This window comes from Peromyscus leucopus, chromosome 16_21 (genome assembly GCF_004664715.2).
Source record: "Peromyscus leucopus breed LL Stock chromosome 16_21, UCI_PerLeu_2.1, whole genome shotgun sequence".
NCBI classification, from domain to species: Eukaryota; Metazoa; Chordata; class Mammalia; order Rodentia; family Cricetidae; genus Peromyscus; species Peromyscus leucopus.
In genome coordinates, this window is record NC_051084.1 from 54,615,243 (window position 1) to 54,687,331 (window position 72,089).

Below are 72,089 nucleotides of genomic sequence, written 5' to 3' on the forward strand. Positions count from 1 at the left end.
TTCATGGTATCTTTGCTGAGGAATTGTGAAATATTCTCACTATCACTCTGAATCAAAATATTGTAGGGCTCCAAGTTCTAGGAGTGAAGAGATTTACAAGGGCTGAGCTGTTACAGAAAGTCTCCTTTTTCTCAATATGTGACACTATTCTTGTATTTTAAGGATGTATTTCCAAATTCCAAGGGAAGAATCATCGAAGAGTTTGTTTGGCAAAGCCATTTGAGGACCTTTCCAGCACAGAAACCAACAGAAATTGTCTATTTAGATAGGTATCTAGAATGTCACTAGCTATAATTTCTTCAAACTTTTGGCAATAGACAGAGAAAAATACATCTCCACACTCAATAAGTTATTATTTTATAGGCATATCAATAATAGTTGCTTCAATAAATTAGACTATATAAATTTCCAAGTCACTTGATTTTAAGATTTCAATCTTCAGACCTAACAGTCAGTCGACATCAGCCTGGCATTTCAAGTATTCAATTTCCACATTCAATCTACCAAATCATCATGCAGCCAAAGAGAAAGATTAATGGGGGAAACAAATGCATAGAACTGTTTTAATAGCAATAAGCAATGAAGTCAACAGCTCAAAGTCAAAATAAAAGAATTATTTAGATTTTTTTTTTTTTTGGTTTTTCAAGACAGGGTTTCTCTGTGTAGCTTCGCACCTTTCCTGGAACTCACTCTGTAGCCCAGGCTGGCCTCGAACTCACAGAGATCGGTCTGCCTCTGCCTCCTGAGAGCTGGGATTAAAGGCCTGTGCCACCACTGCCTGGCTTATTTTTAGAATCTTAGTATTCACAACCACAGTGAATTCTTTAAAATGTGATCACATGACATAGTAGGGCCAAGTAATTAGTCGATGACACAAGAGAGACTCATTCAGGTAGAGATGAAGTAAGCATTACAGGCAAACAGATCATCTATTAGAACATGATACAATATGTCAGAATATGGTACAGGCTGCAGCCAGGTGTTATTGTTGATCTTTTGTTGTGTTGCCAGTTTTCTACTTCAAATATTGATTATTCATTTCAGTTCAGATAACACAATAACATTTATGTAATCATAGATTTACATTATGCTCTAATACCAGAACTCAATCAATTGTTCTACAAAGATTAAACCACCTATGTAGATAATCCAAATTTTATTTCATGTAATCTTCCCGTATGAAACCTGAGCAAAGAAGTGAGTCATTTGCTACTGTCAGCACTCCACAAAGGAGCAGAGAGAATTTGTCCAAAGTACAATATCAGCTTTCTAGAGACTATATTCTGGAATCATGTAATTCATACATGCTAACGTCTCCTGATACTACCAGGTTCTTGGGAGCTGAAAATCTTTACAATATTGTTTGTAACAATTTCACATATCAAAATAACACTGTAGGCAGCTGCAAGGCTTAGAAATGCCTAGGTCCTTGCTACAAATGTGACTATCATATGAATGTGGCAAGGTAACTTAGTAAGTACACATAATCATTTTTTGTACCTCAATTACTAAAATCAGAAAATACTAAGAACTCTTAAATGTTCCTTAAAGATAAATCAATCAATCAGTCAGTCTGGGGCTTTGAAAAGATAGTGATATAGAGAAAAACACCACTTGGCTACTTCTTCACAAATCTCACAGAGAACACAAAATCTGTGACTGCAGAGAGTATTGATCTCAGGAGAAGACAAGAAAGGAGCAGAGAAACAGTATACAGAGAAAGGAAATAAATACAGAAAGACAGAGTTTTATATTTACAAAGAAAACAATATACTCTAAAAGTTGAAAAAAGAATCAAAGGAAAGGCAGAAGACCACCCCTCAGCCCCATCTTGAGCCAGAAACAAAAGAAGCCATGTATGCTAAGTACATGGAGAGGAACTAGAGACACAGAGATCTGTAGGTAGTCTGTACAGCAGATGCACAAAGGGGACTTTCATTTTTTCTTTTTGAAAGTAGTTTCCCGCTGCTGCACAATGTGTTTTGATCTCAGTTTCTCCCTCCTCCAACTCTTCAACTCTTCCCAGTTGTGTCTCTCAATTCCTCTCAGACTGGAATGAAGGAGAGACCAGTGAGAGAGAGAGAGAAAGAGAGAGAGAGAGAGAGAGAGAGAGAGAGAGAGAGAGAGAGAGAGAGAGAGAGAGGAGAGAGAGAGAGAGAGAGAGAGAGAGAGAGAGAGAGAGAGAGAGAGAGAGAGAGAAAGAGAGAGAGAGAGCAGTTGTCAGCCACTCCCACAAGCTCTGAGACACCATTGCCCCAGAGCATTTTGCAGGCATGGCTGCTTCTTCAAGCTCCATATTGTCAATTATAAAAGTTCTCAGTAGGGTCAACTTCATAGGTTCTGGGAAGTTTCTATGTACTAGGTTTGCATATAGCCCCCTAAATATCCTCCAATTTCAGTCTTCTTTCTCTGTACTCTCCCTCTCTCCCTTTGTCCCTTATCTAATCCCTCCTGTTCCCATCCCCACTTGCCCCCAGTCCACCCTAAAAAATCTATTGCATTTCTCCATCTCCAGGAGATCCATGTGCCACACCCCTCCCAAACCCTGACCTTTCTTCATCTAACTTCTCTGAATCTCTGTATTGTAGTATGACCATCCTTTGCATAAAAGTCATGATCCAGAATCTGGATGGCTCAGAGACCTAGGGCAGAACCAAACATGGATGGGGAAAAAAAGTCAATAAAAGGAACTGATACAGCTTATAAACACCTTCAGCAACAAAGCAGGATACAAAATCAACTCAAAAAAATCAGTAGCCTTCCTATATACAATTGACAAACAGGCTGAGAAGGAAATCAAATATGTCACCCTTTACAATAGCCACAAATGATATAAAATACCTTGGGGTAACACTAACCAAGCAAGTGAAGGACCTATATGACAAGAACTTTAAGCCCTTAAAAAAGAAATTGAAGAAGATGTCAGAAAATGGAAAGATCTCCCATACTCATGGATAGGCAGGATTAACATAGTAAAAATGGCAATCTTACCAAAAGCAATCTACAGATTCAATGTAATCCCCATCAAAATACCAACACAATTCTTCACAGACCTGGAAAGAATAATACTCAACTTCATATGAAAAAACAAAAAAACCAGGATAGCCAAAAGAATCCTGTACAATAAAACAACCTCTGGAGGCATCATGGTCCCTGACTTCAAGCTCTACTGTAGAGCTACAGTAATAAAAACAGCTTGGTATTGGCATAAAAACCGACATGTGGACCAATGGAATTGAATTGAAGACCCTGACATTAATCCACACACCTATGAACATATAATTTTTGACAAAGAAGCTAAAAGTATACAATGGAAAAAAGGAAGCATCTTCAACAAATGGTGCTGGCATAACTGGATATCAACATGTAGAAGGCTGCAAATAGATTCATATCTATTAATGTGCACAAAACTTAAGTCCAAATGGATCAGAGACCTCAACATAAATCCAGCTACTTGAACCTGATAGAAGAGAAAGTAGGAAGTAGTCTTGAACGCATTGGCATAGGAGATCACTTCCTAAATATAACACCAGTAGCATAGACACTGAGAGAAACAATCAATCAATGGGACCTCTTGAAACTGAGAAGCTTTTGAAGAGCAAAGATACGGTCAACAAGGCAAAGTGACAGCCTACTGAATGGGAAAAGATCTTCACCAACCCCACATCTGACAGAGGGTTGATATCTAGATTATATAAAGAACCCAAGAAATTAGACATCAAAAGGCCCAACAGTCCAAATTAAGAAATGGGCTATAGAACTAAACAGAAAATTCTCAACAGAGGAAACTCAAATGGCTGAAAGACATTTAAGGAATTGCTCAACATCCCTAATTATCAGGGAAATGCAAATCAAAATGACTCTGAGATACCATCTTATGCCTGTCAGAATGGCTAAGATCAAAAGCACTGAAGACACCTTATGCCAGAAATGACTCTTAAATGATATTCTGCTATACTGATAGAATCGGTACTTAGCCCAATCGTCATCAGAGAGGCTTCCTCCTGCAGCTGATAAGACAGATACAGAGATCTACAGGCAAACATTAGGCAGAGCTAAGGTAACTACATAGGGGAGGGGGAGGAAGGATTGCAGGAGCCAGAGAGGTTGAGGACAGGAGGAGAACATGGCTCACAGAATCCACTAATCAGGACTCATAAGGACTCACAGAGACTAAAGTAATAGACACTGAGCCTGCATGGGTCTGAACTATGTCCTCTGTATACATGCTGTGGTTCTTCAGCTTGGTGTTTTTGTGGAACTCCAAACAATGGGGGTGAGGGTGTCTCTGATTCTTTTGCCTGCTTGTAGGACCTATTTCCTCCTACTGGGTTGCCTTTCTCACATTCAATATGAGTGTATATGACTAATCTTAGTGTATCTTGTTATGCAGAATTTTATTAATATCACTGGAAGTCTTGCTCTTTTCTGAAGGGAAACAGGAGAAGAAGTGGATTTAGAGGAGAAGGGAGGTGAGACTGTGTTGGGGAGAGGGGAGGGAGGGGAGGCCGTGGTTAGGATGTATTGTATGAAAGAAGAATAAATAAATAAAATAAATATGAAAGAATAAGAGTATCTTATTAAATCATAGTGAAATAAAACTAAAAGTGAACAGGAAGATGATTCACAAAATCTACATAAATACTTAGAGATTAGATAAAACACTCCTAAATCATAAGTTAGTAATTGAAAACAAGAGTAGATATTTAAATGTCCTAAACTCAGAAAGTACAGCATACCAGATCCTCTGGGATGCAGCAAGGGCTGATCTAATAGGAAAGTGTACAGGTGTGACTTCTTACATTAGCAGTGTGAAAGCTCTCAAATCATAGCTTAATGATCCATCTCAGTGTCTTAACAAAACATCAGCTGTCAAGTCCAAAATCAAAGGGCAGAGGAACTTTTACAGATCAAGGTGAAAGTTAATACAATGGACACCAAAAGAGGTTCAAAAAGAACAGATAAATCATGTAGCTTTTTTTTCTTCAGATTAAATTAAGATATTAAAATTCAAAGCAAAATAAACAAACGAAAGAACAAAAGTCCTAAACCAATATAACTACAGATTTGGGGCAGTGAATCTAATGAAATACTGAAAACCATTGAGGAACACATTGAAAAACAATTTTCTATTATGAAAACTACAAGAAATTGATTATTTTCTAGTTATATGAGACTTGCCAACAACAAAACAATATAATATAAACACTATTACATATACATATATGCTCTGGATGATTGATTGATAAATAAAACACTGATTGGCCAGTAGCCAGGCAGGAAGTATAGGCGGGACTAGCAGAGAGGAGAATTGAGAGAACAGGAAGGCAGAGAGGAGGAGACACCAGCCTGCCGTCCAGGGAGCATCATGTAGAAGCAGCAGGTAAAGCCACTGAACATGTGGCAACTTATAGATTAACAAAAATGGCCTAAGTATAAGAGTAAGAGCTAGACAATGGTAGGCTTGAGCTAATGGTCAAGCAGTTTAAATAATGTAAGTGTCTGTATGTTTATTTTATAAGTGGGCTAAGGAACTGCTGGGGCTTGGCATGACCCAGAGAGAAAAAGTCTAGCTACACACATATACATAAATCAATAATATAAAGAGTTTAAACAGATGTATAACAAGCAATATGAGTCACACAAATAATTGAACCTACCACACAAATGAGCCCTGGACCATGGGACCCTCTGCATTTTCAGAGCACAAGAGACAGGCCTCAGAAATCAGAAAAAAATTCATATTTAATTAGTTACTTTTTTCTGTAACTATGCTGAAATACCTACCAAAATCAACTTACACAAGGATGGGTTTATTTGGGCTCACAGTTCTTAATTAGAGTTCATCATGCCAGAGGCTTCATGGTAACAGGAGCTGAAGGTAGCTGGTCACATTGCATCTGTACTCAAGAAGTAGAGGGATGAATCTTAGTGCTCAACTCTACTGTTTTCATTCCATTTAAATCCCCATTCAGAGAATGGTGCCATCTGTAGTTGAGCTTCTTACCTCAATTGATCTAATTTAGAACCCACTTCACAGATGAGTCTTGAGACTTTTGTTATAAGTAATTCTAGAGCCATCAAGTTGACAGTATTATTCATCACACTCACTGTACATCTATCTAACTGAGGATTAACAATGACAATGACAACATAAATATTTTCCAATCAATAAATGGAAAATGATTTGGGTATACCACAATGATATGTAAAGGGACAATAGTATAATCTTTTAAGTATTCAAACTTCACAGGGAGATTCAAATTAAAAAATGTTTCAGTGCTCTGTCTCATCCATTTAGAATGCTGTCAAGAAAACAAATCATAGCCTAGAAAGACTGCTCCCTAGTTAATAGCACTTGTTGTTTCTGGCTGAGGACAGTTTCAGTTCTCAGCACCCACACAGTGCCTGAACACCATCATGATCATGCACATGGTGTGCATACATGTATTCAGACAAAACACTGTATACATCAAATTTAAGATGAGTAAATGTAAAAAAAAATGTTGTTAAAATCTGAGGAAATAACTACCTTCTTAAGCTGTTGATCAGAGTAAAACAAAACAACTCAGAATAGAATGACCATATGAGCACTGTGGAGTTATACATAGAAAAATGTCCTACCACAATGACACTTGTACATCCATGTTTATTGCTGCACTATCATGATATCTAAGATACTGAAATAGCACACATGTCCAAGACAGGATGAATGGGCTTGGAAGATTGGCATATATACAGAGGAAAATGAAACTATCATTTTTGGGAAAATGAATAGAACTAGGGATCATGTTAAATGAAAAATATCATATTTAAAAAGAGAAGTATTGCACGTTTCCACTATGCTGTAGATTATATACACATATAACATATCTCATTACATATATTATTACATGCTGTGACATCATAGCTGAACAGTGTCCACTTGAATTGAGGAAGGAGTACAGCATGAATGACTGTGCCTTCATGAGGTATGATAAAGAGGGGGGAATAATAGGAGGAGAGAAAATATTATGCACACACATACATACATGCATGAAGGTTTCATAAAAAGCTCAGTACTGTATATGCTAAGATTAATTACAAATGAAAAGAAAATTCACTAAACAGTTACAACTCTGTTAAATAGAAAAGGAACATGTGGTAGAGTACTGTGCAATACGAAAAAATATCAGAGAGTTAAATAGACTTTGCATTTTTTATCTTGTGCCCTGCTTTATTTTAATAAATGCCTACTTAAGAATTCATTTAAAACTGAAAACAGTCTATGTCATTGGCTGTATCATTATTATTGTTTATATATCCAAAGTTTAGACACAAACAGGTTAAGTAAAATATCCAAGGTTCACACCACTAGGGAGTCTCAGACACACATGAAAATAAATCATGTAAGATTTATTTTTATTTAGTAAGCATATATTTCTATAAATAAGTTATTCTTCATCATATTTTGTCTATTCTGCTAGGGATAAGGTGAGATTGAGCCGTGAAGGCTGTTTTAAAATCAAGCCGATTCCTCCCTACTCATAGCTCATTAGCTTTGTGAATGATGGCTGTGTGTATACGTTATCAGGGGAACATGGGAGAAACAATATTTGATTGTGTTAGCTCTTGAAGAATAATTTATTTCATCCCTAGATCTAAAACATAAAAAAGTCAAAATGCTTCAGCAGTCACAATTACATCATTTTTTTCTTCAAATTCATGCATTTTCTTAGATTAGAATACTTCTGCTTCATGCACCTCTTCTAATCAATGCTCTGCATACATTGCAAGGCACTTATCTAAAATTTAAGATGATGTCTAAAATGTATGTGAGTGTATGTGTTTGTGCACACGAACCTGTGTATAGATATGCATAATCTCTCTCTCTCTCTCTCTCTCTTTATATATATATATATATATATATATATATATATATATATATATATACTATATACCCATGCATAATGTATGGATTTGTAAAATTTACCAAAAATTTGAGAAAAAGTGCTTTTTATATATGCCATATCAAGTTCTGCTATTAAAATTGATATGTTACAATAATGATTACATTACTGATACATTAACATTAGCAGAAATGTGTACTTTATTCAGATAAACTTGGATTCATAGATTTTATTAATGAATTCCCAAGTACCTGCCTTAAGGAGATTTCTAGCAGGGTCCAGAACAGATGCTACAAGAGGCTAAGGATTCTAATCTGAGGGATATCAAATGAATCCAAGCACATTGAGTTCTTTAGGCCATTCACTTTATTCTTCTAAGTAAAATGCTATCCACACAGTTTCTTTTCTGTTCTCAGACTTAGCTCCTCTCAGTTCCTCCTACTCTCAGTCTCTTCTGCTGTTCTCTCATCATTCTACCTAGTTCTTTCCATCTCCTTCCTCATCTCTGTTCTTCTCAAAAATTCTCTCCAGTGCTCTCAGAGAACCAGTATATATATATACAAGCAGTAATTCTTTGGCAAAGCAATGCGAGGCTTGAAGTTTTCAGTGTCTCAGAGAGAGGTGATAAGGATCCATACATAAAGCAATAATTGTCAGCTTCCAATTACAATCCAAAAGGGGGAGTGACTAAAGGGGAGTTCTCTGCTAAGGTCAACTAAAGGCTAAGATCAATGAGGGAATTTATGTGTTCAATCTATAATGTAAAAATGGCTAGGTAGAATGTTAGGCGTCAGTCAGTCACTAGAAAGTAAACTGTCTTTGACTCCATTCTCTCACTCCACTCCCCCACACCCCCTACTACCATCCTGTCTGCAGCTGCTTTCTGGTAAGGAGGCTGGAACATATGCTAGGTTGCTTGGTGACTGCTTAAGCAACCTACCTGAGAGCATGTAACATTTGGTTAGTAAAAGCACTTTAGCTCAGAGTAATTGCTAAGGAGAAAATCTAGGAATAGCACCTTGCTGAGGAGGAGTTAAAACTTAATTTGCGCGAGAAAGAAGCTTGGCACCTATTGCCTGCCTGGCCTTGATAGCAATCTCCTTGGGTCAGTGGGAAGTAACTCAACAACTAACAAGTGGCTAAAACATCATCCCAGGAATGTGAGCAGTAAATATCTTAAGTTAGGGTCTTGTATGAATAACCCAGGGTAAAGGTAAGCAGTTGAGTATTTAATTGCTAGTGGTTATTTTCTCTTATCTGTGAGATGAGCTAATGTTTATCTGCATTTGTCCTTGGATAAAAAGGTATCTTAGCTGAAATACTTTTGTCTGGTGAATGGCTTTGGTCAGATTTATGTTAATGAAAAAAAAATAAACTCAGCTAGGGACAGTTATCAAATTACCCCAAATGTTTAGGGAAAGTTGTGCCCAAGGTTGAAATGCTATTGTGAGATTACATGTACATGTAACATGGAAATGCACGGTAAATGGGGAGAATCATAGCTGTTATTGCACAAGAAGTTTACAACCAGAAACAGCCAGTTCATTAAAAAGGCGGTAATTCCAAAACGCCTCGCGTGATGGTTTCCACTAACAGAACCCTTACTTCTGAAAGGTTGACCTTCTGAACTCTAGTGTCACTGCTGTATACTCCATGGACTTTTGCGACCAGTGCTCTCCATATTTTATATTTCCAAACATCTTCCTAATTTCATTTTGTTTGTCAATATTCATTTGTCAATGTTGCCTTATTCCATCATATTTTGTAGGTATGTGTATTCTACATTTTCCAGAAGTATAAATTTATATTTAAAGTTTTGAGAAGAAATGCTCAAATATTTTTTAATATGTTTTTCTTGTGGCATTTACCTTTAAGTTTTTCTAGCTGTGAGAGGTAAGATACTATTCTTCTCACATCATCTAAAATACTTTCTAGAACATAAATGATCACTCTTTGTATGAGCTCTGGTTGCCTGGCATAAGTGGTGTTTTGAAAAGTTGCCTGACTGGGAAGTTCTTCTTTCTTGCTATTTTCCATACTTTGGTGTAAGAAATGACAATGAACAAGCAACACTTTAGTATGCCTAGAAAGATCGTTCTTATGATATTTTTGGTGAATAATGTGGTGGTTTTGCCTTTGTCTGAAGAGTCTCCCTAATACTAGAATGAAGAGCTTTTGGATTAATTCTGTTTGCAGAGGAAATCTCAAAACATCCTAGTATTGACTCTGTCATGCGGTTATTATTGTTAACTCTAATGATTTACAGTGAAAAGGAGCAAGCTGAGCAAAATAAATAAAATGTAAAAATTGAGGAGAAAAAGAGCATCAGGAAGTGGGATGGAGATAAGTTGTTGTGTTCAAGGAGATAAAGAGACTAAGAAATGTAATAAAGGAAATAGTGATCTCAAGGCAAAATTTCACCCAGCTGAATTTTCTGGATGGTAATGCATATCCTGTGTCATTTCATGTTGGAAGTACATGATCTGATCTGATTTTTTATTTTGATTTTATAGGGGACTGCTGTGGGATGGTCTGTATATCCTATGGGAGCCCGTTCTTGGGTTCCTCGTGGCTTTACCCAGCAGGTCCGCATAGAGGATGATTAGGACCACAAGCCTGAGTGCAGGTGTCTGCGATGGTCTGCACTTGGCTGTGCTGGGGGATGGTCTGTATGGCAAATGTGTTGCTCTGATTGGTCAATAAATAAAACCTGATTGGTCATGGCTAGGCAGGAAGTATAGGCAGTACTAACAGAGAAGAGAAATAAAAGAACAGGAAGGCAAAAGGAGACTGCCTGCAGCAGCCGCCAGGACAAGGAAGATGTAAAGACGCTGGTAAGACACAAGCCACATGGCAAGGTGTAGATTTATAGAAATGGGTTAATTTAAGCTATAAGAACAGTTAGCAAGAAGCCTGCCATGACCATACAGTTTGTAAGCAATATAAGTCTCTGTGTTTACTTGGTTGGGTCTGAGCAGCTGTGGGACTGGCGGGAGACAAAGATTTGTCCTGACTGTGGGCAAGGCAGGAAAACTCTAGCTACAGGGGACTATAGTTAAGAGATTGTCAAGAGTCTCAGAAGAGACATTGGATTTTGAACTTATTTTATTTATTTATTTATTTATTTATTTATTTATTTAAATTTTATAATTAATTTTACATATCAGCCACAGATTACCCTGTCCTCCCTCCCCCCTCCCACCCTCCCTCACCCCAATCCACCCCCTCATTCCCATCTCCTCCAGGGCAAAGACTCCCCTGGAGATTCAGCTCAGCCTGGTAGATTCAGTGGAGGCAGGTCCAGTCCCCTCCTCCCTTCACCCAGGCTGAGCAAAGTGTCCCAGCACAGGTCCCAGGCTCCAACAAAGCCAGTTCATGCACTAAGGACTTTGAACTTTAAAACAGGGTTGAGATTGTTCTAGACTGTGGGGACTTTTGAAGTTGGACTAAATGAATTTCTGCATTATGTTATGGGAACCAGGGCGCAGAATGTGGTGGTTTGAATAGGAACTGCCTCCCTAGATTCCTGTGTTTGAAATGCTTGGCCCATAAGTAGTGGCACTATTAAGATACATGCCCTTGTTGGAGTAGGTATGGCCTTGGTGGAGGAAGTGTATCACTGTAGGGTGGGTATTGAGGTCTGAGACACTCAAGCCTGGGCTCAGGGACACCCAGCTCACTTCCTGCTGCCTGTGGATCCAGCTATAGAACTCTCAGCTACCTCCCCAGCACCATGTCTGCCTGCGTGCCACCTTGCTTCCCACCATAATGATCATCCTAATGGAAGACAAAAAGGAAGAAACTGAAGAAAAGCCTTCTGAGATTTTCTTTTGGTGCTGCCAGGCTCATCTTTAGGGATGGGGAATTCAGAGGCACCCTGCTGATTAGGCACCCTGTAACATGCATTAACTCTCTTCAATGGGCCTGATTTATTTCCTGGCTTTGATTTTAAAATGCAATGAGCTGTAAACTAAGTATGTCTCTAAACCTCATAAACTTCATAAGTTTTAGCTGCTGTTTAGAAGACATAACAGTTTTTAACCACTAGGAGAAATGAAACAGGGAATTAGGAGAAAAGAGAGGCAATGAATGAAACCACTGAGTTCTTGCTCAAAACACACAAAATTAAAAATTGTCAGATATTATGAAGAACAGATACCCAACATGAAGCCAATGTGTTCCAAGTCCTCTATTTTTCTTTAGAATCCAAAAATTCTGTGACTACATAATAATTAACACTGATAAATTCTTAAGGAAATGGAACATATTCTTAAAACTTCTTCAGTTTACTAATAAATAGCAAATTGCTACCCAATACACAGAGCTCATTTGGAATACAATGACAGTAGGTTCTACTATGATTGTTGTTCAGCATAATCATTCATTCAAAGTTATCCAGGGAGAATTCAGCTTAAGTGACATCCTTTGTGATACACTGCTTGCTTCCTCTTTTAAATTAAGAATGTTTAAAAATAGCCATATAATGAGAAATGAACAAGTAAACATCCATTTGCACTTACAAGTTACTTGATGGGTAATTGGAAGATAATTTGTAAGGTATTTTTAATAATTTAAATTCATCATCAAGATTGTTTCTTTTGCTTTATTTTTTTCATTTTTCCAAGGTATTATTTATGATATATATTTTTAAAGTGTCTCAAAATAGTAAAATACAAATAATGTGCATATTATTAGAGACTAAGTATTTAAGCTTAATACAAAAGAAAATAATATGTATGTGTATGTTTAATGTATAATATATATATTTAATATTATGCATATATTCCAGTAATAAGATTTCTCAAATTTTTAGTGAGTCACTCAAATATTTCTTCTCAGATAATTTTGTCTTAGGTATTTGACATAGAGTTTTAATATTTAACAGAAAAAAATGTAAGCTATCTATATAATTATTTTCAGTCACAGAAAACCTAACAAAACTATGTAACTGTAATATTTTTAATTATAAATGTACTGTAATTTTATTTAAAATATAATCATTCCTCTATTTGCTTTCTTTCCTTCAAATGCCCTCCCATACTATCCATATGTATGGCATTTTTCTTCAAGTGTTATTGTTACACAGATATCCACCCACATACCCACATATACACCCATAAATACATAAATATCTATTAAGTTTATTTGATGTTACATTTTCGCATGTGATTTCTGCCCTGATTGCTTATTATTGTGGCTAGCCAATTAAGAGACTGATCCCAAAGGAAGACTCATTCTCCAGCACTAAGCATTCTTTTATTGACTCCAATCCTTTACTAGGGATGGGACAGACCCCTAGAGTGGAGTCCCTAGTGATTTCTCCCTTCCGCTTTAGTATGTCTAGTGATATTGTGATTTGTTCAGCTATATTGGGGAGTCATATTGCTGAAGTAGATTGGGTGAATCTTTCCTGTTATTTCTAGGAAACACAATGGCACAGCCAATTTCCTAAATACACAAATAGAACCTGCTGTTATTACTTGTATGCATTGATTATAGGCTGACCACTCATTACTGATAAATGACTTGGGAAATGGGGCTTTCCCCTGGGAAGGACTCTTTCTCCCATTCTCAGCACCCCTTGTCAAACCAAGTTACAGCACCTGATCTCTGCCCTTGATCTTGAATTGTGAAAAAGTGACATCACAGTATTTACAGTTTCCAAATACTTTACTTTTGGTAAAATTAAATCCTTAAAGCTGTAGACCCCCCCCCCCCCGGAAGCCAATAAAATACTGTTGTATACAAATGCACAGAATAAAAAAAAAACATAAATTGCATGTAGAAATGGGTCACTAATTGCAGAATTAACAGGTTGACATGAGAGGAGTTTATACAAGGGCAGCATTTACAGATATCTGCACTATACTCTTAATTGTACAATGCATATGGATGCTTAATCACTCTGTGTTACTCTTGAATACTCTGGTTTTTATCATGTTTTGAAGCACGTGAATGAAAATTCTTTAAAAATAGAACTGTTAATCTTTCATTAAAACAGTCTTCTTGGCAGGTTTTTCTTACCTAACTTATCCCTTATGGTTTCCGTTAGGAACCCAGCTCCTTCAAACCCACCTTCAGTGACTCAGCACCAGCAGCCACATCATCACCAGTGCCAAATGCCACATACAGTACCCTTCCAAAGGTCCCTACCATAACCATTGGCTGTCTTACTCTCTGTCTCTCTGTCTTTGTCTCCATCTGTGTGCCTGTTGTCCCCACTTAGAAGCAGCCGTTTGCTGTCCCCCACTGCCAATAAATCTCTCCCTTGAGATTTGTTGCTTCATGTGATTTCTTCAGCATTCCTTGTCTAAGGTACTCCCCCAACACAGAAACGCTGGCAGTTTCTCCGTTATGGCCTTCTTAATATAGCTTTGGATTGCCTTGTTTTTCCAGACCTGATGAGGGGTGTAATTCTTCCTTTATATTCTTGCCAAAAGTAGGTCACCTAGATGAAACAAATGTGGGAAAATGTATTGAATGATTTAAAGTTTTGAAAAAACATAAACAATACCATTTGTAATGCAGACCACTTTTATAATTAAATGACTTCATTCAGATTTTACAAAAAAAATATACAAAAAAATAGAAAATACTTTTGCATCAGATGAAAACTCTAGGACGTTGCATTTTAAAGTATTGCATTGCTAATAACATGTATTTAATTATAAAACAAAATGAAGCTTTTAGAAAAAAACACATTTCATCATTTTATTATTTGTCTGCCTTGATTAATCTATGTTATACCTGCTTAACTATTAAATTAAGTATTCTTGTAATGATCTTGAATAAATAGCATCATACATAATCTGATATCATTTTACCAAATTAAGTTTAAGGTGAAAAATCTATAAATAATTTAGGTAAATTAAACAAAAATATATATGTTTCTCTTATTTTCATTTCATATTTTTTCACCTAGTATGTGAAAGAAGTTTGAAAATATGTAACTGGTAGAAAAATTTCTGAATATCATTTATTACATTGAGACTTCCCTGCTATTTTTTTTTTTTTTTTTGGTTTTTCGAAACAGGGTTTCTCTGTGTAGCTTTGCGCCTTTCCTGGAGCTCACTTGGTAGCCCAGGCTGGCCTCGAACTCACAGAGATCTGCCTGGCTCTGCCTCCCAAGTGCTGGGATTAAAGGCGTGCGCCACCAACGCCCGGCTCCCTGCTATTCTTTTTCTCCTCTATATTTCATTTATTGAAGGTATTTTTTCATACAGTATATTCTGATTAAAGTTTCCCTTTCCCCAACTTCTCCTAGATTCTCCCCACCTCCACTCTCATCTGGATCAACATAATTTCTGTTTCTAGTTGGAAAAAAAGAAGGCATGTAAAAAATAATAATAAAATAAAATAGACTAGAATAAGATAAAAGAAAAACATCAAACTGGAATAGGACAAAATAAAAAAATGGAGCAAAATGAGCCAAAGAAATAGCTCAAGAAATATATCTAGATACATCCACCTTCATATACACAGGGGCTCAACAAGAACACATAAAATGAAGCCATAAATTGTATGCAAATGACAAACCTGTAAACAAAAACTAGAAAGAGCCCTGACAAAACATTATGAGACAAAGAACCTCCAAAGATGATGTTAAGGTTTTTTTGGATATTTTGTTTGTTTGTTTTTTGAGTTTTTCTGTGTGTGTGTGTGTGTGTGTGTGTGTGTGTGTGTGTGTGTGTGACCAACTACTGCTGAACATGGAGCCTAAGAGTGATTTATAGCATTCCCCACAAGCTAGCAAGCAGGTTACAGACCTACCTGCCAATTGGATGTGCCACAGCCTCTATCCACTATAACACATTCTTCTGTCCTTCACAACTCACCCCATCATCTTCTCTGTGGCCAGCACTTCCTTGTAACTCCAGCAGAATCCATAGGCAGAGGTATAGCCTACATCAGTCTAAAGAACTGGTGAGTGACTAGTCCCCCAGCTGAGCTGTACCAATCTCCAGACCCTAAGCCCCAGGGCACAAACCATGTCCTTCCCATCTTGGCATTAGAAAGACAGCTGAGCCATGTCCTCAACTGTGATGGAATACCATTGCTCTGCCGGAGTCTCCACCAGTAGGAGAGCAGCTGAGAGACCTGCCTGCCAGCTGGACTGCCACAGCCACCACTCACTGGATTCTGTTCCTCCAAAACCAACTCCATGTCCAACTCTACCCAACTCATCAGCCTCCCTGTGACCAGACCTTCCCCACAACTCCAGAAGACTCCATGAGTCCATAAGGCCAGGCTGGGTCTAGGCAACCAGATCCCAAAAAACCTGAGCTAAGATACCTTACTAGACTTGAAGACCAGCTAGATACCAGAACCCTTGGTCATTTAGGCTGGAAGACTACAGGAAACAGAAAACAAAGGAATAAAACACTCATCCAACAAAGACAAAGACAAGAATTAACATCTGGATCTATAATTATCTCAAATGCAGATGCCTAAATGGCAGAGTAAAAACACATTCAATAACAGAAAGGGCAATATGGCACCATCAGAACCCAGCAATCCTATGAAAGTAAAACCTGAACATTCCAACAGAGTTGAAGCACAAGAAAATGACATTAAAAATAACTTTATGAAGATGATAAAGACCCTTCAAGAGGAAATTAAAAGTCCCCTTAAAGAAATCAAAGATAAGACTATTGTAGAATATTAGTTAAAGATGTGTTACATTCTTTCATGCTGTGGTGGAGTATTTGTTAAATGATGGAAACATGTGTTGCATTCTTTTATGTTACATTTGTATAATGCTGTGAAGCTGTGTTATTTTGCCTGCCTAAAATACTGGATTGGTTTAAAAAAAGAGCTAAATGGCCAATAGCAAGACAGTTAGAAAGAATAGGTGGGGCTGACATGTAGAGAGAATAAATAGGAAGGTAAGAAGAGTACAAAAGGAAGAAGGAAAAAAGGAGAGGAGAATACCTGGGGCTACCCACTCAGCCACACAGACAGACACAGGTTAAGGAAAGAAAAGATGTACAGAAGTAGAAAAGGTAAAAGCCCAGAGGCAAAATGTAGAGAGAGAGGAAGAGTTTGACTCAGGTAACTTGCTACCCACCTAACCACAAACTTGGCATACTGTTGTGCATTGTAACTCAAGCTCATACCTACTTCATATGCTTTCAAGTCCTAGTTATTTTTGTTAATTTCCAGCCACATGAGTGTCCTTATACCAATGATTAGGTGTTTTTGTTTTTGATTTTTTTTGTGTGTGTATGTGTTTCTGAGCTTCTTGAGCAGCTCATTTTTGTCATCAAAGTTGGAGGCCTGGTGACAGAGGAGAAACATACATCTCCAGCTATATTCTTGAGCATCAACAAATCTCAACAGTTCCAGGATGTTTGTTACTTGCACATTTCACAGTCACCTCCTTATTTCATCATTTGTCTTTCAAAATTTAGTTTCCAGCACCATAGGCAGAAGCAGTTTATATAGTCTCATGTGACCAGCCCAAACAATATGTGGAATTGTCATTGAAAAGGTACATTTTGTTCCCTTTCTGTTACTATGAAGACAATAGAGATGAGTCCTTGTAGTTTTCTATAAGTGTGATAACTGAGAGATTTTACAATTCAAGTAACATAACATTGGAGTGGTTAGAATTGAATAAAGCTTGTTCCCTACAAACAGAACCCGTGAAAATCATCCTTTTCATCAGTGGCTCTCAACCTTCCAAAGCTGAGACCCTTTAATACAGTGACACCCAAAACCATAAAAATTATTTTTATTGCTACTTCATAACTGTAATTTTGCTACTATTATACATTGTAATGTTACTACCTGTGTTTTCTGATGTCCTCTGTGAAATGGTCATTCAACCCACAAGGGGTCACAACCCATAGGTTGAGAACCTCTGCTGTTCATAAAAACCAATACTTGAACAAAAAATATTTTTCATTTTCATAATTATAATAATTATCTGAGTTTATATGTTATAGTGTAATGGCCCATGTTTTTGATGTATAGACATAGAGCATGAAACCGAGGAGCCTTGGTAGGAAAATTCTTATAGGAGGTCCTTAAGACTATTTGTATAAGCCCTTGTTCCTGATTGTGGACTCCAGCGTTCTTCTTTTCTTCTTGGCAGAGATATGAGGAAAATAATTGCCTGCCTCTCCAACAAAGATGTTCCATTTTTGCCTCAGGATGAAGAAATGAACAGCTTATCATAGAATGGCTTCTCAGAACTTCTGAAACAAAATATGTTACGGTCATTAAATTCAACCATTTCTCATGTTTGATACTTGTATAATACAATCCTTATACCAGAGGATCAGGGAACACCATGGAAGAGATGTGGAAAGATTATAACTGCCAGAAGACCAGGACTTCTTTTGTAAGATAGTATCTCATAGTTTAGACAGGGAAGCTACACAAAAACAAAAACAAAAACAAACAAAAAAAAAACAACAATACCATTGCCTATAACGAGCCTTAAAAAAATGACACCACCAATTGACACATCATTGAGTATTAATGATTTTTATAGGGCTTTCCATCTAGAAGAAGAACTACAACAAATTAATGGTGGTGGGAGAAGAAGAATCAGTTTTCTCCAGGGACAAGACCCCTGAAGGAGTCGTCAGTCCCAAGAAGGGAGCCCTAACATATCTGAGCAGAAATACTAAATGATCTCAATAGATTGTATTTATAAACATATGTGTTATAATATTATATAGATAATTAAAGGAAAAGAAAACATAAATACAAGGAGAAATAGGAGTGACATGAGAGGAATTATATGGAGTATGCTAGTCAAGTGTATATAGGAAGGCTTCTTGTTAATTTTGTAATCTGCTTCTTTGATGAAAGTATTTATCGACTATAGAAGTTTCCTGTTGGCTTTGTTAGGCTCTTTCATATATAAAATCCTATCATCTGCAAATAATAATACTTTGATGTCTTCCTTTCTATTTATATTTCCTATATCTCCTTCAGTTGTCTTATTTCTCTAGACAAGACATTGAATACGTACGCATAGAGATTGTATGTAGAGATTGGTCATCTTCGTACAGTTCCTGATTTGTCAAGATTAATAAAGCACCTAAGGAATCTTTGTACACCAAAGGAATCTTTGTACAGTCCTTACTGTTACTTTTACTACTGAGATACTTTTTCATCCATGTTCACAGTATAACAGATGAAAATTGGAAACATACTAGATGCCTATGAAATGATGAATGGATATTGAAAATGTATATTTGAGTAATGAAATATGATTCAACTTTCAAGGAAACATGAAATTAAAAGAAAATGGATGGAACTAGAATGAATGTAAATGTTGCACGTTTTTCCTCATATGTGAATGTTAGCTTAATCTGTGTATTCAGAATATTCACAGTGGATAGATAATCTAGTAAGGTAACTGTCAGTCAAGAGGAAGGATAAATTGAACACTGTGTTACAAAGTTATAAAAAGGAAATTAGAATAGAGGATGGGGTGTGGGGTAGAGGAGGTCATATAGAATGAAAGCCAGATTGAAACCTATGTCTCTAGAAGCTTCCCACATACACATACATATACACATACATAACATATAATTCCTTATATACATACATACATATATTATATATATGTAATTTAAATAACATCATTATATGTAATGGTAGATATAATTACCCTGATAGACATCATACGCTACCAAATGACGTGATCCAGCACCAATAATGGGTTATTTTTTCTTGAGTCACTGACCAAGGGATACAAAGATCCCCAAATATTCCAGGTTATTAACATTGCTATTGTTTAGTTCCACAACCTGACATTGATGAAAGCATATATTTGTGTCAATGAATATACAGAAATTGAGCTCCTTCTTAAACAGTTTCTGTCCTACTGACTAGCATACAAAGTGCTGGATGGAACTATACACAGTACTAGAGGAGAAAACAAATCATCACTCATACCCAGCTACTAAACTTGGGAACTCTAATAGCAACCTACCTGAAAGATAATCCCACTGTTTCAATAGTGGCACAAAATTTATTGTAGTAATCAAACAATTTTTAATTGTTTTTATGACTTGCTCCAAGAAAGATGGAATCCATACCTGACACTATTAATGAGGTCATGAATCAGACTAGATAGGTCATGGGACCCAGTGGGAAATGTACTGTTAGTCTGCTAAATGCATGTAGTAATAAAATTACTCTTCATGACATGGTGCCATCTCATAGGTCAGTGCACTGTTCAGTCATAATCAGAGAAGCTTCTTCTTACAGTAGAAGGTAATTAACAAAGAGACACACAAATGTAGTTTGTAGAGTATGAAAATCTTTATAGAATTCAACAGAAAACAGAATAACTTTATCATACCTCCTCCATCAGTGCCCAGGGATGTGCCTCCAGGAGGAGGCAGAAAGATTGTAACAGCCACAGGTGGTGACTGACTCAAGAAAACAGCATTTTGTTTTTAGACGCAACAAAGCTTATACACATATTTGCTGTGGGATGTTCTATATGTCCTGTGAGAGCACGTTCTTGGGCTCCTTTTGGCTTTACCCAGCAGGTCCACATAGAGGATGATAGGACCACGGGTCTGAGTGCAGGTGTCTGAGATGGTCTGCACTTCGCTGTGCTGTGGGATGTTCTGTATGTCAAGTTGCTCTGATTGGTCAATAAATAAAACACTGATTGGCCCATGGCTAGGCAGGAAGTATAGGCGGGACTAACAGAGAGGAGAAAATAAAGAACAGGAAGGCAGAAGGAGTCACTGCCACCCTGACAAGCAGCATGAAAAGATGCCGGTAAGCCACGAGCCGTGTGGCAGGGTATAGATTTGTGGAAATGGGTTAATTTAAGCTATAAGAACAGTTAGCAAGAAGCCTACCATGACCATATAGTTTGTAAGCAAAATAAGTCTCTGTGTTTACTTGGTTGGTTGGGTCTGAGAGGCTGTGGGACTGGCGGGTGACAAAGATTTGTCCTGACTGTGGGCAAGGCAGGAAAACGTTAGCTACACATTATTAACTCACAGAGACTGTGACACAAACCATAAGACCTACACAAGTTCAAGCCAGAAGAATTTAACCAGGAAGAAGAATCCCACCATGGAGAAGAATCCCACCATGGGGAAGGATCCTGCCATGGGGAAGGATCCCACCAGGGAGAAGGATTCCACATGGACAAGTGGAAATTGGCACAAAATCTTACCCTGTAATTGTGTTTGTGTATGCTTATATTTGATTTATTTTATTTGGAGTACAAAAGTAAATGAAGATGGATGAGCAGGGAGAGTAAAAGAAATAAGTACAGATGGAGGAGAGAAAATAATGAGATCAAAATATATAAAACATTTTAAAAAATGAAAATAAATTAATAAAAGTATCATACATTGATAAGAAAAATAAAGCACAAAATTGTAGTTGACATTGTATGTTATTTACTTTTACATTATTGCATAGAACAATGTGATGATAATATTAATTTTCAAGTATTATACAAAGGGAAAAGTCTAATTTTTGAACTTTAGCCATATGAATTTTGTGGTGGTTGTTAGAATTAAACATTTTCTTACTTCTCTTAATTTAGAACAGAATTTTGTGTTTCTGAGAAACATAAAGTAATTTTAGTCAGTTACCACATACTCTTTCCATAATTGTAATCATGCTAAATTATGCAATTACAAAATATTACAAGTATCAGCAACCATACACTGACAGCTTGCAATTATGCCATTACCATGTGGACTTAGAGAATTGTGACATCTAAAGATGTCAAAAAGATTTTAATATGAATATTAATAGTTCCTCTGTATCAAGACTCTGATTGCATTGTGCATTGCACACATATAAGTATATAGATCTAAGTATATATATATATATTCATAAATGAAGTTTTCTTTTATAATATATAAATATGTATTACAATTACAATTATATATATTATAAAAATACTTATTTAGGATTCTGAATCCACGACAGGGAATAACATTTACAAAGTTTTTGAATGATCTGGAATGGTAGGCACTCCTGCAATGCCAGGCAGGGTCAGAAGGCTGAAACAGAAGCATTGATGTGAGTAGAAGGCCACCCTAGGCTACATAATAGGACTCTTCCTCAAAAAAAATTCTGAGGGATGGTTTAGATAATATGTTAATACTTAAAATGCTATGAGAAACTCAAATTACCAGACCCATACACTATGAGTAAGAAAGTGACTTAAACAAGTTTTAACTTAAAACATCATTTCAAGAATAGTCATATAATTTTGGAGCTAATTTAATGCTCATTTTAACAATCTATTGAGTGGGGCATTTGATTGAATTTTTGAGATTTAGTTAAGCACATAAAGAAACACAGAAGATGTTAGTGAAATACAGATGCATTTTTAAACAAGAAAATAATCTGTCATCCAGCTTCTAACATGCTGAGGTAAAACCACTATCCTGTGTCTACCAGGTTGATTATACCAATGAATAAATTATTAAAACCAAATAACCTCCCTGAAAACAAGCAAAAAGAAATTCTATAAATGTCTCCATATAATACTATTTGATTAATCAAGTTAGTGTTGCCCTCAAGGTGAGTTCTAGAAGTACTAAATAAGAATTTATGTATGTATCTCTAACCATGGAAGGCTTCATTGATTGCTGCAGAACCATTAATCTCCATTTCAAGGTGACCCAGTGGATTTTAGATGTAATCAATTGTTTTTATCCACTATCAGAGCTCACTAGATCCAGACTAGAATGTTGATAGGTGGGTGATTATTCCCCTTGATTGAATGTTCTTTGCATATTAATACTTACAACTCATAAATATAAAATATACAGTTTTATAGTTAAGGTAGTCATAATAATATTTTGTATAACTACTACCTAATGTTGACACATTTTATTATTCATGTAGAATAATTACATTATCTTGATAAAATGATACAGTTTTAAAAATTCATACTTAATTGAGCTTTTTTCTTAGTACTGAGGCACTACTTTTCAACTGAAAATGATCAAATTGAAATGCATAATGTGCAGACTTATTGATTTCCATAGCCACCCAACCCAGCTATTCTATTTTATTTTCAAATTTATTAGCAATGAAAGAGAAGCAGATATTTGCCAGAGGGTAGTGATCATATACCTAATGAGGTTGAATAATGGGTATCATGGAAAGGAAAGCTCTGATTTTAATTTATAGTATTTTTTAAAGAGCAAAATTACTGGGCATAATTTGTTCTTGCCTCCTACTTATGGAGTTAATTTTCTTCTCTTTAGAATGATGTCAGTGCTGGCCCTTTTGAATGACAGTGTCCAACAATTAGACAGACAGATTAGCCGAATATCCATAGTAAAATATTCTGCATTATTTCCTATGAATTCTGAACTGCTATATTCTCAACATGTAAATGTTAATAATGTCCAAGTATTACTTCACATGAAACTTTACGCCAGAGTAGAAAGTACTTTGAAAATGATGTTGATTATGACATAAAAATTTTCAGAACCTAGGTGTATTTCTGTATTTTAAGATGACCCATAAATTATGATGATCACTAGAAAGCTTTTTCTTTCACTCAAAGTTTTCCATTATATTCTATTCTTATCAGTAGAAGTGTTCTCTCTGAGTTAACCATGACTGTGTGTTAGAGACATCAAGACTCTATTAGGAGATTGTGACCTGGAGCAGATCTGGCTCTTACCAGCGGCAATGCATATGCAAAATTTCTTCCTAGTAATTACAGTGCAAACAGTTGTCAGGAAAGAGTGAGACTTTGATCCATCTTCAGGATTCACTCTCTAGGTTACTGCTGTGATTATCTAAGAGTAGACTGACCTACACATAACCCTATAACCCACTGAATCCCTTTTTATGTTCTAGCATGATCATAGTTCCTAATGGTGTTAGAAAATTGCATATGAGCATACAGGAAAAAACTTTTTATCTCTCTTGCTTTTTTTAACAAGAAGGCTATGTGTCTAGAAGTATGCATTTTATAGACACACTTTCTATAGTGCTGATTTTTGTGGAAGTCAAAAAAAAAAGAGGGGATAGGAAATGTGTGAATATGAAGGTCATTGCACTGAAATTCTAGAAGGTGATGAAATAAAAGAAAATTCCAAGATGACAACCAGGCAAAACATCTGGCCTCCTGTCATCTGCATGTATTTTTAACTAAACTGTTTCCTGTTATTTTGTGGGACCTTGCCAGATGGGCACTGTGGTTCGATAGCACATAGAAACACAACTTCCAGAGGAGGGCATTTGTATGCTGCCACTTATACCACGTATATGCTTCCAAGATACGAAAAGTTTGTGAATCAGAAAAGAAACAGATTCTTGGAAAAGCTTGATAATCAATTTTTGTACCAATAATTGCTTCATATTAATTAAAGGAATGATTTAAATGCCAATGTATTTAACTCTCTTGGCCACTGTCAGTAATGTTCACAGTCATCTGTGAATATTTTTCTTAGTGTGGAGGCACAGATGATTTTGTGTGTGTGTGCTCCTCACATATATGTATCTGTGTATATGTGTGCAAATTCACATACATTTTTAGGCCAGAAAATATTTTTGGCTGTCATTACTCATGTATCATCCATATGTATTTTGAAACAGGGTCTCTCACATTTGAAACTTCTTAACTAATTTAAGCTGCATGGTAAGCTAGAGGGATCCACTGGCCTGCTCTGAACCTCAGTAGTTCAGAGGTTATGAAGCTACTTTGCCCACTCTCCATCCTTTGAAGTTCTCAGGGAGGAACTCAGGTCCTCGCACCTTCAGGGTAAGTATTTTACTGACTTAGGTAGCTCCCCAGCCCAAGTAGTATGACTTTTAAGACATGGTAGAAGCATTCATAATTAGAATGTATTCATAAAACAATTAATTTCCTTGATTTCGTATATGATATTAGCTTAGTTTGCTATGAAAACCCTAGTTTCTAATGTATAACAAGATGGTCAGCCTTATCTTTGGTCATGTCAAATTCTTCTGCCCGTTTCCATATCATTTTCACAGTAGCTGTTTCTTCCTTCTCCTTTTTGTTTTTTCCTTTTTGACAATTCTATTGAGCACCTTGCCTCTTCTAGAACTTACTATATAGACAAGAACAGCCTCAAATTCTTGACAATCGTCCTTCCTCAACTCTCGAATACAGAGAATATGGGCATGAGCCACCATACCAGCGTATAAGCTATTGAGTAGTGACTTTTCCTAGTTGTATGAATAGCTTTTTGATAAATCTAATGGGTATAATTTCCATTACATTTTTATCATACTGATCATATGATATCATTTCAAATCATCTATAAACTCATGGAAAATTTAATTCAATACATATTTTACATAATTATGCATAATACACACTCACACACAAAAACATAATTTTTCCATGATTAATTTCTTTATTGGGGTTTGGTTAATTTCTTTTACTTTTTTATGATTCTAGTATACATACAACATGTCCCCCTTCCTTTTCTTTCTCCACATCCTCTCATATAACATTCCCTTCTTTCTCTATTTTCAAATTCATGGCCTCTTTTTATATTAATTGCTGTTACATGAATATATGTATATACATATATATTCCTAAATATAGCCTGCTTAGTGTGTATAATGTTATTCATATATATGTTTTCATGGTTGACAATTTGCTAGTAGAAAACCAATTGGTGAGCTCCTACTTTGAGTACCCACTTCTCTTAATCTCAGCATTCTTTAGTTGCCTGTACTCATTTTGTAGGGCTGGGGTTTTATGGACAAATGCATAATTTTACAAGGGCTACCCAATGTGGTGCCTGGCAATTTAAATTTATCTGACATAATGTCTAAAAATAAGTTTAAGGAATGCCCACCTCATATTGAGAAAAACTCAGTAACAAGCAAGAAAAAATTAAGAAGCAAAATAATTTTAAAAGTAAAGACTTACATGATTGGTGGCAGTGGAGAGATTCATGGTTGGGAATTGTTACTGTTAGGAGTGAGCTATTTCAAGCCTATCAGGTGCAGGCCTCTTCATCATCATAGCCTTTGTTCAGTAAAGAAGCATTTTAAGTCTAATATAAAATATCAAAAAGGGATCACATAATTGTGGCCTAGGAACTAACATGAACATGCAAAATTGAATTTATTTAATCTCAATAATTTCATCCTTGTATTAATACTTTGTGGCTCTATGTTGGTTCTGCTAACACCTATTGTGACATAAAAACCTGCTGTTACTGTTTTAAAGGTACAAAGTAGTTTTTCAACATTCTTAGGAGAAGACAATCTCCATAGCTGTTTTTTAAATTTTATTTTGATATGATTTGTCTTCCATGTGCCACCTCACACTCTAAAAGCTTAAAAAAATAGAATGATGTCAGATGGCAGTGGCGTATGCCTCTAATACCAGCATTCGTGAGGCAGAGCCAGGTGGAACTCTGTGAGTTCGAGGCCAGAAGAGACCCAGGACAGGTACCAAAGCTACACAGAGAAACCCTGTCTCAAAAAACCGAAAGAAAAAAAAAGAAAATAGAACATTATTAATTTATAAGGTTTTTATTGACTGTTAGACTGAAAACAATAGAAAAATAATCTGAGAGAATTGATAGCCTTATCACAATCACCTGATTTTAAATCTCTAATGACTTGTAAATTGATCCTAAAGATTTTCTATAGCATGTTGCATGCACATTTAGTAGTCTGAAAAAGGTAAAGCCACTATGTTTCTGTGAAACACATTCTATCAATCTCAAATCTGTAGCCCATCTTACTATAGGAATCCCCATCTGTTCATTCTAATAAATCTGGATCACACAGAGAGAAGCTTGGTCTGTTTGAGGGGCCCCTGATTGTGGGAATAGGATCTATCCCTGGTGCATGAATTGACTTTTTGGAGCTTTTTGGAGCCTACCAACTATCATAAGACACACACAGTGGAAAACTCCACTAGAAGACTGCAGTTCACACTTGCAGAAACATCCCTGATGAGGTATTCCACAAGGAATCCATAGCAATAGGGTTAGAGTCGTCATCAGCAGATAATTCCTCTTACCAAGTTATACATTGAAAGGAAAGGGGGAAACAAGTATGAACAAAGAGGGGAAAATGAGACCAGAGAAATATTTTATTTATATAACATAAAAGAATCATTCTGAACAAAAGTACAGATTGTATGTATCTAGCAAAATCTAACAGATTTACTTTTTTATTTCAATAGAAGATTTCATTTACAATGCAAATCCTCTATATATTTGATTGTGTTTTATTATCTATTTGGAAATTCCAAAACAAAATTTTAAAAAACTGAATGCTTATAGTGACAATCATGCCAAAATACAACTTACAATTATCACAAACATGCTTTCAAAAATAAATAACTTTATATTGCAACCAAGTATCAAAATTATTATTTCTTATTGGAAATTACTTTTTACAGTTACAGTAAATAATACAATGTTGTAAAATAGACGTAACTTCAAAATTCTATTCTAAAAAAAGAAGTGTCTTCATCCCATCTTTCAATTGTTTAGGAGGTTTATTTTGACTACGGACAATTTAAAACAAAGAATTATTCATATTTTTGAAAGTTCATCACCATATATTAACTATGGATAGACATATGGCACAGTGTGTCACCAAGTTAGGTTGGTGAGAACTAATAATTACTTTAGTTTTTCTCTGCTTGGAGAAAGGTAGTATCTTCTCCATTAGTTTAAAGGAAGTGTACTATTTGTTTCCCCACAATGGTCCTATATACCTTGATATGATTTCAGTCATTTTTTTTAAATATAAAATTTTAGACTAACAAAAATATTGTCTTTCACTAAAAAAAGGAAGAGAACAAATAACAAAATGCTTTGCAATTAATACATATATATATATATATATATGTGTGTGTATGTATATATAAAAACTTTGACTGTTTTACCTGATGACAAACATGATGAATTGGTAGTTTGACAAGTAATCTAACATGTTTATGATATTATATTAAATAGTACTTGAATATAATATTTTGTTTACTAAATCCAATATAATGAATTTGAAACTAAATAAAAAGTATGCCATTTAAGTGAAACATAAGAAACTAGGTTGACCAGCATTGTAACAGTAGATGGGCTCCTGTTTTTATTTCACGGATCATCAAGAAACTAATCTACTAGTTTTAATAGTTGAAATTAATGTAAGAATATAAATGAAGGACACTTAACCTATTTATTAGTTAATTGTGTAACAAGAGTAAGTACAAAGTGGCAGAAGCAAACTTAAGGAATACTTTCTGTATTTTATCATATGGTGGTCTGAGGTCCCATAAAGGATCGTGTCATATAGAGAAAGTGATTAAAGACAATTTTATGGGCATGGCGAGATTTAAAAAGGTGTAACATTCAGAGTGAAGAAACTGACTATACAAAATGAACTAAGAACCATGAAGATTAACTTTTTACATCCCAAGAGTTAACTCCTTCTAATTTTAACCTGACAATAAAAAGTTCAGAGACTTCAGAGCAAAGGATCTAATTTTGTGGCATTCTGTTTTTAGAGTTCTGAATAAACCTCATCATCCGAATATATGAAAGGGAGATTTGAGATCCAGTTCCCAGGGTTTGCCTTTGAATAGTCTTGAGTAAATCAAATTCAAGGTTTTGCCCTCCAGATAGTCTGCAATTTGCTATGAAACCTAAGAATCTAAAACCAATATTTGAATGGAATAGGGATGAAAATAAAGGCTGAGAAAGGAAAAATTAATGTTCTTTTAAACCATTAGAACATCAGAATTCAGTATCTTCTTAGTTATCCTTTCTTAAATAACCATGTCTTTGCCATTATTAAACTATACTTATGTATGTATATTACTCAAATTAATAAAACCTACACACACACACATATATATATATATATATATATTTATGTACACACCATATTTATATATTAGGTTTTATTTCTTTGCTCTGACCAAAGACTTCTTGTTTACAGCAATTTGTGTTTTGAAATAAGCTTCTGTTTCTCTGCAGTTCATAGGTGCTGGGAGAACAGGACAGATGTTTGTTGCTATTGCTGACAATGTTCATTCTTATTTCAAGCAGGAGCCAGGGGAATCCATAATGGTGCTCTTTTTCCAGTAATTTTCAATGTCTTTAATTCTTTACATGAGTTTTTAATACAACTAGGGTATATATAGGTAATGTTTCCCCTTTTCCTTTTTGTAAATCCAAGATAAGAGACCATAATAAAGGTCTATTTAATAAATGGGGGCCATATGTAACTAGAACCTAATTTAAAAGACCCCAATACAGTTATCCTACCCATAAATCTAAATAATGCCCAAAATGCTCTAATACAGATAAAAACGCACACAAGCAATATGAAGAAAAGTGGAGCTTTGCATATTTTTGTTTTGTTTATTGATTTAATGTAACATGAGTCTTAACAAAAAGCTTGCCATGGCCATAGTTTAAAAATGATACTAGCTGTGTATGTTTATTTGGGTTTGAGTGGCTGTGCGACCAGTGGGTGAGAGAGATTTGTCCTGATGGAGAGCCAGGCGGGACACGGGAAAACTTTCAGCTACAATTAAATGACTATTTTCTCTGCAATGGAAAGCTCCAAGAAGCCTCATGTCATATCTGCTTGATTTGATGTCCTATAATAAACCTGTAGAGCAACAATTGTGGACTTTCTGTCATTCTTCACTGACTGAATATGCTTAAGTCTTTAGATATTTAAGTAAAATATATTGTTTAGAAACTATGATTAATTTATGAAAAAAGGAAAAAGTATAAAAGCATAGTTGAGGCTGGAGCATACAAGAGTGAGTGAACATATTGAGGAGAATGGTGTCAAACACAGCAGAAGTTGGCCAGGATAGCTCATGGTCCTGTTAAACACGAGGAGGCCATAGTCTCCAAAATAACGACTTCTTTTCAAATTTTAGTCTCTGTGTTCAATTTACTTGGGATAGTTTTAATTGACTGAAAAGCAATGAAAATTATCACATAGGAATTAATACTGTTTCCCTCTTCATTATTCACCATTGAACTTCAGCCTAAGATATTGTTAATATTTCATAGAATACAAATCATATATTTACTGGCTAGTCAATGATTAGTTATAAGTAGAATAATGAATGATTTTGTTTTCCAAAATATGATCATTGAAAGAATAAAAAGAAGCATTTGGGGCCGGGTGGTGGTGGCACATGCCTTTAATCCCAGCACTCGGGAGGCAGAGTCAGGCGGATCTCTGTGAGTTCGAGGCCAGCCTGGTATCCAAAGCGAGTTCCAGGAAAGGTGCAAAGCTACACAGAGAAACCCTGTCTTGAAAAACAAAAACAAAAACAAAAAAAAGAAGCAAAGAAGCATTTGTAAAAATTGAACAACCAAAAAGTAACGGGATAGTCAAGGCATCTCAGTGGTAAGAGTATGTATTGTTCATTCAGAGACCCAAATTCCAATTCTCAGCTCCCACAGCTGCAAGGGGTCAATCACATGTGGCTTCTGCATATACCTAAATTTACATGTACATACTCATACAGAGGCAGACACACATGAATACACATATTTAAAACTACTTAAAATGGATCTTAAAATTTTACACATAACTTTTAGCTGTGCTGTGGATGAAATGAAGAATAAATTATATGAGAGAAATAATCTTAAAATAAATTTATAATTTATTTTTATTACTAACCCCCCAAATTTACACTTTGGACTGTTACATTTTTTTTTTACTTTTTAAAAATTAATTTATTTTTTAAAAATTCTTTTTTTTCAATTTACATACCTATCCCAGTTTCCTCTCACTCCCCTCCTCACACCATCTCTCTACCTCCCCCAATTCCACCTCCATCCACTCCTTAGAGAAAGTAAGGCCTCCTTTGAGGAGTTAGCAAAGTCTGACCTACTAAGTTGAGGCAGGACCAAACCCCTCCCCACTGTATTAAGGCTGAGCAAGGTATCTCACCCTAGGAAATGTGTTCCAAAAAGCCACTTCATTCACCCAGGATAAGTCCTGGTCCCACTGGAATAGAGGGTAGGTAGATAGCTAGATAGAAAGATAGGTAGATACATTAATAGACCTAAAAGCTTCACCATGCATATTTGTTTTTCTTTACTGAACTGAGTATGATTGTCAAGAAACACTTATCAGAAATCTCTGTAGATATGATGTATTTTCAGCATTGTTTCAGAATGACAAGATATACAAAGATAGGTGAGACATAATTTTTTTTTTTTACAAATAATCCTTTAGGATAGATAAGTTCTACAAAATATATTTTAGTAGGAGACAGTTTTGAGTATAAACAGAAAAACATTAAGGAAGTATGTCTTAAGTCTTTTTCAAATTGAAAATGAAGCTAGGTAGTAGTCTGGAGAATGTGAAGATTTTAAGCCTGGTCAAGATGTGCAATGGATAAAATTAGGTGATGCATTGAGTTTGAGCCTGGGAACCCATATATAGAAGGAGAGAACCAACTACACAAAGTTGTCCTCTGACCTCCACTTTTAAACTGTGGCATATATTCATGCGTGCACGCACGTGTGCGCGCACACACACATACACACACACACACACACACATCATCATCATCATCATCAATGCAACTGTAAAAATTACAATTAGTATAATATATAAGAGTCTAATAGAATACTGTGTGCATAATACAGTTGTAGAATCTATGAAGAATTAGAAAATGTTGACAGTTTATAAAATGGCTATTGAGAGAAATGGGATAGGGAATCAACTTTATAATTAACAGTAACACTGAGATTAGCAGCAAAATTATCATTGTGATTTTATGCTGAAGAAATGGAGAGAAGATGATGATTTACCAAGATCAGAATTTTCTAAGGTGATAGAAGGTGAATCTGATGAGGCTTGCATATTGGATGCAGATCCATAGGAATATGCAGTGGGGTCATGTTGGGAAATGAAGGCAGATCAAAAATTATCTGTTCTAATTTTGAATCTCCAAATATCTGGACACTCATGAGGCACCCAGGTAATACAAATCCTTGTGGGGGAATGCTGTCTCTTTCATCATGTAGCACATAGATTAGGCAGGCCAGTTGAAGGGATGTAGAGCATAACTATGTCATCATCAATGAGAATATAACATGGTTGAGATGAGGAAGAAAATAAAAACAAAAGAAAATACACAATATATACATATTAGAATGGAGATTCAGTTATTGATTGGAGAAAATAAAACCTATATTCTTGGTGGAAGTGTCATTCCAAAAGGAATTTAGAGTAATGAAATATGGATAAGTCTATCAGAAAATACTGAGTTGGGTGAGAGGCTGGAAATAAAGTTTTCAGTATTTTAGTTAGACCAAATTAACAATTGACATCATGATCTGAGGAGTAAAACTGTGCTGCATATCCATCAGAATTCTCCCCTGAGAAATTGAATAAAAAATTAGATACAGATGACTTTCAAAATGTAATTGTAATCTCAGTTTTAAGGAAAAAGATCCCAGTGAAAATGACATCAAAATGTAAAATCTGTAGGAATTAGATGAAAGAGATCCACAGAGAAAACTTTAAGACACTAAAGACAAAAGCTGGAAGACACACTAGTAGACAGAGACTTTCATGTTCACTGATCAAGACAATTAATAATATGAAATTGTTTGCATTATTTGAATAACAATGATCTACATATGTAATATTTTGTACCCAATAGATATCTTCCCAGAAATGAAAAAAAAAAAAAGTTCTAAAATTCGTGTGGAATTCCAAAGGCCTTAGTGAACCCAAAGGGTCATTTATTTTGTTAATAATATTTGTGTGTTTATGTGTGTGTGTTTACACACACATATGGATATTAGAGAAAAACTTTGTTTCCTTCTCTCCCACTTTTATAAGGGTTCAGGGAATTTAATTCGTATTTCCATGTTTATATATCAAGAAATGTTACCCAGTGAAACATCTTGCCAACCAAATGTATTTTTAGAAGAAATTGTAATGCTGGAGTTATCACAACATCTAATCTAAACTTAGATCACAGAGCCATAATAACAAAACAACATGGTTCAGGGAAAAAATACACTTAGAACAGTGGAATAAAATAGAGTAGCCCAAAATAAACCCACATCATTTTCAACAGATTTTTTTTTTAAGAAAACATCCATCAGAGAATAAAAAAAAAGATGGTTTCTTTAACATATGGTACAGGAAAGTCAATACTCAACTATGTGGAAAATTAAATTAGATCCATTTATTCTCAACTTATACTAAAACAAATTCAAATCGTTTGAAGACTTGACTGTAAGAAGGAAACATTAATAAAAACACAGCAAGATAAAGGCATAGACTCAGCTGGTTTTATTTAGAAATATATATATATATATTCAAAATATATATGAGATAACAATTGAAATGTTTTTAGAGAGAGAAAGAAAACATGGATTTGTTTGGGGAGTGATGTGAAAGAATTTGAAAATAGTTGGGGTAGGGTAAATAATATAATCAAAATATATTGCTCAAAAATTGTAATAAATAAAATTAAACTATTCTTAAAAATAGCAGAGCAAGCTGGGTGGTGGTGGCACACTCCTTGAATCCCAGCACTCAGGAGGCAGAGCCAGGCAGATCTCTGTGAGTTCGAGGCCAGCCTGGTCTACAGAGTGAGATCCAGGACAGGCACCAAAACTACACAGAGAAACCCTTTCTTGAAAAACAAACAAAAAAAAATAGCAGAACAAAAATAGTCTCTATAATGAGAAAATTTTGCTATTTGTTTCTTAAAAAGCAGATTAATAGCTAGAATATTACAAAGAACTGCAAGAATTAATCACCATAAACAAACCACCCATTAGCTAGAGACAGATGTAGCTCTGATGACTCCAGACAAATACAAAAGATATGTTTCCAATGAGAGACTTCAGAGCATCCCTTGATATTGAGAAAACTGAATATCAAATTGCTTATAGAGTTAATACTACCCCTGTTGAAATGGCTGCCACCAAGAAAATAAATAAAATCAAATACTACTGAGGTTAGGAAGAAATAGGAAATGTCTATATGTTTTATGTGAATGAAATTAAATGAAAATTATGTAGGCATTATGGAAATCAATATGGAGCTTTCTCAAAATCCTAAAAATAGAACTAGCATGTGATCCAAACAGAGCAATACTGGGAATCTGCCCTAGAGAATGTGAGTCAACATTTGAAAGAAATTAACAGGCATCTGTGATTATTGATGTACAATTGACAGCAGCTGAGAATGGGACCAGCCTAGATGTGTACCAAAAGATGAATGAATAAATAGGATAAATGTAGACAATGAAATTTTCATCAGCTCTAACCAAGAATAAAATTCTATCATTGAAAATTATTGGATGAAACCACAAATCATTATCTGAATTATAACAAACCAGATTCAGAATGTATATGCACGTACATATGTGTATAAATATGTTTTATGTATATATGCATGCATGTGTATAGGAAATGAAAGCAGAGACAGGACCATGAAAGGGAGAATGGTATCTCAAGGGAGAAGATTATGGAGGAAAGGAGAGCAAGGCTTTGGAATACTTGTGAAATGAAGCAGAAAGGAGAGAGTTTTGTACAAGGAAAGGCATAGACAAAATCTTTAAGAGAGATAGTCATAAACACAAGTCCCATATAGTTCAATCCAGGCAAAAGTTTACTGTTAAGAAGAGAGAGTGGACATAAATCCCATCCTTAAAAAAGAAGCTATTTACTTGATGGAACTAGAAAAAAAATCATTCTGAGTGAGGTAACCCAGAAGAGAAAGATGAACATAATAAAGATAGAAATTGTTAATAGAATAAAGAAAATAAAACACTGTTATCCTTTGTTTAAGCATAATTTTTCTGATTTCATTCCTAAGATCTATTTCTTTTATTTTATATATTTTTTTTCATTTGCCCTTTCCTTTCTTTTACTTTATTCTTTTCTTTGGGAATTCTTAGAATGGGCCCCATTCATGTAACAGAGCACTAACATGCTAAGCTACCTTTCCCTGCATTTAAACAGTTCAGGACCTCTTGCCTAATAATTGGTGCCACAGACTCTGGGCAAATCTCCCTACATCAATTAACCATAACCAAGACAATCCCTCATAGGAACTCCCAGAAGCCCTTCTCTCAGATGATATGAGAACTTATCAAGGTGAAAACTGAGACCTCCATTACACCCGAGAAGTGTAATATTTTAACATTACTGGGTCTTCAAAAACAAGTGCATCTATATACCATGTACACTTTATTATTATTTAGGTGGTTTGTTTGCTTGTCTTCACTTTTTCCTTAAATAATTTTGGCATTCATGTTCAGATTTTAGTCCTGTTACATGCTTAATAGTAAGCTGATTCATTTTTAAAGCTACTAAATGGTATTTGTACTGCAAAAGATTCTGTGTACTGGCTTTGTTTACCACCACTTGAGAACAAGATCTCATCAATCATAGCAATTTTTTCAGTATCAAATAATAATCTATGCTATCCTAATAGTCATACATGTCATAGACAATATCTAACTTTTCTGTTGCCTCAGTGTGCTTTGGATCTTTTCTTCCTAGGAGGTACTGTCATTTCTCAGAATTTTGTTTAACTTGGCTCCTTCACCATTTTACATTTAAATAATTCTAAATAACTTTTGATTCTTTAATTTATTTGACCATTTTTTTTTCTGGAGCTTATATCTGAATAACACACCTTGTGATTTTATTCTTAGTGACCAAAAACAATGGGTATTGTGGCATAGCTATAAAATTTATCATTTAAATAAAAACTAAACATATTAAAGTCTATTGGCATCTGAAATAAAAAGTAGCATTTTCCCCTTTGACTTTTGACTATATTATCTCTTTATCAACAGTGATGCAAGAGCCTTGTGAAGTTTTCATTGCTGAACTTAACTTTTTTTAAACTTTAAACTTTTTCCTTTCCTTTTTTTTTTAATGTTTGAATCAGTCTCACTGTGTTATTTTGGCTGGTCTTGAACTTGCTATGTGGACCCGTTTGCCTCAAACCCATAGATATACCAACGACCTCTGCATCTTAAGACATTGGATGAAAGCATTGTGCCAAAAAATTAAGCTGAATCTACTGTTAGATAAGATTAATTTTAATATTTTCTCAGAGAAATACACAGATAATAACAGGCTCAGAATTATGGCATGCATTCATCACACAGAGAGCTATAAAGATTGTCAGTCTCACTATTATAAAAATACAAAGGAGCATAAATGTAGAGTAATGAGAAAAACTGTAAATATCAACCACTGTCAGATACTTGTAAATACTTGCCAAAATGATGGGAAGCAAAAGTACAGGGGACTTCAGCAAGTACTCTCACAGTAACAGGCTCTATGCTATCTGTTGAGAACACAGAGTTGTGTAGATACCTTAGGAAACAGTTTTGTTGTGTCCTTCAAATTAAATTAGAGTCCACTCACTACCCAATAATTTATATGAGAAAAATGAAAACATACAAATATATTGCACTGAAATTAGAGAAGCCCTGTGAAATATTTTTAAAATATGGAATATAACAAAGAAGTTGGGTTGTACACAGAAGTTCTCACCACTGGTTCCAGATACTTGGACAACTGGGGTGGCAGGATCATGTGTTGTTAATGAAAGGACTGGATGGCCAAGCCAGGGCCTAACAGCTCTGACACGGACCAGGCCTTAGTTTCGGTTCATTAGAACAGGCTGGAGCTGAGGAAACAATTCTCAGGAAAACCACAACTTAGGGGCAACCAATCAACAGGTGCCCCCCACAGCTTCCTGCCGGCTCATCAGGCACCCCAAGCCTCTTCTGCTGTCTCAGCAGGCACCCCAAAACCTCTTGGGCTGGCTGAACATATGTCCCCCAGACTTCCGCTAGCTAAAGATAGCTTTTTCTACCCTCTCATCAACAAGCCCCTAGATGCTAGACCCCACAGGTCCCAATGGGCTCCTAATCACTATAGCCTCCCACCAATCAACTCCCAGACTAATCTTTCCTCCACCAATCAGCACCAGATTAATTCCTCCTCTCTGGAATTCCCCTAACTGCTTAAAAGGAGTTTGCCGGCCCCTGCAGGATAGTTATTTTTCCACCCCATCATGCTGGAAATAAACGCTCTTACTAAACTGCATAAGTGACTATTGGTCTTTCTTGGGGGCTTCTCTCAGACCCTAACAGGAATTTCAGGCTAGCCTTAAAAATAAATCCAGACACCATTTCACAAATAAACAAAATAAGTCCTAAAGAAACAAACTACAGCAAGAAAATCTACACATAACAATTCAACTGCTGCACGTAAAACTGAATTTATGCATTCCTACTCTCAGCAACTTGAAGAAAGGGAAATATATTATTTATACAATCATCAATATATATTCTGCAATATTTAGGGTGTCTAACCTGAAAAATTATGTGCATTATGACTGCTTTTCTCTGACAATTTGCAAAAGGTAAAATATTGGAAACAAAAGTATCCACATTATCTACATTGAATGTCTATGCTTAGGGATGGGTGGTAGTTAGTGACTAATGGGATAAAAAGAAAATTTTAATATGATTTTTTTTTTATTCTTCTATACAACGTTTCTCTATGTACTTTTGGTTCCTGTCCTAGATCTCGCTCTGTACACCAGACTGGCCTCAAACTCACAAAGATCCACCTGGCTCTGCCTCCCTAATACAAAATTGTTTAATATTCTACTTACCTGTTACTTTTGCAAGCAAACAGACCTGTTCAACTGAGAGTAGAATTTGAAGTATGTAGATTAATTATAAAGTTGATTTTAAATTTCAGCAATAATTATGGCCAAATGTCTAGTCAGGACCAGCTCCAATTTTGTGCAATTCACACTGTTATCAAGAATGTACTGTAATTTCTGGTCCACTCTTCTAATGACCAAGACAATTTCTTTTCAAGACATAAAGTAGCCTGCAATCATTTAACATGGTATGATGAAACTTTTAAACTTCACAAAGACTAGAAAAAGCTCAATGTAACTCCTTAGCAGAGAAATCTGAGGGTGCTGGAGACACCTCAAAGATGCCTCTTGCTTCATTTCCATGGTTTCTCAGCAAAACTCAACTGTGGACTTTCAGAATATTCTGACATCACTCCTTCAAGTAGCCTGTAAATTAACTTTTCACTTTTTATTGAATCACACTATTGGAGAATGACTAAAAGACTGATAAAAGGCTCTTTACCTCAAAATTAAGTGAACGTGAAAACCAGACTGAGCCAACTTCTTTTCCTTCTTTCTCGTGCCTCCATCTGCCCAAGTTTAATAAATGGACCCTGCAGTACAGGATCCTACTTATTTCACGGAAAGAAGGCATTAGCTAAGTGGCTTTTCTTTTCAAGGCAGGGCTTTCAAGGAGGTATTTTTCTGGCACGCACTTTGGCAAAGTCCAGTAATTTCTGCAAATTTGCTACTAGCAAAATGAGTGCAAGTTTTTACAAACTGCACTTTTTATAATATATTTCCTTTTTCTTTTCTGTCCAAATTAAGCACATAAGTAAACTATTTAAGTCTTCTTATAAACAAAGAGAAGTTGTTTCAATTATGAGTTTGAAATTTTCATCAACAATATATTGTTCTATAATTCTTTCCACTCATTCCTCCTAATACCTTAAAAAAAGTACAGAGATGTGTATAAACACATGCAAAAATTCTCAAACCCAATTCCATCTGAATCATATTTAATAAGATTATATATATTATTTTACTCAAATGTCTATTTAATGCATTCTTTCAATTGTGGAGTTAATTATTAAACATAATTAGGCTAAATCCTCTAAAAACTATTTAAAATAATCATTTGTTACTTGTATTTAAAAGTCTACTATTAATATAGGCTTAATAATTTCAAATCTTTATTACCAAATGGAAAACAAACTTCACAAAATTCACAAAATTCTTGATTTGCAAGTTCTGAAATTGTTGTATTCATGATCACAGCGAAGAGCTAATAAGAAAAAAAAGAGAATACTTTTATATTAAGAAAGAGATCAGATAATTGGCCTTGAATGCCTTTGGACTAAAGGACTGAATATCCTGAATATCCCAAGTCTCTTTGTGTCAAGTTATCAGTTTAATCTTTTCTCCTATACAAAGAAAGTATGAACTAAAGGAAAAAATACATTCCTGTGTATATGTTATTAATCATTTGTTGTATTGTCCCTTACAAAATTCAGCTCAAAATTTTATTTTCATGTAGTATTGAACAGCCTTATTTGTGAATCAGTAAGCTCAAATTTAATTCTATCATGGTGAAGAGTATAGAACCTATTACTCCTGGCTTTTGACTGGTTTATTTAGAAATGATTTTTTTCATTTCTAAATGAATTATAACTCATTCTATTTCTTTTTACTAATGAACATATTTTAATTTTGACACTACCCAATCACTACACCTTCATAGTTTCAGATATTATTAAGAGCTATCATATACATGATTAGAACCAAGGAAAATGTTATGTAAAAGCTGACAAAATGTATGTTTTAACTTTGAATTTTGAATTTGAAAATTTTAAATTTTACATTTTCAAATTAAAAAGAACTTAATGATATTAAAGACAAATTATAAAATTTTAACCTAGGAAATGGATCTGTTTCTCCAAATAGAGACTATATCCCTGTGTAATCAAGATTCTTTCCTTCTCAGAGGCCACAATTTGTAGTTGCTTTGCTCATTTGGACCAAGGTGACAAATAGAGATGACTTACTCCCTCTGTAAGAAAGAATGCTGGCTTTGGACTATTTCAGAACCATTTGAGGACGTTGTATTCAGTACACACCCTGATAGAGCCTAATTTATTAGTTTGTGCTTCATCTTGAGGTGGTTTTGATTGTATTTCCTCTACTAGCTTCTCTTTGTTCTGAGAAAAACAGAATAACTTATAGGTCAATATTTTTTCCTCCTAAAGACAACTTATCTTTTGAAAATAGATTTTACAATAATTTAAACAATAATCATTTACACTGATTGAGGCTATGGATTTGTGTTCAGTGTAACAAACAACTATTCTGTTTCAAAGTGAAGGAAAACATCAAATCTTAATTTACTAGAGTTGAAGTCAGAAATTAAAATAGCAGTTTATGCTATTTAAATCATACTTAAAATTGCTCTTGCTTAAGTGTATAATTTTATGTGTGTGTTTTACTTTGCCATTAAAGATACATCCTTTTCTCTGTGTGGTTTTCTGAATTTTCTTTCCTTCTAACTGAAGATGTACTTCTACTTGTGACCAGTTAGATATTTAATCTGTATCTATTTGAGCATTTTTTTCCTTTGGGTTGCTGGGGTAAACTAGTCAATGTGGATTATTTATATTTGGTTTAATGCTTTCTTCTTTAAAAAAAAAAAACACTTTAGTTTAAAATGATTTGATTATATCCCAGGTTGAATTCAATTATAATTATTAAGTTGCCATGCCATAATACAACTGACTTGATAATTTAAGTAGCTGATGCTTATTTTCTCATATTCTAGAAGCCAGGAGTTTTACATTATGGTGCTAAAATGTTTAGTGAGCTCTGCCTTCTTGCCATTCAAATAGTCACCTTCTTGTTGTGTTCACTTGATGCAGAGACGAGTGTATACCCACTCATGTGTCTTTCAGTGATGTTGATCTTAGATGAAGGCCCTCTCTCATGGCTAGATCTAAATTGGATTGTTTCCCCACAGTGTTTCTGCACATATATTCACATCCAAGCCTTGGGCTATATACCTGGGGTTTTGTGGGACCCTAAGGCTTTGAGCTACTGTTCTTGCATGTTATTTGGGATTTTGTCTCAAAATCTAACAAAATAAAAGAACTAGTATTTCTTTTTCACTTCTTTGAGTTCTGTGGCTAATGTATTTCTTTTGCTATTATGATGTATTTATTTTGCTGTATGATTTACTTTCACACTCTTGTTTTGGGTAATTAGTCATATGCAAGGGCTCAGTAATCTATATTCCTATTTAATATCCAATGACAATTTTAAGAAGTTTGCTCATGGCAGTTATAAATCATCACTATATACTAACATTGTGATCCATATCAGACATAGACAAACATCATTAGTATTATGTTTAGCTGGAATTAATGCATTAATACGTTAAAATCATATTCTAGTACTGACTGGATTGTTTTAGCTAATATAAAAGTAAAACAACATATCTGGCAGCTTAGAAAGTCTAGTACTTGGTCAGTTCTAGAATACATTTACTAATTTGTTACAGTAGAATATGAAAAATAATTGAGGGATGAAGGCAGATAAATTGATATTCACCTACATTTATGATTCTGTTCCTCCTGTTCCTTTTGGTCCACGAAAATCTACAGCTTTGCAGAGTAGCTGCTCATTCCTAGAAGCCTAGCATACCCAAGACAGATCCACACTACAGAGTTAGAATATTAGGAGAAGTGAGGATTCAAAAACCGGATGGGATCACTAGCCCAAGTAAGGAGGCTGGACTGACCTTCAGAGAGTCTAATCCTCAGATATCAAATGTGTTGTCATTGCCTTCTTTACCAGGTAAGTTAAATGTGCTATCTCTTCCTGAAGTGATATTTGGGTACAACATTTTAAAACTAAAGCAGGCTCTAATCTGGGGATTGATTTCTATTTTATAAGTGGGCCCACGTGAGGAAACAACCATAAATGATCACTTTAAGTAGCATGTGTAACAACAAAGAAGAGCAAGAAAGTGGTTCTGAGGTCTACAATCAAAACTGACAATTATACCACATAATCGAACCTTCACAACAGGTTATAGAGAAAGGTGGCATGAAGACTCTTTCAAATGAAAGCCTGTGCCTATAACAGATCATATAGATATAGAGAAATAAAAATAGAGAAGAAAATGAATTTTTAAGAAAGGTCTGGTTGAGGGTGAAACTATGGGATCATGGAGATTGAAGCCTGTGATACTTGCCATCAGGATTTACCGGCTGTCTTTTGATTATCTTGAAATATTATAGGGTAATTATCAGAATGAATGATTTTTTTTCCACGAGTCTTACAAGAACATGTAAAAATATACATCAGGAGAGAGCACCATAACTAATACAATGTATGTACTACTCTCTCTTCATGGAAGCTAATCAATTCTCATATTATTTACTAATAATGGTACAATCTCCACAAATTAATATTTCTATATCATAATATAACATACTCAGAAAAGGTCTACCAGTGGGACAGAATGGGATAAACATACTCTCACTATACAACTGAAATGGACATCTTGGTTATTTGGGGAGGGGCATTTTTATAATTAATTTTCCTGCTTCAGTAAAAATTCAGCCTTTAAGAAAAACTATTAAAAGACTCACCAGCACTTTATATCTCATTATTACTTGAAATGTCTGTATTCAAATTTATAGTGTATTCAGATTATAGGGTAAAGTATTTGTATTCCTAAATTTTCACAAAGTATGTATGAGCACACTCATAATGGCATATGTGTCTCAAAAGCAGTGGATATAATCTGCATCCATTAGAGTAAAATGTTTTTGTGTTAAATACATCACTGAAGTCCCTTGTCCTGTGAATTCTATGGGATTCCTGATCATGCATGTTGATGTACATATTGGTTCTTTACTTTGGACTTTCTGATATTTATTAACACATATGGATAGTTCTGACTTATCATCTTGGAAATTAATCTGTTAATGATATTCATCAGGTGGAATTTTTAAGCAATATCATATTGTCTGTGTGTACACGCACATTGCTTCTTAAAAATTAAATCACTCGGTATATTTAGTTTTTTATTACTTATTTTCATAATTCAATGTTAAAGTTGTAAAGAAATAAAAGAACTGTATCAAAATGATGTGAATTTAATAAGAGATATGCACTTCAGAACTTTATGAATTAATTCCAGTGAGGAACTTAAGGAATGTATCTTTGGCCATCACTAAATATGACATAGCCATTTTATATTTATTTGTTTCAAACTTCTTTTCTATGAGAAGATTTAATAATGAGGAATTATGGATGCCTTCATGAAAAATTAAATGAAGAAACTGAACGTGGGCTAGCTTTTGAAATGTATTGATTTGATATGAAATGGACGGTGTTTCTCTCGTCACAGCAGAACTGAGTGCTGTGTGATTATAAATATTCCACACTTACAGTGTTCTATAGAGACCATTTAGGAAGAAAGTATCTTATAGGTTCTTGGGATTAATTTAAATTCAACAGTGAGTGAATCTGATCATGAAACAGTTTTAATCAACATTCTTTTGATAAAATAAAGAAGTTGTTAACACATTTTTCCAAGATATTTTTTTCAATATGAAATAAGTACTGAAAAATGTTGGATTGATCAAGCATTTTTAACCATTTTGCTTTTATGTAAGACAACGGTATGTTTTAAATTTCAGAATGTGTGGTACATAAGGGCCACAGCTCTCTTAATGTTTAAAGGAACTGCTATACTGGAGGTTACATAAATAGAAGCTGCATAAATCATTTTGAAGATGATTAATCTGAAAGTGATATAAAAATAACTAGAGTAGAGAAAGGCTGGAACCACACAGCAAAGCTGAGTAACTTAATGGAAGTGTAGCATAGCTTTGCTGTATGTGATCCTGGCATAATTAATTCCAGGTGAATGGAAAAGCATCTACTGATAACCACTTCACAAATGATACCTCATCAGTATTGTCAGAGATTTATGGAAACCATTGGGTTGTAATTTGCTTATTAAAGATTACCATGGACTTCAAAATGTCAATGTACAGTTTCTGTCTTCTCCCACTGTAAATCACAGCAGATAGAATTTCAGAGTACTCATCCTAATTTTTAGAACAAAGACTCATTTGAATGACTTGTCTTCACATTAGATTGGAGGTGCAGCTACTCCAGCTTCAACATGATGTTTATCATTGCTATTTGTTGTATCTGGAAAAACCTTTATTTATGGCTGTTTGATACACACAAAGTTCTATGTTCTTCAAGAATGAATTAAGATTTCATTTCATCAATTTAATGATCTATTTCTCCATAAACCTAAACATGATCTCCACTTGAATCTATATAGCACGTGGTGCTATTAACTAGATCGGTCTTATTATCTAATTTTAGTGAACATAAAGGAAGGTTTTGTTGAGAGTATCACACTACATATGGAGCAGGGCTATAATATCAAGATGAAGCCCACTTGGCTCAATACTGAATAAAACTAAGAAAGAAGCTATGAGAGATGATAGAATAATAGGCAGTGAGTTCCCCAGAGGGAACATGGGCAAGTGGGGGGTGTGGCTATACAGACAATATAATTCTCCCTAAAATTAGTCAAGCATGATAAGGTGTCACTGGAGGAATGGTAGAGAATAAAGAACCTGACCCCAGGAAGAACATGATCAGAGGTAGAAGAAGGCTGTGTCAACTTGCGCTGACTTAGCAAAACTATGTGATGGGCTGCATTATGGGAAACTGCTACGTAATCAGTAAAAATATTATGTTGGAGTAGAAAAAAAAAAGAACTCATAGTAAGCTAACAATTCAGAGAGACCGTGAAAGTCCCAAAGTGTAGGTCTACTGGAGAATCCTATTTAGAGGAGCCAAGTAGAAGTTTAGTTAAAGAGAGAGAGTTTTTTTCTTTTCTTAAATCTTCTTTCTTTAAAGCATCATGGATAATGATTTAGTTTAGTATCGGAGATCCTGCCTGAGTGGCATTCCTTGGGTTTTAGATCTGACCTTCTTGATTGCATTGTAATGGTGTCATGGATTGAATAACTGTGAACATTTGTGTCAAGTATATTGTAGCCAAAATTGTCTCATATATTTCAATATACTGTTATTGTTATATCTAATACCTGATCAATGGTACTTCTCAGTTAATATTTCCATAGTTTAAATAAAGTTAAAAGTCAAAAAACATTCCAGAGATATGATTCAGAAGCTAAGAGTACTTTGTGCTCTTGCAGAAGACCCAGGCTTTGGTTCCCAGAACCCACAGAGTGGCTCATAACCATCTATAAGACCAGTTCTGGGTTATCTGATGCCCTCCTCTGATCTTGTGTACCCGGAATGTGTGTGATCCACTTAAAAGAATACAGGCAAACCTTTGAAAAACAAAACAAGTGAATCTAGTTTTTAAAAAAGAAACTGTGTAATAACTCTTTAATTCTTTTTTTTATAATTAAACAAACAGAACATCAGTGTTATAAATTACTAATACTACATTGATTTAGAATTCAATTTTTTAATTTTTGTTTTACATTTTATTTTAAGAGTTTTAATTTAAAAATTCATTTGAAAATGATAATTCATGAAACATTGTTAATTCATGAATAATCAGCCTAACCCACATAAGAATTCAATACATGTTTTGCAAATAAATATATTGTGCTATTCTAGAGATTCAGCAAGTTTTTACAGTGCCTCTAAATTAGTGTGATTTTTTTTTTCTTCTTTTTTATATAGTTGATAGAATATATGGTAAAAAAATACTAGTTAGATAATTGGGAGGTAGTTATAGCATTTTCTGTCAATCATTATGCAATAACATGAGAGTAAAGCAGTAGCTTCCCTGTAGAAATGCCCGGTATGTGTGCTTATGGTTTGATCAAGGGGTTAATGAGAATACTCTGTGCTATTGTTTCAGTCAATCCCAATGAGCAATGCTAAGAAGCAATCCATAATTTAATTGAGGTTGTGGTTACAGTATATGACAGCAGCTATGAATTGACCTGTCCAATTTGCTGTGGCTCATTAAGACATGTAGTTCTGGAGAACTGGGAAGACAGGTTGCAACAAATTATACCAAGAGATCTGTTCAGCCAGGTAGAATTCTATTCTACAGACACGGCCTGGGGCCAGGTTTATGTATCACAAGAAAATTCTTAATAATGCAGTTTATACAGCACAACCTGGTTTTAGCTGTATTGTCAGACTCAACTCAGTCTCTGCAGAAATAGCTCATTAAGGTCTCTACATAGGGAATAATGGAACCCATATTTACTATATGGTATTTTCTCTATGGAAACCTGTGGGCATACCATTAACAATCTGCTGTAAGAAGAAAGTTAGTTTGAGATTGATAGGAGGCCACTCTGTGCGCCTGTTTTTACTTCCCGACAGAGTGAATGTGGGACTAAACTGCTAACTTCCCCGAATTACTTTCTATTTGCAACAGTGCGTGCTCTGTATGACCAGAAACATTAGAAGGCCAGCTGAAAACATAACCAATTCCAACTATTATGAAGACTCTCTGGTATCTAAAGGAATTCCTAAATGCTCCTCTGTCTTCAAAAGCTGCATGCAACTCTTTTATTCCAAGCCTCACTATTGTCAAAAGAAGAACTAAATTACTTATTTAGTTCCACCCTGTTTCATTTTCCTCAGGCTTATAACACTTACAAGTGTAGTATCATATTTATTTCCATACACATACACAGCATACATAAACAATATACATTTCATCATGGCAAAAAGCTACCCTCTTCATTGGAATCCCAGAAAATCAGAATTTCAGTGAGATAAGTAAGTGTCTCCTTTGTGCCATGGGTATGTTTTCTTCCTCCCTCTTTCTTGATGAATCACATACAATGAAAGCAAATACTTGCAGTGAAGTTTTTCCTTTTTTCACATTTTGCTCAGTGTGAGATAGAATTTCTATAGACTTCAAGTTTTACTGGAACTTACCACATAGCTCATAATGGCCTCAAATTTACTGTCTTCCTTTGACTTCAGGAATGAAGGATTTCAAATATGCACTGAGGTGAGTAAGAGGCTTTTCCACTCTTAAAGCCTGCCCCTGGCACACCTCCTCCAACAAGGCCGCACCTCCTAATCTTTCACAAACAGCTTCATCAACTAGGGTAAAACTATGCAAAAATATGAGCTTATGAGGGAAATCCCCTTTCAAACCATCACAAACTTTCAGTTAGAAATTTGACTGAATACAATGCCTTGCATAATCACTCTTCTGCCATATTCCATAAACAAGTAATTCTAACATCTAAAACAGCCTCGAGGCATTGGGAGAGGCTTGGACCTGCCTCTACTAAATTTACCAGGCTCTACTGACTCCCCATGGGAGGCCTTACCTTCTTGTAGGATGGAATGGAAGGGTGGGTTGAGAGGGGGAGGCTAGAAGGGTGGGAGGAGGGAAGAGGGGAATTTGTGATTGGTATGTAAAAGGAATAAAAAAATCTTAATAAAAAATGAGGAAGAGTAGATGAATAACAGAAAATATTAATGGTGTTTAGAAGGGAGTTTACTATTGCTCAAAATGCCTCGTAAAGATGGCATACTACTCTGAGTGACAAAAAAGGCCCTTAGAAATTTCTGAAGCATATTAAGATCATTGAAAATCATAGTCACAATGGACTGAGGGAAGTAACAGTGTAGCATAAAGCTCCATTTTCAAAAGTGGCTTAGGCCTTCTTAGGTCCAATGATTAGGAAAGAAAACATTCATTAGATCATCCCTGCTAATTTATGATAGTCTAACTACGTCCACCCCTAGCCCAATCCAAAAGATTAAAGTTGAAAATCCTAATGGTATTAATGTAAGTACCACACTGTTCCTATTACTAGAACTCTGTGGAATAGCTTAAAATCGGGGATATTTATTTCCCTGGCTATCTTATTATTTAAAATTATTTTAGCTATTTGTGTTTCCATATGAATTTTTAGAATATATTCATCAATTTATGGAATAATTGCACTTGGAATTTTGATAGGGGCTGCACTGAACCTGTGAATTGCTTTAGCTATTGTCTTCTCGCAGATAAAGCCAACTTACAGAAGAGAGAGTCTGTTGGGAGTACAGAGTTTCAGGGGGTTAGTTGGTCCATGACCATCATGAAGGGATTATGGCTAGAATAAATGAATTTACCAAAGCAGTTGTAGTTTTAATTGGCTGATGGCTGAGATGGTGAACATTTTAAAATATCATTTTATCAGTTGTTTTGTTTCCTTTGAAATCTATTTAGTTCCATGTTTCAAATTTGAATAGGTTGTGTGTGTGTGTGTGTGTGTGTGTGTGTTCATATTTCGACTTCTTGTATAATTTAGGCACCAATCCTGTGTCAGATGTTTGTCAAGTTATTTTTCCTCGTATTTTGGGCAGCTGCTTTAGTAGTATGCTGATTTACTTTACTATACAGAAGTTTTTTAATTTTATGAGATGTCTTTTGCCAATCTTTGGCCTTAATGCCTGTATTACCAAGGTCCCACTCAGAAATCCCTTTCCTATGCCTATAAATCGAAGCTTATTCCCTACTTACTAATCTTTTACATCCATGTTTTAAAGAATTTGATCCATTTAGAGTTGATATTTGTACAGGGTAATATGCAAAGATACTCCCCCCTCCCCCCGCCCACACACACACACTGTGTTCATGAACTGGTAGGAATAATAGTGTGAAAATGACCAAAATGTGGTGCTAGCGCTGAATCTTTAAATAATTATGTTTAAATTGAAGCATCCACGGAAGGCAAGGGAAGAGTAAGCAACCACATTGGACAGAAGTGGGGGATAGAACACGGGTGGCATGAAAAAGGAGAAAGAGAAATAACGGAAAGGGAAGTGTTATGGGGAATAGGAGAGCAAGGTAAAGGTGGGGATATGAGGAGAAATAATGAACATTAAATACCTCTGAAAGCTGCCCTATCAAAACATATTACGATAGATGCCTTGAAAAGTGTTCAAAGGATGTTACCCCATAAAGGAAGAATAACGTCTCTCCCAGAGATTACAGGTTATCAAATAAAAAGCACAGTGCCAAGATGTGTTGCCACTTTATTCCTTGGTATTCAGAAGGGCAACACAGAATAATTGAAGCAATACAGGTTCTTGCTCTTGCTCTTGGTTTCCCTCTAGAAAATGATGTAAGACCCTGTTGCTGAAGACATCACTACTTGGGTCACAGAACATGGAAAAACCAGGCTGATATTCAAATGCAAACTACATCCTTATTGACCACCTTTCAAAGTCCTGAAAGTTCTATGCATGACACATGAGGGATAAATAGATGGAATATTGCAACCTGTAATAACAACTTTGCTTCCAAGCTATGCCCACTGGGGCAATAGTTTGTTGAATGAATATTATGGGAATTACCAACTCTTTTCTGTTTGGATTTAAAGTCTCTTCCACAAAACAAACCCCTTGTCTGGTACTAGAGAGTGGGCCAAAACGCACCATGGATACACCATAGGCCACAAGTCAGAACCTAGTACTGTTAATCTTCAAAATGGACATCGTAATAATCTGACATGTAAGTTCTTATCACCATAACCATAGATTAGTTTGTCACTCAACCCTCACAGGAGAATTTTGCTTTTGTAGTAAATGGTGGGGTGATTAATACAGAGACTCACAACTGGTCAATGTGTAGAAACAAGCAACTGGAATACTCAGATCTAAGTTAGACGTCTATGTCATATCCCTCCCTACAAGGCTCAGGGATGGTTGTGGAAAAGGGCTCAGAAAGATTGTATGAGCCACAGTCAGTAGACATCATCAACAAAACAGTAATTGCCAGACCTGACAGCACTATTAGGGACATGGACTTACAGCAGCAGGATCTTCATGCACAAGGCCTCCGCAAGATCAACCAGCTCGCATCCCATAAGGCACATAGAAGAATTATGGCTTCTCCATAGTTCCTGAGGTTAATTGTCAACTAATAGTTGTTTCAGGGAGGGCTGGAGGGATAGCTCAGCCGTTAAAGGCTAGGCTCACAACCAAAATAGTTGTTTCAGGGTGGAAAGCCAATTTCATCAGGGTTTTAGGTGCTGAGAAGCTACCTATGCTCCAGTAGATGGTCCTACACTCTTGTATATACAGGCACGGAACATATACTAAGATGTCTCCATGAGGTTTTTTTGTTTGTTTGTTTTTGTTTTTAAAGCACTTAAAATTTCAAGGAAAAGTGGGGAAGAAAGTAGAGGGAGAATTGCAGGGGAGGAAATTATAGGGATCAATCAAAATGCATCACATAAATGTCTGAAATTTTCAAAATGTAAAAATTTAAATTCTTTTTGTAAATAGAAATAGAAGTTCATTTGGAAATTAAGCTATTTCAGAATAGGTTTCCTGCGTCAACAAGGACATAGAGTAGCTCTGAGTGCTGAGATTAAAGGCATGCACCGCCACCACCGCCCGAATCTATCTAGTGTCTTATCAGAAAAATAACTTTCTATGACCTTTGCTGAAATTTCAGTCTATACATTACTCTGAAATGAAAAGGGAAAGCAGCAGTATTGGCAGAGAACTTCAGAAAGAACTCCTTATTCTGATGACAGAAATGATTGTGCCTGGCACAATCACTGTTTGCAGCAAGCTGATGAGCATGTGTCAGCATAGCTATGAGAAGGAGCAATGAGCACATCCAAAACTGGGGTAAGTGTTCCTGAGAATGCCAATGCAATATCAATATTAATCCTCCATGGCTTTCTTTGCATGTCCTCAAAAAAAAAAAGTGGTGTGCTCAGCTGCATCTTTTCATCTTGAGAAGTCATTGAGAAGACTAGAAATGGCATCCAACCAAGAACTGCACAAAAGCCCATTTGGCATCTGTTTCTTTAAATGTGACAGAGAACTATCAGTGAATAAGGGAAACAGCCAGGATTTCTCATACATGATATTTGTTCAGTCTTTGTGCATGGCTTGTATTTCTAAAGTGCCTCAAGGATATCAGTAAGTATTTAATTCCATAGAAATGTAAGGTAGATCGATTTTTTGAAACTTCATTGCTTATAGAAAAAGAAAAGCTTTTGTTGTTTGTTTTGTTTTCCTCCTGAAGCAGGCCATGTATCCCCCTGAACTGTCCATTCCATCCCATATTATTTGTCTGGATTGTACTCTTTTATCTTGTGTTGGTTGACAACTCCTGTTATTTTTCTTATTGTTTCTCTGTATTATGCTTGTGGTTGCTCAGGTTCCCGTGTTTGGGTAACCATTGCCTCATCTTATAGGCATGATTGAAAAACTATTGAACCAAATTTCTTGGCAGTAAGGCACAGTTATCTTCATTTTAAATTGACCTCAGATGATTTGTGCACCCATTAGTGTTTAAAAGCCAACATCCTACAATTTCTCTAGCTACTGCACAATTTGAGGAATACTGTTGGATAGAAGACACTGGCAAATGTTGTAAGTGATTTTTTTTCCCATTTTAGTTAAAACTTCTATGGTCAAGAAACACTTTCACTGAAATGTTGAGAATTGGACCCTATTTAAAACATTAATGTTTTAGTTCTCAAGCACAGGGACAAATATAGCTATGTACAGATTTTTTTTTTGGTAATTTTTTACTTAAGTTTTTGAAAATTTCATACATGAAATCTGTAATTATGTAATTTTCACCCTTCTTCTCCCCCTTCAGCTCTTCAACCCTCAAATTCATGACCTCTTCTTTCAAAAATAGTGTTACATATTTATGAATGTACATATATACATACATACATTATATATATATATAATCTTGCTGAGTCTATGTGCTAGCGCTCAAATGTAAATGTGTTTAAGGATGACTTCTTGAGACTGGATGACCTATCAGCAGCCTCATCCCTGGGAAAGACTGATTCTCCCCCTATCAGAAGCCATTAATTATTTTTGTTGTTGTTGTTATTCCAGGGATGAGGCCTTTGTGAGATATGTCCACACAAGTAAACTATCAACCACTGTTGTCATTGTGCAGATTTTCTTTAGGTTACCGTATGTTTGAGATTTCACTGGGTAGCTTAGTGAGCTGAAGGATGTTTTGCTACTGTTTTGATTGGAAGGGCCTTGGGATTCTTCCCCACTTCATACTGTATATAGTACAAATACTCACAGGAAGAAATATCTGAACAAAGATATCCATGAGACAAAGAAGAAAATTGACTTAAAGTAACTAATGAAAATTGGCACAATTTTAAATATGTTTTTAAAATTCTATTCAGCCCAGAAGTCAGTGTTCTTATTACTGTGCTTCTTTATCTGCCCTCCTTTTTTCTTTCTTTCTTTCTTTTTTTTGGTTTCACTATTGTTTGGTGTGAAATACCTAGTACAATTTGATTATGTTAGTAAGAAGTTTAATAGTGAATGAATTAGACAATTTCTATTGCAACATTTTTCTCTAAAAATCACACCCTACTAAATGTACACAGTAAAATCTTCAAAGAAGGTTAAACATGAGCAAAATGATGGCTTAAGAAGGAATAAAAATAAAACCTGATTATGAAAATACAGATAAGATACCATAGAAATCTGAGACGTTCCTGCTCTGTTCTGGAGATTAAATATATAAGTGCAGGCAAGTTTGTATGTTCACTGAAATTATGTAATAACTTTAATTATTAAAATGTAAAGGAAAAGAAGTAAGTGAAACTCTTGTTTCTATTGCAGCACAATATATAAAATCAGATTTTTGGGGGTGAATTTATGTAAGATTTCATTTCTTATGTGCTAGCAATTTTGAGAACTAGTAATGATCCTCAGTGCCTCCTGGGATTCTATAGTAAACGAAAACAAATCACTGCAGGCAAATACAGCAAGTGTAACAGTTGTTAAAGAAGGATGATGCCCAAATTAATAACTCATTGGCACTTCTAGAAATCCAGGAAGGCTTACACAGAGGTTTGTCCCTCTAGCACAGACATAGTTTGCAAATAAATAACGTAAACAACAACAGCAAAAGTCTTACAAGGATAATCTTGCCATCCAACTTTCTCGTGGAATCCTGTCTCTGCTCTCCAAGGATGGAATTGCAGGTGGACTGTCATGCCTCCTCAGCATTTTGGATGCTCTGTCATCGGAAACACATTTTTATGTGGCATGTGTTTTAACCACTTAAGTGTTTTTGTTGTTGTTGTTGGTGGTGGTGGTGGTGATTTTTTTTTTCAGGCAAACAGTTGCTGTTTGTTGATGAGAAGATACACTTTTAAAAATTTGAGGGCCTCGATACACAGCTTAATGAGAAAGTGCCTGGTACCAAAAGAAGAAGACCCTATTTGGATCTCCAAAACCTGTCAAAAAGAGCTGTGGGAGCCTGCGTCTATAATCCTGCTTCTGGGGAGGTAGTGACAGATAGATGCCTGGAACTCATTGGTCAGCCATCCAAGATGAAGCAGTGAACTTTATGTTCATTGAAAGACTCTGTCTCAAAAACTATAGCAGAGAACTAATACACCAGATGCTAAACTTTTCACACACACACACACACACACACACACACACACACACACACACACATTTTGAGGACACAGTAAGTAAAATTTTCTCCACTACACAAACAGTATATACTCCAGCACTCACTTCTGACTCAAAACACCAGAGCTTCAAAATTGAAATTGAAGTTATATAAATGCATAGGTTCCTATAAGCAGGATCTGCTCTCATGAAAAATGGACTGAAGATGATAAACACCTGTTGAAATGTGCTCCAGGATGGATGCTTTCCACTCTGTAGAGTTCTGACAGCTGAATCTAGTGCATTAGAAGTTAGATGATGAACCTGTAATTGCATCCCAGAGTAACGCTACAAAAAGAGTAACTCATGAGCTACTTAGTAAGGCTAAGTAAAGAGATAAATCGCAAGCATTGGTTATTCAAGAGTATCTATTGTACCTTACAAAAATAATGAAAAAGTTACATTCATATATACATTTGTTGCATGCTTATAATTTCATTTTTAAAATAATTTATTGTATTGTATTTGTCAAAAACACAGTCTGTGGTCTCTGACAGTTAAAAACAAGAAAAAGATTAGTTCTATACAGAGGACAGCACTAATGTAGAGGGAGCAGCTGGTGCCTGTCTTCCATCTGGAAGGCTGGAGGCTGGCTAGGGCAAAAAGCAGGGTAAGGATGGAGGTAGCAGATGGATAGCCTCGGGATTTCTCCTGGGCCGAGCAGAAATAGAAGAGGTTGAGCCAGCCTGAGCAGTTTGAATGTGTCCTGACAAGCAAGATGATGGCTTGCCAAGGCAGAAAGTTCTCAGCAGAAATGTATCCGGATCATTCCTGTCCAAAGCTCTAGTGTGCATTGGTTAAAATGGGACTAGTGTATAGAGTATGATGGTCTGAAGAGGACTGTATGGGACAGAGAGGAAAGAATCTAATAGTATGAAAATGTTAAATCTAATAGTATGAAAATGTTAAGTTTCTTCATGATGACATTTGATTGAATCATTGCAAAAAAAATTTCAATACCTTTCTTTTCTTGATTTGCTTGAGTAAATCTTAGACACAAATTGGCCACAGATCTCATTACTTTCAGTACAGAAATTTCATTTCATAGAATATATTCCACCCTTAGACAAATGTTTTTTAGTATATTCATGCACAAAAAGATGTTAAGACAACTTCTGAACAGTCTGTCTTGAAGTAGTTGAAATTATAGAGATATAAAACATCAATTCATAAGGGTGATCATTTGTTACCATAGAAATTCTATTCTACTCCCATTCACATTTTGTCCTGTAGCTTTAATATATTTAAACTAAACCAACATGAATGCAGAAATCTGATTGTTTCAATAAAAATATATTTGTGGCTGTGGCTTGATCATGGGCTTCACTTTGATAAAATCTAGCTCCATGCAGGACCTTGGAAAGTAAACATAAAAAATTAAGACAATAATAACCAGTTTGTAGGTCTGTTTGCTTTGTAAAGAAGCAAGGGAGTTCTCTAGCTTGTTGAAGAAAAGAATATTAATGTAGGAAACGGTGGGTATGTAAGGTCAGAGAAAAATTCCCATGTTTTGAAAAGAAGTAATTAAAAGTATGTTATAATTTTACCAACCAAGTTAACTGAATGAATGCATAAAAACCAGCTGGAACATGCTATACACTCTTCCAAATTGCACAACCTTGAGTCAACTGAAAAATAGTAATGTCTTATACTAGTCTAACTGAATTAACTATGCCAAAGTTTTGCACAGTATCTTGTGTAAATCACTGCTTTAAAAATATCTTTAGTGACTACTTCATTCATTTGCTTTGTTTCATAAAGAAAAGAAGTCTGGTGGCTCAACATGCTTTTATGCCTGAGAACACAAACTCCTGGCCCAGTCAGCATCTGTTTAGCATATTTTGAAGACTTTCTCACTGAATTGCAGCAAGGTAGAAGATATCATATGGTGAGACTTGTAAGACATTGAGTTTCCCTATCTGGTAAGATTATCAATGCACTGGCAAAGGCTTCACCCCTGTATCTGATCTAATCTTCATTTTTCCTAAAATAACATTAGAAGATTGTCATTCTAATTCTAACATGAGCATTTGTTTCTCCACTCAAAATGGTCATTAATTTTCAGGTTAATACTACCATTCTTCAAAAATTAGCATGGGAGAGCATTTTACTTCTCAAGAAGGGTACTAACTAACAGAAAAGTAAGACTGAATTGTGTTTGTAATAGTTATAAAATTGAACTCCTTTTGCTTATCACCTTGTTACATGGAAAGATACAGTCTAAGATTTAAATTCATTGCATTGCCTTCAATCCACCAATTTTAAAAGTATATTGTGAGTTTTTTTTCTCTCCATCAATTCCTCACCCTTCTTATGTTCTTAAGGTTTGCTCCTGTTCTCAGTATATCCACCATCAAATCCGGTGTGTGAGTAATGACCTAGTTTTTTAGGTAAACCAAGGAAGACTATAAGTATTTAATAACATCTCAAAGGTGGTCTGAATCTTTGCTTGCAGGGATGTTTTTCTAGTCTTTATTTAGGATTCAGAATAAAGCCCACTAAAGGGCAATGGCAGACAGAATCATTTCTCTTGCTTCTGGTGCCTTATGTTCAAATGAAGTACAGATTGGGCTGTTATACTGAGCTCATTTGCTTTCACGTTCCACTCCTTAGAATCATCACTAGCTTTCTTGTCCATTCTTACAAATACTGTCTTCCCTGGTAGGTTTACTCTTTTGCTATCACAGGCTCACTTTCTTATTCCTTGTGTTTCAGTTTTTTCATTTTTCAGTATGACCTGCCTGGGAATGGGAATGTAGCTCAGTTAACAAAGTGCTTGGCATCCATAAACAAAGCCCAGGTTCCATCCCAGATCTGTCTAAACTGGGTAAGGTGAAACACTTCTGTAATCTCAGAACTTGAGAGGAAGGGGAATTTCAAAATGATCTTTAGCTACAAAGTGAGCTAAATGAGACCATGCCTAAAAATACAAAACGAAAAAACAAAACAAAACAAAAAACCAAAAAACCAACAAACAAACAAAAAACAATTCTTGCTCATTACTACATGGAAATAAGAAATTTGGCACAGCCTTTCATGTCCTGGAAACTTATCTGATCAATGCCACATCAGTTGTGTCTTAAGACATGTAAGTAGGCTAATTACTCATTCTGCATCATTTCCCACAGGGTACAAGCCCCATAGGGGCAAAGGTAACATCTACTCACACTGGCAAATCTATAGCACGTGGTAAAAAGCAGAGACTGGCTCAAGCAGGAGGAATCAATGGCCATCTTAAGATTTGCACCAAGAACTTCCCTGTGTGGAGCTGAGAACTGAGACCTGTATTACTACCAATGTTCCTTCTACCTCCTCTTTATAAAAAGTGTTAAGTTGTTACCTAAAGCACAGATTTATTCAATGGAAATTACAGTCGGAATCCCTAAAGACTTCACAAGTCAGTGCTAAATGGATTCACATTTCCATCTTTGAATACTGTAACTAGTATATGTACATCAGACTTTCGGTTTTATCAAGAGGAACACAATTTGTAAGCTAAAACATTTTCAGATTTGGAGCTTTGAAAATAAATAAATGGTTACTGAGTTTTAGCTTTAGGTTCAGTTTTCTGTTTAGCAATTGGTTTTCTTAGAAAAATTTATACTTTTGTCTGTAGTAGCTTCAAACATAATATAGTATAGTTTTTTTGTTGTTGTTGTTTTGGGAGAGACAGAAATAATAGAGTGAGTGAAATATATATGTATGAGTGTGTGTGTATGTATGTGAGAGAGAGAAAGAGCAACAGAGACAGAGACAGAGAGACAGAGAAAGACAGAAAGAGAGAGACAGAAACAGGGAAGAGTCTTCAGGATACATTGGAATCCCAAAGAAATAGGTTTGAATACCAGTGGAAGAATAAATTTGCCAGCCAGAGTGAGGGTAACCAGGCAAGGAGCAAACTTCCTCATTTTTCTTATAGTCTGTTTCCAGAAGATGTGTATCAAAGTGTCTAAACAAGAAATAGGTGTGCCAGGTGCTTTTGGTTCGGTTAATTCCTGATGTCAATCAAGTAGAAAACCAAGTAAAACATCACGGGGACAGACAAAAGCACAGCGTGTTCCAGAATTTATTTCGGTCCACTTTGTTTTCAACTTTTTGAGTGAATAAAGGGGGAAATGAATTTATATAAGAAATCCTAGTGAAAGGGGGTTATTCTATTTCCTCATATTAAAAAACAAAAAAAGTTTGCCAAGGTACATGAATCTTGGAAAGCATTCTTGCTACTCCCTGGCTGAAATCTATCAACATAGATGCTTTCTATTGTTGTCACAGGCAAAACTGCTTTTGAAGGTTCTGACGAACTTGGTTTTTGTTTGTTTTTTTTGAAGGGGCTTAGTAAGTTTCCATGTTTTAATTTTACTCCGGCACATTTGAGTCACAGTTCAACTGCTTTCTCGAAACAATACTTCAACTTTCATTCACATCATTGAAAGGCATTGTGTTGGTGTTTATCAAAATAAAGCAAGAACACAGGCCCATACAACCTTGAGGTCCTGGGATGAAGCACAGATTACACTAACAATGACTTCCAAATGAAAACATTCTAATATAATAGCATTTCCTCCATTTGCTCCAATGACCAGTCAAATATAGCAAATGGCAACACTCCAGTTTAACCAGCTGAAGATTGATGAATTATGTGAAATTCTACAATTAAAAGGAAAACATTTATTAAGCATAAAGGAAAGCCTGGGTGACATTGTGAGACTTATCATTTTTAAGTTTAAGAAATGATATTGTCATCTTTCAACAGGAGACAGCACCTGGTATGCAAGGAAAAATGTTTCTCTAATATGTCCCAACCCCCCAAAAACAGATGAGGGGAAGCCTTAATATATGTGTGACAAGCTTAGGTGTTTTGCTCAAGTGTGGAAAATTAAATTGTCATTGTGCGAAAGACATAGAGAGAATATTCATTACCAATGGATGTCACTATATATTATGCAGAATTTGGATAGGTTTTTTTGTGCAAATCAAAAGTAGTTATGTGGGAAAAAACAGAGATTAATTACACACTTGAAAAGTGAATTCTCAAAGTAAATAAGGCAAACCAATGAAAGAAAATATATATCAGTCCTCATCCAGTTCTATACCAAATTCATTTTCCCTTATGAGAACAACAATCAGGGCAGGCATGATAGTTCAGATGGCAGGATGCTTGCCACAGGAACATGAGTTATGACAACGGTTTCAACTTCCAGCATTCATTGTTTTAAAAAACAGATAAAACCTATAATATGTGTTTATATATATAAAATTTTGTGTATAAATATACATGTATTTTTAATTAACCTTTCTCTTCTGGGCTTGTGGTGCTCCTTCTCCAAGCCAAAAACCTTAACAAATATCCGACATGAGATGCCCACTTCTGAGTTGTTGGCCAGAACTGTCAAAGAGACTCGGAGAACATACATCCTATTCCTGTTACTCTTGTTTGCCTAAAGAAGTGCCAATTAAGTCATTGTTGATGAAGAAAGACATCATGGACTTCAGAAATAGGGCCTAGAATCCCTTGTTCTGGAAATGACCTGAATGTCCCATCCCTGAGGATTATTAGCTTTCAATGATAGCACAAAGCACCGTCTCAAGATCTGAACTTCCAATGGAGGGAGGCAGTCAACAGTCCTACCAAGCTGTGACCTCTGTGAGCATCCTCAAGAAACCTAAGGATGACTCAATAACCCTAAGGGAACAATCTTGGCTTGCATATCTTGGTGGTAACATATACCGCTAATTAGACTTATGATCTGGTCAACAAAAGTAAGACTCCTAGTTAGCTACTCAGTGCTAGTGAAGTCAAGGTTGTTAGAGGGGACTCTGAAAACACTAATTTATTAAACCAGTATAAACTTTAACAATGATATAAATATCTGTCCTTATACATACAGATAACTGTAGTTATTGGCCTCGTAAAAGAAATTTCTCTGTTCAAAATAGTCCATTACAGAAAACCAGCACCAATCAAAATGAAGTCTTGCGGAGCTCACTCCCAATGGATGGATGTACAATAATACACTTTTGAATCTAAAGTTCAGAGACCATGTAGTAGGATGGGGAAGAAATATTGGAAGAGCCAGAGTATTTCAGAGTTTTTTCATGAGATTGTGTCTTTTAGTAATGTCAGAAGCTACACCAATAAAATCTCACAAACATGACTGTAGAATGTGAGCTAAAGGATGATATCCATGATCAGGCCCAATTGAAGGGTCAAAGCCCAGGAGGCCTCAATCCTACAGAACAAATATATATGAGCAACTGAAAAAGCTGGTAATGAGGTGATTTTTTTCCTCAGGAAAGAACTGACCAATTGGTTGTCCAGTGCCAAATCAACAGCCCTGAAAACATACTTTTAGGAAACACTATATGGATTGAGTAGGCTATAAATAGGAATATATCTGTGCATATATATACATATATGTATGTATACATATATTACTATACATTAATTTTCATTGCATAGATAGATAGATAGATAGATAGATAGATAGATAGATAGATAGATAGACAGGTAGATATGCATGCAACATCAATTAATGAAAAGAGGTCTTGAATTTGAAAGAGAGTGAAGAAGGCTATTAGCAATTGTTTGAGGTTTAGAGGGAGGAAAGGGAAGGAAGTAATGTTATAATATTATAATCTAAAATGAAAAGAAAGAAATGTTGGTGTGCATTTTTCAGCCCTCTTCAGCGAAGGTAGAAGCAGACAGATCCTTGAGTCTGTGGCCAACCCTAACTGGTGAGTTTCAGATCTATTGAAAATCTTGTCTAATAAATTAAAGCAGATTGCCCCTAAGGAACTAGACCCAAGATTGTCTACTGCCCTTCATATGCACATATACATATATGCTTTATATAAGCACCACCATACACAGGTATACCTGGACAAGCATGAACTCACATATAAACACAAAGAGAAATAATTGTATTAATTAAAAACAATTGATTCTTTTACTGAATGCTATAAACTGTACATATTATGTTTTCACTCTGCCTACTCCTTTTTATTATAGATCTGCATGAGTCATCACTAATAAACACATTACACAGTCAATATTAGTCTGCTGTGAAATATTTTCTGGCAATTAAATTAGTACCAAGTTCTTGAGTTTATCCTTGATACATTCTGAGAGCAAAGACAAAAACAGCCACTGTCTATGCTAAAATATCACAATAATGGTCTCTAGCCCAGCTTCTAATATTGCTCCCTTCTGAGACCATTTGATCAGTGCCTCTGTATTCCATATTGCTCTCAACACTATTATCTTCTAAGCTCCTATTGAGATGGCCCCATTAAGGATGGCTTACAGTGTTTAACCAATTTTCTAGTCCAAAATCCAAAAGTCTTCCACATTCCTCCAATAAATAGCATGGTAAAGACTGTCATAACAATAACTCAATTTTGGGTACCCACTTCAGTCTTACTTTTTTATTTCTGTGACGATACATCATGGTCAAGGCATCTTATAGAAGAAAGAGTTTATTGGGGGAATTGCTTCCAGTTTCAGAAGATTAGAGTCCATAATCATCATAGTAAAAAGTGTGGAAGCTTGTTTTTCTGCTGCTGGAGCCACAAGTGATCTACAAGTAGGAGGAGAGATTTAACTGGGAATGGTATGGGCATTTGAAACCTCAAAGGTGACCCCAAGTGACATGTCTCCTCTAACAAGGCTACCTCTCTAATTCCTTCCAAAGAGTTCCACCAACTGGGGGCCAAGTTCACAAATTTGTGAGCCCATGAGGGTCATTCTCATAAAAATCACCACACTTGCAGGATAATAAAAAGAAAAATTCATAGCTCCCTTCTCTAAGGTTATATAAGCAATAACCATTGCTGAGAAGAGCAGAAATTTTGAATGGTTGAATTGCCTGCAGGTACTGAAGCAAGCTCCCAGGGAGCAGGTTCTGTGAGTCATCATCCATACTACTATGGGGTTTGGGTGATAAAATTTCATTTGTGTTATCTATACACCTGTCACTAACTCCTCAAATAAGATACTGTAGATACCCTGAATAAGCTACCTGTTTTACTTAACTGGACTTGTGTGAAACTACTTCTTTGATTTGTTGTTTTGCCTTATCTGGGCTGAATTGATGTTTACTTATATCTCCCTCAAAAAGTCATGCAGCATTACTATATCCATTTGATTAAAGATTAAATTTATCATAATTCACAGTGTGTCATAAATATTAGCATGCATACCAAATCAACATGATTTAAAATACAGAGGATTTAAATTATATATTTTATGTTCAATATTCCTATCACAACTTTTGCCAACACTATGGAGAAGGAAATAATAGTAGACTTGTGGGTATTGAAATGATGTTTTGTTCAGGGAGACTATTGAATTAATACATGAGTTGGGGTAGACTTTGTTTTTATCAAACTAAATTCAGCACAATGATTTGAAAACAAAATAGGTAGACTAAAGAGTTATAATAAATATGGTTACATATGGCATAAAGAATAAACAAATTTTAATACACACCCAGATCCAAAGTACTCTTCATTTTAGAAATGAAGGTAGTCAGAAAACTGCTGAAAAGCTGTAAGCTTTTCTCTAAGCTCCTACTTGTGAATGCCTAAGGATGCTCATCACCAAGAGGGTGAAATAAGTCAGTTTTGTTGTTTGTTTTTGTATTTAAGAAATAAAATATCAGCATACACATTGATGCCATTATTATTCTAGAGATTATAGACTTTTCCTGAAATATTTCCCTTCCAGCCATCTCATAGTACTCAGGCATCTATTCTTGTATTTTTGCTGTCTCTTTTTATATTAAGCCATCTCATTCTTGTACTCAAGTACAATATTTGCAAAGGTTAGTAAAATCATATTAAGTTATTTTGATTTATCTGCAGGTGAACTTTAAAAAAAATGGTTCAAGTAGTTCAATATACATCAAAAGTAGAAAAGTACCTTTTGTAAAGTTCACACTGGCACATATTTAGTCTTCCCTGAAGAACCGATGCCAGAAGTTCTTTGGCCTCATGGAGGTGCTATAATAGCAAGACTGAAATCTCAGTACTTCCTGATGGCTCTCAGGTACAGCAGGCTGACTAAAGCCCATATGAGTAGAAAAGGAAAAAATATTTTCTATTTGGCTTATGGATATCCTTATAACTGTTTTTCACTTCTCAAATATTTTCCACATTTTTTCACTTTCTCTTAAAGAGCCTGATAACATTCAGCAATCTTATCATGCATACAATTATTATTAAGCAAAAAGTACAGTGTGTAGGAAAATTTATCCATTAATTCATATTTGAGGTAAATTTCCATAGTTTACTTTTAATTTACTTGTGAGTTGATCTCAAATATTCCCCTGAAGTTATCAAAAATAACTTTGAGAGAAATAAATGACCAATTTCAAAGATGAAAGAAGAGAGGAGTGGAGGAAGGAATAAAAAGACAAAAATAGAGAGGCAGAAATAGAATGCCAGAAAACTGGCAAATGCATTTGTGTGTTTTAATTTATTTTCAAAACAATAGTTAACATCTGAACACAAAATACAGAATTTATTGAACAAATGATGTTCAATACAGGGCACACCCATCATTCCAAAAGCATTTTAAATAAGGAAAATCTTGAAAATAGAAGTTTTATTAAATAGTAAACAAATATATATATATATATATATATATATATATATATATATATATATATATATATAAAATCACTTACTAGGAATTGATTCCTGGTATGCAAGTATAACACAATATTTGTGAATCAATCATTGTGATGCAGTATAAAAGAAAAAATGTAAAGGAAAAATATTCTTCAGTCTCTTCAACTGATGTAAATCTACAACCAGTTTAAGTTCTTTATGGAAAGTGATTATATCTTTCAGTTACTTAGAAACCAAAGGAGACCACCTCAGCTTACAAAACTCCTACAAAAACTTGTGGATGTCATTGTGCTCAACAGTGAAAAATAAATGCCTTCCATTTAAAGTCATGGCATATAGCATATAACACAGCTGTTTCATACTACTCTTATAGAAAGCACTACTAGTATTTCATCCGATACAGTAAACAAGCAAAAGGAAAGGGTGAAAGATACATTAGACTTAGTGATCCAAAAGGAAATGTTAAAACCCTTAACTACAGATTACAATGCTTCCATAGGAACAAATAAAGTCATAGCACTTTAAAGGAAAAACAAAAGAAAGTGAAAAATCTTTGAGAACTAGGTATATTCTGCACAGTAACAAGATCAATACAATTAAAAACCAGCCAAACATTTATATGTTAACAACAACAAATGAAAAACACAGTGGCATTTACAAGTGTTTCGAAGAATTTGCTATAATGCTGTATAAACCTGCTGAATGTTTCCTAAGAAAGTCACAAAGTAGGAGATGTAGGCAGATGTGAAAAAATTCACCTGTGCACAGTGTTGAAAGGGTGGGGAGGTGCAATGAAGAAAAAATGTCGATCCCTCCTGAACTGATCAACGGGATATACAACTCTAATAAGTTTTAATATTTATAAAATTATGTTTTGAAATTAACATAGAGAGGTAAAGTAATAAATTTTCATAGCTATCCCTTCAAGTCTGAAATATTTAGGGCATGGGAGTCATTGTGTACCTATATCCTTGTCTCCTTGTCAGTGATATATATATATATATATACAGAGAGAGAGAGATAGAATGGCATTTATTATTTTTTATTTCTAAAGTGATATTCATAAGTATATGGAAACGACAGTTGTCTTTGACTTTGATAATGTACAAAATTTTTTGATTTGTGTGGGTTCACAAAACTTCAGATCTGAGGACACACTCAAGTGAGGAAAAACAACTTCATAACTGGAACTGAGACATTTGATATCCGCATGCAGAAAAATTGCAATAGAATCCTGTCTTTGACAATATACAAATCAAATTAAAACGAATGAATGGTTTAAAAGTAAAACATAAAACTGTATAAAAACTTAGAAGACTTTATGTCATAGGGCTAGGAAAAGTTGTTTAGATATGACTCCCAAAACAAAAAAGAGAAGGAATAGAATAAATGCATTATTCATGATTAGAAAACCATCTATATGCCAAATGAATGGAAATAAAATTTCTAGAACAGGAGAAATACATGCAATTATATATCAGAATAGGAGCTAATATATAAAGCTTGAATACCTTATACAACTATGCCTAATATACGTAAATTATATAGGGAATATATTTACATATGCTATATAATTATATAACATATAACTATATTTACATAGTCATATATAGAGACATATTTAAATAAATTTGTAAATCTAATTTTGTATATTACTATACATACTTACATATATTTATCTAATATGTACATATAAATTTATGTTGATGATTACTATGGTTTATTTTTATCTTGCATATAACTTTATTCCAGCTTATAAGAAAAAACCTGAGGGCAGGCAAGCTGTAAATGTTGGCAGCTCTTTGGTGGAATGAAAAATCCATGATACCTATATTAAGCCAGTATGGGGTCAAACAAATAGAGGAGAAGCAAAGAAAGAGCAGGAAGAGAAGTACTAGAGAAAAAGGTAGAAGCCCAGAAAGGCATACTATTGCTTTCACAAGCATCAGGAGGCAAAAAGAGAGAATGGGAAAAACCAAAGGATCAGTTTCTTGCATTGGAATGCAAAAGTCAGCCCAATTTAAGAGAAGCTCATGCAACTCATAGGATTATAAGGAGACAGGAATTTAGGGAAGAAAGAGATCATTGCCTTGTTAAAGTCTAATTACTCCTGCTTTCTCTTAAAGCTAGTTTAAGACATCTTTTCATATTCAGATCACACGAGTATTATGAGTTCAACTCCTAAACTCAGTTGAACTCCAAAATATAAATAAATTCTTCTTACATTACTGTTTCCTTTTAAAGGTACTAATTTGCAGATGAAAAGAAATTCAAATCACTTTTGCATATCCAGTCAGTTGCTTAATATTATTAAATATTCCAAGTTCCTGAAAGCTTTAGGAGATGAATCAAATTGTCTTAAATTAATGTGTACATGGGTTTATATCTATTTTTTCTGTTTTCTACTTGTCAAACAAGTCATAAATCAACACTATGCTTTGTGACACATTGAAATTTCACGATGGACATCAATGTTAATTTTATCATATAATTTTTCTCTGGGATTTCGTTCACTTACTTTCAAATGAGAATTTAAAGTTCTAACAATCTTCTAAAAAGGTGAGTTTTCAGCAGAAATGCAATGTTTTTTAGAAATTAATATTATGGATATATTATAGAATTCACTTTTTTGTACTAGAATGTCATGACCTTTTTTCATATATACTTGTACATTTTGATTTTTTCAATATAATCAGTTTAAATTCTAACTTTTCCAATGTTGCTATCTATTCTTAATGTCTTCTTTCTCAATTATGAGGTTATTTTTAATATTTTTACTTAAATATACATTTGTATATGTTTAGTTATCTCTTATCTAAAGTGTGATATGCTTAACCTACAAAGATTGCTCAATAATAAGTATTTTGTGGTCTATCTTCACATGTAATCATAATCTAACCATATTCTCTTTGGATTCCTCAGGGTTTTGGTTTAATTATTTTTATTTTCCTTTAAGTTATATCTAATTTTCAAGTTAAGACTTTTTATTTCTATTTTATTTTTGAGATTATAATTACCTCATTTTCCCTTCCATTTCTACCTCAACCCTTCCTTATACTCTTCTTAGTACTCTTTCAAATTCATTGCATGTTTTTAATTGTTGTCATATATATATATATATATATATATATGTATGCATATACATATATATTCCTAATTTTTTGCTCAGTGAGAGCAATGTTACTTGTATGTGTGTTTTCTGGGCTGAGCATTTGGTAATGCATAACCAAATGGTGTGTTCTTCCTTTGTGATGACAATTTCTCACTCTCTTAGTATTCTTTATTGAACTGTAGTTCTTTCAATAAGATTGAGGACTTGAGACCTTTTCACTATCTACTTTGACATGTCTATTGTCCTTGGTCAGCTCATGTCCAGGCAGTCATGTTGGTAAGACTTCAAGTGTTCAGTTTCTGGCATTACTATGAGGCAGAGTCTTAGTAAAATCCATCATCCTCCAGCTTTTATGATCTATCTGGTCCCTCTTTAACAATGTTTCTTGAGATTTAATCAAAGTGTAGTCTTCTTAACTAGTCTAAAGTCTGTTGGCTAACAATGACTCAGCACACTCCTGCTGTGTTGCTCTGATTGATTGATAAGTAAAATGCTGATTGGCCAGTAGCCAGGCAGGAAGTATAGGTGGTATAAGCAGACAAGGAGAATTCTGGGAAGAGGAAGGCTGAGTCAGGAACCACCAGCCAGACACAGAGGAAGCAAGATGACAAGGCAGAACTGAGAGAAGGTACCAAGCCATGTGACTAAACATAAATAAGAATTATGGGTTAATTTAAGTGTAAGAGCTAGTCAGTAATAAGCCTGAGCTAATGGTTGAGTAGTTATAATTAATATAAGCCTCTGTACGTGTACTTGGAGGATGCTAGTGGGAGAGATTTGTCCCAACCAATGGCTAGTCAGGGCACAGGAAAACTACACACTGTACACTGTAAATAATCATCATGTCTGAAGGCTCACACTGACACTTCAATATTAATTTAGAAGTATTAAGCTTTTATTTTTAATTGTTAGACTTCATTCAGGCTACTGTCACCTGTAGAAGCCAGGTACTTTTATTCTGAGGTTAAGTTTTTCTGTCCAATAGGAAGTATTAATTAATATTCAGGTATATAAGCCTAAGACCAACAGATAAATCTGAAAATATCTGAATCACAATACTTAGCATATCTCAAGGTACATTGAAGACTATTTAATCTCTGTAGGGGCATGTCAATATGAGAGTGGAGGCCAGAAAAAGGCAAGGGATTCCCTGGAGCTAGAGTTAAAGGGAATTGTGAGTAGCCTGATGTGGTTGTTGGGAACAAAATTCATGTCTTCTAGATGATCAGAGTACATTCTTAATTGCCATTTACCTCTCCAGCAATCAATATACAATATTCAGCTACTAAAAATATAGGTGAGTTATTGAAGCATCATTAACACAGAAATATTTTTGAAATTTTTAATATTTTATTTTCATTTTTTAATCTGTAATCTAATATTTTTGGAGTTGAGTTATCAAGTGGGATAAAATACTTTCATTCTTTTATGTTATTTCTAAGAGCTTGATTTTCAGAGTACATTAACTTTCAGACTGCAGAAAACTACCTTTTCTCTGTACATAGTTTAATTACAAACAGAAATCTTTAAATGTGTATTTACTCAATATTCTCTTAATATACTGATAAATATAAACTCAATTTAAAATTATCTAAAGCCTGGACAAGTGGTGAAATAGCTTTCTAAATGTTAAATATGAAGTAATATTATTATGATGTTTATGTTAATTTATATTTTACATTGATTTGAAAGCATAAAGAGAATTAGAAATTTTCAATAAAGATATATCTGTAGATACAAATAATTCAGCGAGACACATATAAATACTTCCTTTGTATCATGTAATATGTTTCATAGCTAGTTACAGATATCATAACAATATTCAAATTTTAATTACACCAAAGATTGGGGTTTAAAATGAAATAATCCTGGAAAATTAATTATATAGTTATATTATGATATGAGATTAATTAATTTATTTAATATAATTCAGTTTTATGTTTCATCATTTTTAATATTTCAATTGTAATATTATATTAAGAAAATTTAAATTAGAAAATATTAAGCTAATATATATTAAGGGAAAATGTAAATAAAATGGGAAATTAGAGATGGAATTAATATATTGGAGATAAAGAATATTCACATCTGATATTGGAGGGCAAAAATTCATTCCCTACCATTTTAACTCATAAATATTCATATTTTATCATATTAGATTTTTGTTCTGGTTAGTATTATGTCAAATTAACACAAGCTGAAGTCATTCAAGAGATGGAAACTTCAATTATAAAAATGCCTCTGTACGGCTGGGCAGTAAGCAAGCATGTAGGGCATTCTCTTAATTAGTGATTTATGGAGAGGCCCAAGCCTATTTTGGCTGTTGCCATTCCTGGACTGATGGTCCGGGGTTTAATATGGAAGCAGGTTTAGCAAGCCATGAACAGCAACCCAGTAAGTAGCACCTCTTCATGGCCTTTACATCATCTCCGGCCTCCAGCTTCCAACCCTGCTTAAATTGCTGTCCTCATGCCCTTCAGTGATCAACTATGATATAGGAATGCAAATCAAATAAACTACTTCCTCCCCAAGTTGCTTTTGGTCATAGTGTTTCATCACAGCAATAGTAAGCCTAACCAAGATACTTTTGTTGCTAATTTATTTTATATGATAAAGTTAGTGATTTCCTTGTAATGAAGTTAAACTCCAAGATGAAGGTCAGAGTCAATGTCAAGATCAGTTAAATGCTTTTAAATATTATGTTTTTCTCTAAATTATCAAAAATTAGTTTTCTCCTAAATCTTAAAAGAGCAGCTTTGTCTATTTTGTCCATCTGGTAACAAAGGTACCTACCTGAAGTTTTTTGTTTTGTTTTTTTTTTTTTTTTCTAAATGTGACATATAGGCTTAAGAGACCTATGGCTGGACATTTATGTGAAAGAGAAATTATCATTGTTTGAGTTCCTATTATCTCTGGTAAGCAAGAGACTAGTCATGCCACTAATGGGCACATTTCACTATAGACAGGTCCTGGTCCCACTGAGACAATTTGCTTAGCCTTGGTGCAGGGAGGAAGGGACTGGATCTGCCTCAACTGAATCTACCAGGCTGGGTTGACTCCCCCGGGGAGACCTTGCCTTGGAGGAGGTAGGAATGGGGGGTGGATTGCGGGGGAAGGCTAGGGGGTGGGAGGAGGAAGGACAGGGGAATTTGTGGCTGATATGTAAAATTAAATTAATTATAAAATAAAAATATTTATTAAAAAAAGAAATTCCATTCACTTCCCCCTGGAAAAAATTTATACACTATATGTCCACAAGAGTTATAAGATTCCCTTTATTATATAAGATACAATAATGGGCTGCCTTCATTCATATTATTTGTGAGGGTGAAAGAGTTGCAAAATAATCAGTATGCAATGCTATTCAATTTTAATGAATTTATAGTTGAGGTTTCTGATTATGATGAGATACAACTTTTTATATGCTATATGTTAATAAGGTTCTTGTTAATGTTATTTTCCCTCCTTCTTCACTACTTATTGCATGCACATATGTACTCTCATATGATTAAATATATCCCCAAACACACACACACACACACACACACACACACACACACACACACACACGCCCAAATGTAGCCTGTTGAATCCTTGTACTCTTATATGTTTTCACAATTTTTTCGGAGCTTTCCATTCAGCACAATCCAACAAGTTGGTGTGCTCTTCCCTGGGGAAGACAACTTTTCTTGCTCTCAGCTTTACTAAGATGCCTACAGTTCTTTGTGTAGGGCGAAGACTTCATAAGCTCTTCTTCATGACATTTGGCATGTTTATATGGTCTTTGGTGTCATTCTTCTTAAGCCCAAATTTAAGACATTATTTTTGAGGCTTTATGGTTATTGCTTCTGATGTTACCAGCATGCTATGCATTACACAATGTCACAACAGTGTTCATGGCCCTCTGACTCTTACAATCTTCCTACCATTTCTTTAAAAATGTTCCTTGGACCTTAATTGTATGTTTGCTTTTTAAGTTGTCTCATGCAATGAGGTTTTTATAGAAGTTTATTGTGAAAATTTTCTTATGAGCCATGAATACATTTGTGCCATGTAGAACACTAGTGAAGCCAAAACAAAGAATTTTCCCAAGGATACTTTAGTGTATCAATGAATTACTTATAGGATAGTGGGTGATTCTCAAATGGATATTACCATTTCCCAGAAGCTCTTTGTAATACCTACTGGTCAGTCCACTAATCTCCCTTTCTTTACTAATTACGCTGGTTGGTTGGTTTGTCAACTTAAAACAAGCCAAGGCCATTTGTGAAGACAGAATTTCAACTGAGGAAATCGCCTGTAGAAAAGTCTAGGGGACAGCTTCTTGATGAATGATTGATGTAAGGGGGTCCAGTCTACTGGGGGCAGTGTCTCCTCAGGATAGTTGATCCCAGGCAGTATTGAAAAATTTCCAGTAAGCAGCTTTTTTTCTGTGGTCTCTGCCTCTTTTCCTCCTTTAGATCCTGTTCTAATTCCTTTCAATGATTAACTGTAATTGGGCTATGTAAGCCAAATAGTCTTTACTCCCCAAACTTCCTTTGTTCATGGTCTATAGCATAGCAATAAGAAACCAGAATAAGATAGACATTAACACCAGGATCATGAAGCACTTTTGTGAGAAACCTAGCTATGTTTTAAGAAGATATGAGCAGCATTTGGAATTTGGAGTTGGAAAAGGTATTCAAATTTCAAAGTTTAACTATCTGAGAGAAGTGCAGTTAACATAAGGCTTGGTTTTGAAGTTGGGAATGTCTTAATAACTCTAGAAGATCATTTCTTGACATTTTTGAATTAAGAGTCTGTGGTTCTCATCAGCCAGAGCAGGAGAAATCAGTTGTGATTTAGAATACACTAGCACAGTTGAGATGAATTCTTCTGGGTATTATTTCTATGGCCAACACAAAGAAGCTGTGGTCTGGAAGAGGCCAAGCCTGCATCTCATATTGGCTGACAAACTTGGTCCTGTGTCAGAGTCCCCTTTGTGAAACTAGTTTTGAAGGCAAGATGTCATGGAGAGCAGCTGAGGCTTCACAGCCTGAGAGGTCAAGAGAGAGTGGTGATAGGCTACAGGTTACAGTTCAGGTTCAGTTGGAGTGAGGATCCCAGGATTTAAGATGCCATGGAGCGATGCTGTGGCTTAGGAACTTGTGGCAATGTGAGAGCCTCACAAGATAAGCCAGGATGTCATTGGTGAAGGTGCAGCCTCTGTGGACCCTGGCATATTGGAGATGCCCATACTGTGAGGGAACCACCCAGAACAGGCAACAGGTGTGGCATGGAGCTGAACTGAGGCGAGGAGATAAGCGGTTTGTGCTGCAGATGGCAGAGACAGAGAAGTGGAGTTGCTCAGTTTCTTGAGATCACAAAGGATAGTTAGTGGGTCACAGAAGTCCATCACTGAACTTTTTACACTGTTGGATTTTTGTTTTGCATCGATTTCATTATGGCTGTACTCTGGTTCTTCCTGCTTGGATTAAGAAAGTATTTAAACTGTTTGATTTTGCTGGGTTTTTGTTTGTTTTGTTTTTGTTGTTTGTTTGGTTAAGGAACCCATAGTTGAAACTGCACATTTTTAAAAAAAAGCCTTGGGTTCTTATGTTTTCTCTTATTTTCATCTCTATAATTTCTGACATCAGTTTTTTTTTTTACAGAGAATTTGATATCTGAATGTTGAAAGTTTTTAAAGATTTCTTTTAATTTTATTTATTTTTATTTTATATGTATGAGTATGTTGTCTGCAGGCATATCTGTGTGCCAAATGTGTACATTAATGTAATACTATTTTTAAAGACTTGGAGAAATTTAAATTATACAGAATTTTATATTATGATATTGATACAAACTCATGGGAATGGAAAATAATAGAAATGTTATGATTTAATAATGATGCATTTGTGTGTCAAGTTGAAAAGGAAGAAATTGTTAGTTTTTGTCAACAAGACACAAACCACTGCCATTTGGGAAGAAGGAACTTCAACTGAGAAAATTCATTCATCAGATTTTCCTGTAGGTGGATTTGTGGATCATTGACATGGAACAGCATGCTGTTCCTAGGTGGTGCCTCCTTTGGTCAGCTGAGAAAGCCTTGGAGAGTTCAGCCTGTAAGACGTTTGCCTGCATAGTTCTGTCTCATACCCTTCTCCAGTTCTTGCTCTGACTTCCCTCAGTGATTGACTGTAGTTGGGATTATCTATAAAACAAATAAAGCTTCCCCTCCACAAATTGTTTAGCACAGCCACAGAAAGCCAACTAAGACAGCAAATATTCATTGTTTAGGTAACTTTAGGGAGAGAACTCATGAAGCTTGTCACTTTTTGAGTTTCCGGGATCATTGAAGTTTTGTGAGCTCT